Source organism: Tiliqua scincoides, chromosome 10, assembly GCF_035046505.1.
Source record: "Tiliqua scincoides isolate rTilSci1 chromosome 10, rTilSci1.hap2, whole genome shotgun sequence".
Taxonomy (NCBI): Eukaryota; Metazoa; Chordata; class Lepidosauria; order Squamata; family Scincidae; genus Tiliqua; species Tiliqua scincoides.
Genome location: NC_089830.1, coordinates 11,706,061 through 11,778,149, shown reverse-complemented (window position 1 = coordinate 11,778,149; position 72,089 = coordinate 11,706,061).

Here is a 72,089-nt window from a genome sequence, read left to right as displayed (position 1 = left end):
GAGGACCATCTGGTACATTCAGGCCTGGTTAAGGCATGAGGGTGGAGGGCAAAGGCGAGTCAAGCACTTACAATCCTGTCGGGGGGTGGGACGCTCCCCACCAAACACTCCAGCCGTGCCTTGGCCCCCACTGCAGTCTGCAGGCTTGGTTCCGCGCCGATAATGGGCGGCCCTGAGGAAAAGACAAAAATGACGGATGCAATCAGGTCTGGTCAGATTTCCGCCAGGCTCACTGCAATAGGTTGCTGTGCATGACCTGGTTCCAAGACCCCTCACCATTCACAGCTACTGCCTTCTCAGCCACTCCAATGCGTGGCACGATGGCTTTGCAGACGTACATGCCGGCATCTTCCTGCGTCACAGCCTTGAGGTGTAGCGCGTTTCCAATGCTCGACACCTGTGGGTACAAGTGAATTCAGATTTATTTACTGAAATGAAGGGATCAGTGCTCTTTTTCCAGCCCAAAAAAGGATACCCGGCCTCAGTTATCTAACCAGGGAACAGAACATCCTAAACTGAAGGCCTGTTTGGACAGAAGGGCTTCACAATTTTTCTGAGGATTCTAAGTGGGTGGGTCTCCTGGTGCCACAACCAAAACTGTGTCCTGTGTGTTCACCAGGCTCAGTTCAGGTGGGGAGGAAGGCAGAAAGGGGTGCCCCCCGTTGACCTTGGCAGACAGTCAGAATAAAGCAAAGGTTCTATATCTCTCTATATCACCATGGTCTTCCACCTGGCCCACTGTGCTGCAAGACAACAGGAGGGGGTAGAGGTTGGTGTTCCCAGATTTGTGTTTGGTAAATTACACACAACTTGGGAACCTGAACTCCTTCTTGGTCCAGGCTAGGGTGAGAGGTGGACTCCCCGCCCAGGTACAGGTGAAAGAGGCATCAGAACCAACACCTACAGTCAGGGGCTTGGGCTGGGAGATAAGGCGGGCTCCAACTGCAGGAAAAAAGTGGAAAACAGGGGTTAGGGGGGCCCATCGCTCAGTAGTAGAGACCTGCTTTCCATGCAGAAGGTCCCAGGAGTGGATTTTCTTTTTTTTCTTTTAAAGACAGCGCTTGCCTTCTTTGTGAATGGCTTTTTGGTTGACAAGCAGTTCATTAAACATTCTTCTTAAAATCTGCAGTTTTATACACTGTTGTCTTCAATAGTGTGAATGAACATGTGTTTATGCATGTATTAAATAGTTTGTTTTCAAAAAATTTGTATGTAGATACACATCTGCCTGTGCTGCTTCATACAAGTACTTATAAAATTAATTGGGGGTAGCTTTATAGTCAATTAAGGGTTTTGATCCGTGTGCATAATATATAAAAAACAAATTAAGCATGCTTTCTTGCTTCAGAAATGGTTATTTTTACTCATATGCAAATTGATGCAAAGGTAATGGATATATTAGTCACCTCGCTCTAATTGGGTGAAACCCAGCTGTGAATGCATCAAAAATATGACACGAATGCCTAATTTTACCACGATGATGGTCGCAGGTTGGAGGCCTTTGAGGTCTACCTGCTGGAACGGCAAGTGGGGTTACAGGAGAGAAGATCCTGGTGGGGGGAGCCCCACATCTGACCTGCCCACACTCAGTATCTGGCACCAATCTGGCACCAAGGTCACCCTCGTCATCTCCTTGTCCATCCTCCTCTTCCAAAGTGTTCCCACCTATCCCAGGATACACAGACCCAACCTGCCTCCTTCACTTACAATGCACATCCACCAGTGTGCTGCCGACGGCATTCGAGCCCTCGCACGACACGGGCTCCATGAAAAACGATTGATTGACTATCGCCACATCGCTGTCCCCGTTGGCCTCCGGAATGGGCACACCTCCTTTGGCCCACCTGCGAAGGCATGCACTGGCATCAGACGAGCCCGGCTCATTGTAATCCCCAAAGCTGCCAGTAGAGGGACACCCCCGGGGCTGTCCACTGCTCACCCACACCCCACCCAGGAATGCCTCTGTCCTGCCTCCTCCCTGACGCCCCCTGCCTCCCCCACGCCTACCTTTCACTCTTGCATCGGCCCACCCAGGCCATCGCAAGACTCAGCAGGGAAGCCGCCACAGAGGCTGGATTCAGCCTCCATGTGTTGGCGCATCTCCTTGTGGCTTCTGGCACGTTAGCGACCCTCCCGGGCCGGCGCAATAAACTTGTGGCCCAAGGCACGGTTAGGATTGTGCCCTTTGTCTCTTTTAGGGGTTTAGCCAACTCTTGCTTCTGAACATCCACGGACCTTCCCAGCCTTCGTCAAGGGCTCTGCTCTGACCATCAGAAAGGAAATGGGAGATCTTTGTGCTCCTAAGACAAGCCCAGCAGCACAGCCAGAGAAAAAGGTGGCAGCAGTGCTGCTTAGCAGTCTGTGAAACAAGAAGAGCCAATCAAGCTCCAAGTGTGCTTTGAAAAATCTGCCGGCTCACCTGGTGAACTACAGGAGGGAGAGAAGGGACGGAAGACTGCCGCTGGGCACAGGTGTCAGCTTCCGTGTGTCATTTGCAGGGATCCAATTGAGATCCAGCAGGGAGCTCCTGGAAAGATGAGGAATGATTTTATTCATTTGAAGAATGGAAGAAGCATATGCTGTTAGAGTTGGAAGGGAACTTGAAGAGCAGGGGCAAGCCAGGGCACAGGCCCCGCAATGGGGCTACTCAAGTCTGCGCTGGCTGAACCGCCACTTTGCAGCCTGACATGGAGGAAAGAATCTTCACCAGTCCCACCCCTCCCTGGGCCTGTCACTCCTGCACCCCGCCCCGGAATGCCTTCCCCCTCCCCAAAAACCTGCACCACCACCTGGGGTCGTGACTTACCTTTGGGTGCACTCTTCGCTCACAACAGGAGAGGCAGCTGAACGCTTTCCACATGCGCTGACTCCGGCGCACCCTCGGCATCACCTGGCAGGACAAAGTTCCAAACAACACAGTCCTGAGAGATGCCTGCATTGGCTCGGTCATGTCGTGAGAATGGATGATGGCCGGATCCCAAAGGATCTCCTCTATGGAGAACTCCTGCAGGGAAAGCGCCCTACAGGTAGACCACAGCTGCGATACAAGGACATCTGCAAGAGGGATCTGAAGGCCTTAGGAGTGGACCTCAACAGGTGGGAAACCCTGGCCTCTGAGCGGCCCGCTTGGAGGCAGGCTGTGCAGCATGGCCTTTCCCAGTTTGAAGAGACACTTGGCCAACAGACTGAGGCAAAGAGGCAAAGAAGGAAGGCCCACAGCCAGGGAGACAGACCAGGGACAGACTGCACTTGCTCCCGGTGTGGAAGGGATTGTCACTCCCGAATCGTCCTTTTCAGCCACACTAGACGCTGTTCCAGAACCACCATTCAGTGCGCGATACCATAGCCTTTCGAGACTGTAGGTTGCCAACACCCCTGGCATCTCTACTTGGCGCTGAGGCCCAGGGCTCATGGACATTCTTCACTGGGTGATGTAGATGTGCCTTATAGTACATTGGTGACACCCAGTGCCATTGCTCGGAGGGTTTAGGATTGGGCTCTTATTTCAAACCCCTGCTCAGTGCACGGCCACTGATCACCTAACTCAGTAATGGCAACCGACACTGTCTATATTGTTTTGCTTTTTAATTCATTTTTTTCTTTGTTGGTTTGCTTTTTAGAGGCAAGGAAGGCAGGATAGAAATGTTTAAAAGTAAATTTAATAAGAAAACAAATTACCTCCTAACAGTGAGGCAACACAAAGATAAAAACAGCAGATAAAGTGGCAGCACTAAAACCATCTATTCTAACCCAGTTAAGCACCTTGCAAAATAAAAATGGTTATTGCCTGGTACCCAATCAGACAAGGTAGAAACCAGATGAGCTTCCATTGGGAGAGCATTTGACAGGTAGGGCACCACAGCCAAGGAGATCCTCTCAGCAGAAGTAGCCCACCCCACCTCAGCACAGATGGCACCCAAGGTGTTCAGAGAATGACTGCCCAAGGTGACCCTCTTCCATGATCAGACTAGGGAGCAGATGATCTTGCAAAGAATAAGGGAAACAGGAGGGAATTTGGCAGAGGCAGACAGAGAGACAGTGCAAAAGAGAGGCAAAGAAATAAAGAGAAGAAGGAAAAGGATGAGCAGAGGAGACCAAGGCCAACAATTCCTTGCACGAAATCATTTGTGTCAAAATCTTCCTTGTGCTGCTGAATCAAAGGGTCTTCCCTCTTTTCTTCTGTCTTTTGTTAAGAGAGTATTTAGCTTCAGGGCTCATCTGGAAATTGTATTTTTTAATTAATTAATATGTCAATTTTCACACTCTGCCAAGTGTTTAGATGGGCATTTTTTATTTAGACTCTCAGGAGTCTGAATTCCAGTCAAGACTTTAGGAGCTAATGAAGTATTATGCTAATATGTGATATGCTCCCTTCTGTGACAGACAGAAAGCACCTAGTGACACCAGAACACTCATTCCGACACTGCTGAATTCCAGGGCCTAAATCTGGTTTATACTTCCACATCAGCCATGGTCATGATTCTGCAGGTATTTGACTGATTGCGAATTCAAAGCACATATTGTACTCACCAGATCTTCCTTGTAGTATTCTGGTGGGTGCTTTCCAGTTGGCAAACACAGCCTGGCACAGTGGCACATAAAGCCCTGGATGCCTTTTTTGCTGTGCTTGATGAAGACCCGCTGTAAAATGGCCTTGGTGGCAGCACCAACCACTTTGCCTTCCTCATTGACATCCCTGCTTTCAAGACCTGAATGGGTGAGAGAGAAGGCCAATCAATCAGAGATGCCTGCTGGACCTTTTTCTTCTTTTAACTACAAAGTCTGTTTTGTTCTCTTATTTGTTTGTGCCTATCTCCATGCACGGGAAATCCCCTTTTCTTTCCAACTTCCTCAGTCCATCCCAAGCCACCACTGCCCTCTCTGCTTTTTGACCTCTCTATCTAACTGTGCCTTATGAGTGGGCAGAAAAAGACAGCTTCACGTAATTTTAATTTATTTTTTCAATAGATTTATATCCTGCCCTTCTCCAGAACAACAGGAAGTCCAGGGTGGGTCACAATCACAAATTAAAATTCCAGAAAAAACAAAAAACAATGAACTTAAAAATATATCAAAATACAATAAATAAATCATGAAGTTTAAACAACCCCCCCCCCCAATAAGGTCAATAGAAAAGCAAAACAAAATCAACAGATACCAAGGTACACAATAATTGTGCACTGTTTTTGTTCCCCTCCCCCTAAAAAATGTGTATTTGAATGTAAATTGTGATGAAAGAGAAGGGTTAAAAGGACTCAAAGCCTAGCAGTTAGTGACGGCCCTTGATCTCTTGCTGTCCACTCTATTCTTCCTATTGGTCCGTTTGGGATTAACTGGGAAAAAATGATAGCTTTCTCTGCCACCTAGGGAGCTGAGTCAGAAGGAGGCTACCTTGGGGACCCGCCCTCCTTGGTGAACAGAGAGCCCCAAAATCTAGTGGGTTCCTTTTCTTCTGGAAGTTAAAACAGTCATGTAATGAGATTATCAGAGACCAGTGATGAACCTGCTCCCTCCTGGATGAACTTGGACCACAAAATCCTTAAAAAATATAGGGAGTTTATGAAAGGGCAAAGCTGCACTCCTCACTTACACATGAAGTAGGCAGGAAAATCTTCTCCTCTTAGGAAGCTCCCATTAATATGAGCCAGGTGTCCTAGAGAGACAGTGGAATAAATAGGAAGTTACTCTTGGAAAACCAACCTGAATCAGTATTAGCTTATGAGGCAGTGCTCTGAAGTGGTTGTAAAGTGCCATGAGACCTCTGGAGAGACCCATCTTGAAGGACAGCTTCAGTGCTCAGGGGATGCCTTTTGGGACTTCCTTCATGGTGTTGCCATCGACAATGGACGGAATGTTGATTCTTGGACTGTCAAGACAGCACCTAGGACTGCCAGAGATCTCCCTAGGTCAGTGTTTCTCAAACTGTGGGTCAGGACCCACTAGGTGAACCGAGAGCCAATTTCAGGTGGCTCCCCATATCATTTCAATATTTTGTTTTTACTATATTAGACTTGATGCTACCATTTGGGGAAATGTGACAAACTTGTACTTTTTACAGGCTAGAATGTAACACAGTAAATGGGACTTACTCCTGGATAAGCACGGGTAGGATTGCAGCCTATGACTGTGAAAACGTTTCCTGCTTATTGAATGCAAATCTTAGAGAACTTTTATAAAATGATGTATAGATGGTGTCTGACTCCAGGTAAACTGGCAAAAATGTATTAATATACCAAATAGATGTTGGAAGTGTACAAGACAAGAAGGAATGTTCTACCATATGTGGTGGACTTGTACAAAAGCAAAAATATATTGGACTTTGATAGACCAGCAAATGCAGTTGACATTTAAGGTAAATTTACAGATGAAACAAGACACTATTTTGTTGGGAATATTGGATGATTCAATTCAGAAAGACTATGAAACTATGTTTTTATAGATGACAACTGCTGCAAGAATATCGTATGCCAAATACTGGAAAGTTCCAGAGATACCTGTAGTGGAAGAACACTGGCTAAAGGTATTGAATTTGACAGAAATGGATAAACTTACAATACTTCTTAAAGATAAGCCAGTAAAAACTTTTATGGACAATTGGAAACCATTCATGGACTTCCTGCGCATTGAAGGGAGAATGGGTCAAATAATCTATGGATTTGATGAGTAGATAGGGGATTTAACTTTTATGGTTTTCTCATTTTTCTTTTTCTTTTGAAAATGCACATTTTAAATAAGTGTAGATTGTTTAAGATGTGATGACTAACTTTTTTGTATGATTTGTAGTAGTAGAACAAAAAAATGTAGTTTGAGATCTCCACACTTGCCACACAACTTGTAATATCTTTATTCTTTTTAATTTGTTTGTATTTGCATTTATTAAAAGAAAGAAAGAAAGAAAGATTTTCCTGCTTGATGATGTCACTTCAGAACATCATTTCCGGTGGGTCCTGATAGATTCTCATTCTAAAAAGGAGGTCCTGGTGCGAGTAGTTTGAGAGTCACTTCCTTAGGAGGTTGTGAGCTGAGACCAGTGTTCTCCCTGTGGGGCACATGTACTGTACCGGGAGGCAATAAACAAGGGGCATCTTTTAAGCATTAGGACCCACTTTTTTAAACGATACTCTATCAGGACCCACTTAGGTTTACCAGACTTTAAAAAAAGAGGTCTAGAAAGAAAAATCTATTTATTTATAAGGGATAATAACCAGAAAAAGACCCTGAAACATTTATCTCCCTATATTTACACGTGCTTGCAAACTGCAGCAGTTGGGCTCTTTGTAGGGTAATATGTAACTACAGTATCTGATTTTTGAATAGCCTCAGGGCTTGAGGAAATAGCTCAGCAGTTCTCAAACTCGCTGGGAGTCCAAGAACTGCTTGTAAGTGGCAGGGACTGAGAGAGGGGATGTGCCCCAGTGGCGCCGCAGTGGTAGTGGTGCCGCAGGCACCCAGAGGCTTGCGTACCTGAGGGGGTCTGCCAGCCTTGGAGAGGGTCCGAGAGGCCTGCAGCTCGCTCTGCGGGTCTCCCCCAAGCTTCATTTCACTCCGATCTGAAGATTGGAGTGACTTTTGGTTTACTGTGGCACTGCCGGGGCATCCATTACTAGGTCACTCCCCTTAAGGGGAAATGACCCGTATTATGTTCCTACATAAAACCCACCAAACATCAGGTCACAACCAACCAGTGGGACCTGACCCACAGTTTGGGAACCACTTGTATAAACTATTCTTGTAGAGAAGCCAGTGGTCCCCTGTTCCTGGCACTGGGTTCTAGTTTCTGCACCAAGAGACCTGTTGAATCAAAGGGACTTCTCTGTTCAGTCACCCAGATATCACAAGTTCTCGCACAGCCAAATGCTGACCTAATGTTTTTTAAGCCAAAATACACTTTTGCCAAAATACAAACAAGCAAAAATAGTCTCCAACAATTAGGATGGTTTTCAGGGGTGCTCTGCAGTTTGGGAGGATCTGCCAGGTGAAAAAGAGGGGGCGTCTTTGAAACAGTCACACTGCTTATTGGATTAGAGAAACGGGTGGGGGCTGATGTTCAGCACTGAAGTGAGGGATGCTCCTTGACTTACCCACAAAGCAAGCTGCCACCTTGAATATTGCTGCCTCCTTCACACAAGGATGGAACACACAGCTCAGGGCAGCACCCCTAATGAGATCTGGGCTGTAGGTCTTGGTCTTGCAGAAAATAACAATGAGAACTGGCATCAGGCATATTTGTGCAAAGGGAACACTCTGTACTGATCCTACCACCCTTCTATCACAAATAAACTAGTGAAACCCATGAAGTTGGATGTAGACTAAGCAGACCTGGGTTCAAATCCATGCTCATCTATGAATTTCACTAGAGGACTATGGGACAACGAACATCATACTACCTTATAGTGTGATGTGGAAATTCCCCATGGTATATGAGAAAATTTATACAGGTTGAGTCTTGGCATCCATGAGGGATCCGTTCTGAGAACCCCTGCGGATGCCAAAAATCATGCTAAATGAAATCCATTTAAAAAACAATGTCCCTTTTCTCAGTGGTTTAAAAACAGCTTCACTTAACATTGTGAGGGAGAGCAGAAGCAGAAAGCAGACAATCTCTCTCTCTCTCTCTCTTTCTCCAGGTGCTTAGAAAGGCCTCACTCCTAGGCAGTGACACTTCCCTTCACCTGAAGCACAGGGAAAGAATGCAAAGAGGGAGGCAATAATCACTTCCCTTTGTATTCTTTTCAGTGCTCCAGGGGGAAGGCAGGGGTTGCTTGCCTGGGAGTGAAGCCTCTCTAAGCCCTTGGAGAGAGATTACAATGGTAAGTGAGGCTATTGTTAAAGGATGTTTTTCCTTTAATTTAAAGGACCATTCTCATCACACTGAAATAAAATTGAAGGTGAAAAATCCTCAGCTAATGATATTATACCTGTATGAGTTTTGTTGAGATAAAGCTCAGTAAGATAAAGCTTTGTAAGTAGTTCTACTCTATTCTTGACGAACAGGTGGGATTTAAAGTGGTACCCAGGGAAGGCAGCAACAGAGACTTACCAAATGTTTGGCAACATGGTAGAGCACGAAGTGAAGGTCGTGGCTTTGGGATTTCACGTACCTCCTCACTCTTGGGACCAGCACTCTGAGATAGGCCATTGCTTCCTGCAGCACATGGAGTCAAAAAAGTTCATATCCTAAGGCAGGGGCCTCCAAACCCTGGCCCGGGGGCCATATGTGGCCCATGGAGAGCCTCTATCTGGCACACGACCAGCCTCTTGTTCCCTGAAAGCCTCTGGCCCACTTGGCGGAACATGACTAGAACAGTGCTCTGGTTGCGTCTGGAGGGTGGCTTCTGGTCTGAAGGGCCGGAGAGGTTGAATGAATGAGCCCATTCATTATTTATTCACTCATCTAAGTTCCATCTCTGATTTATTTATATAAATGTTATATTTAATTTTTTTTCCCGGCCCTCAATACCGTGCCAGATATTTGATGTGGCCCTCTGGCCAAAAAGTTTGGAGAACTCTGTCCTAAGGCGTCCTTTGCACTGGAGAAGAATTTTTCTCCTATGGAAGGCTTCTTATGGAAACCTCAGGAAACAATCCTAGCCAGGGGAAACACCAGCATACTGCCACACACACCAGCACACAGGCAGCCCCACCAGTGCTGAAGCCTGACAGGTGCTGCACTGACACAAGCACAGCAGTACACCAGAAAGCCATGCCCCACCACCAGCAGGTTGAAGAAAGTCCCTGGCCACAACCTCACCAGCAGAGAGGTTGAAAAGGGGGGGAGGGAAGCAAGGTGGGAAAGATAAAGTTAGATCCCAAAATCCCTTCCTGAGCTGTACATGCCCCCAGTGGCTCCAAAGCTGGCAACGTAGCTTGTGTAGCTCATAGGAGTCCCATGAAGTAGCTGGTATAGCCCTGCACAGGAGTCATGCCATGCGGGTAAGTCTTTCAGAGGTCTGTTACCCTGCACATGCCCGATCTTGTCTGATCTCGGAAGATAAGCAGGCTCAGGCCTGGTTAGTACTTGGATGGGAGACCGCCTGGGAATACCGCCTGCTGTAAGCTTATACCATAGTCTTTCGAGACTGAAGGTGGCCAACCATCTCACCCCCCACACACACACACAGTTAACCTCTCCAACATGATGGCACATTGGAATCAGCAGACAAAGCGCACTCAGCCCTGAGCAATCAGCACAGCGGCCGCATAGCATCAGGCTGTAAGCTACCCTATGTCTACGTTTGCAGCAGGACCCTATCACCCCGAGTTGGGGCGCCTTCTCCCTGATGTGCCAGCAAGACACAAGGCCTGGAGAGGTTAATCAAAGAGCTATTTAGGACTGAAGCATGCTGGGCAAATGTCTAGATCTCCGTCTACCATTGTGTGATCCTTAGAGAAAGGTCAGAGTACAAACGTACGTACATAGGAAAACTAAAATATTCAAGCATTCAGCTAGCTAGCTTGCAAGAAAAGAGTAATACAGTGGAAACTGGTTATTTCTCAGATACTTTGAGTGGACTGGAAACAGGTTTGTTTCATGTCAGCTTTGAGCTGGAAAACATGCGCTAGATCTACAGGTGAAGCCTCATTATTCGCGTGAGTTCCATTCCAAGCACTTAAGTGGATGGCAAAAAAACGTACTACAGCAAATCAATTTTTAAAAAAAAATTAAAAAAAGTTTTTTGGCTCAGGTGATTTAAAAACAGCCTTGCTGATCTTTGTGATGTAAGATCATTAAGAAGACAATCCATCAATCAGTCCTCCAATTCACTCCGCCCCTCCCTTCACCAATGCAAAGTGATCACCTTTCTTTCATGTGCTCAGGGGGAAGGGAGGGGTCACCTGGAGAGAGAAGGATTGATGGATTGTCAGCCAGCGGCCTCCCCTCTCATTAAGGAGGCTATTGTTAAAGAACTGTTCAGATTTTTAAACTGATTTTAAAGGCATGCATTTTCCCCCTTCTCCAGGGATCAGCACATTCCTTCTCATTTGCAGTGGCCATTCATGCTGAGTCAAATCCGTGTATAACAAGACTGGAACTGTATATTTTCTGATGTCAGAAAGCCAAGATATAACAATGGCAATGGCATTGCTAGATGGGTGCGGGCCACACTGCGTGACGTGCACGGGGAGTGATACCACTACTCACCCAAATTTTTAAAATCTTTGTATTTCCAAATAATACAATCATGTTATATATCAATCAAAGCATAATTTCATGTATGAAGTTCATGTAACTTCAATGAAACAAACCTTAAACTAGCTCTTTTCCATCAAAAGTTATAAAAAAAAGCGGGGGTGGGGTGATGGTACAATGCCACTCAATGCATTGCCCCCCCGTCGCATGGGAGGAGATCCATCACAGGGGTGATGCGCTGGCGTCCCGCACCGGGTGACACAAACCCTGGTGACGCCACTGCAGAGAGGGAAGCAAATTAGTCAAGACAGGACCTGCAGGGGGAATGAAGCCGAAGACGGTGGTCAGTCTTGCGAAGCCAACATGTACAAGAAACCCTTGAGCAGGGCCAGCCCATTCATGAGGCCAGCTAACGCAGATTGGTGGGGCTGCCCATCTCTGCCTGCCTGCCTACCTCCACTGCTCCTCCTCCTCCTCCTCCCACTCCCTGCATTGGAAAGGGAAGAAGGGATAGAGAAGAGCAGAGGAAGAGAAAGCTGGAGGGCAGGAGAGAGTTGAACAAGAACATGGGGAAGGGGAGGAACAGAGACTGGCACATCATCAGTTAAAGGGGGACAATATTTGGCATGCTGCCTTAGGAGGTCTTGGGCCTGCCCTGCCTATCCTTAGCATCATCCTTCCCCCACGGGCACAGCAAGCAAGAGTTGAGCTACAACATGGGAGAATTTCCCAGAACAGTCAATGGCAGGTCACCCCCGGCAACAAGAGTCTTGGTCCCTGCTCTTGGAGGTGATTCCTCTCTCCTGCTAATGTAAGTCACGCAGGTGGCCACTCACCTCCACCACCTCACTCTTATCCTGGAGATGAACAAGAATGTTCACCATTTCAGAAATGGCTGCTTCTGTTGTATGTGGGAGCCACTGTTTCCCCTTCCGGCTCCGAAGCAACCACAAGTGCTTTATCACTAGGGCACGGACGCTTGCTTCCTCCTGCAAATAGGAAACAAGTAGGAAGAGTCACCAGAGGTTGATACTTGCCAGGTTTCTAATCTCATAAGAGCATAAGAAGAGCCCTGCTGGATCAGGCCAAAGGCCCATCTAGTCCAATTTCCTGTATTTCACAGGCCCACCAGATACCTCAGGAAGCACACAAGACTGCATGCTGGTGCCACTCCCTTGCACTTGGCATTCTGAGGTAGCCTGCTTCTAAAAGCAGGAGGTTGCACACACCAATCATGGTTTGTAACCTGTGATGGACTCTTCCTCCTTACATTTGTCCAATCCCTTTTTCAAGGTATCTAAGCCAGATGCCATCACCACATCCTGTGGTAAGGAGTTACAAAGAATAATTACAGTTACTGAGTGGGTGGGTAGATAAATAAATAAATACTTTCTTATATCTGTTCTAATTCTCCCAACACTAAATTACTGGTGACAATGTGCAACAGAGATGTTGTTTCTGGTTTTAGCCCTTCATTGTCTGTGGCTCCAAGGATGAGGAGCCCATGTCTCTTCTCCTGAATTTAGCACACACACTCTTGATAGCGTGCCCAGTACCAAGGAACTCCATGGGTCACCTGTACAGTGTCTGACATGACAATCTAAAACACTCACATGGTCAACAAGAGCAGAGTAGGTTGCAGACAACATTCTGATGTAGCTGGTTTCTTCCTCCCCTGTGATAGAGGACAAGGTGCTCTCTAACACATCCAAAATTTTGGGGAGGGCTTCTGGCTCGCTCATGCCCAGCTGATTGAAGAGAGCCAGCTGTATGCACCAGGGGCTCTTCATCTAAAACAAAAGAGGTGGCTCATTTAAATATATACAGTCAGTTCTTGTTATCCTCTAGGGTAGGTTCCTGGAAAATCAAGTGGATACCGTGTTAGCAGATACTGAATCATTGAGCCTGTGGGAAACATGGGGTTCGGTTCCAGGGAAACCTCTTCAACATATACTCTATGCACTTTATGAACCTGATGTCTATAGGGTTAGGTGATAGCGAAGGCTCATCAACATCTGATGCTTCCGCCTCTGTGCTGGCTGTCCCTTGACTAGTTCAAGGTTGCTGACCCAACAACAAGCCTCATAGTTCAGCAGTGGGAAGGGGGTAGCTTCACCTGTCCTCGTCCTCAACCTGACTCTTGGCTCCTTACATAGGCTTGCCCCAGAGCAGCCCTCAGGTAGACTTCCATTGGCCTCTCATCATCGCCATTCTGAAGGTTCAGCAGCAAGTTCCCAAGATGGTGCCCAAGATGGCAGGGCAAGTCAGGAAGTGGACACAAGTGTGCCCAACCATTCTCCATGGGCCAATCCCAAAGTCCCTTTGGTATCCAAAACTGACCTAAAGTAGACAACTTTCTAAAAAACTGACTGGATGCAATTACGCCCATTCCTTCCATATACTGTTGGCCATATACTGTATACTGTCTCTTCCTCTCAGCCCTGCAGAGCACCAACACTGCCTTCTGCTCACGAGGAGGCCACTGTCTCTTCTCCTCCTCCTCATGCAACCTCTCTTGCCCCCACCTGCCTGCCTGCTCTTAGCTGCACTGCTCCCCATCCCAGTGCACCAGCACTATATTCACAGGTAATGAGAATAGAGTCAGATAACTAGAAGTAGGTAACAATTCTGCCCCTCGAACATAAGCAAATGCACATATAAAGAGGAACTGAACTGAACTATCATGGGTGCAGCTTCTTTTATTACAGAGTTCCCACCACTTGATAGGTGCAGAGAGGAGTACACCCATCCCAGCAATCTTCTGTCAAAGTCCCTGTGGATATGCAAGAATGGAATCTGTGCATGTGCCGGCCAACTATCTGAGGAGTTACATTTTTATTATCCCTGTCTTTCAAGGATGACTTACCAAATCAGATTCAAAGATCAGGGAAGAAAGTCCTCTGAGGCTCAGCTTCCGAACCCCGAGTTTCCCATGATCCAGCCACTGAAGGAGAGAGTCTTTTGACATGATGTTTCCAAGCTCCTTCACACGGTTCAGGAGCAACTGAAAGCCCAAGAAGGACAACAGAAGCAAATTAATTGGGGTGAACACTTTGGTTCACCTTGTTGAGCTCTTTGCAGATGAGTGTTCATGGCTTTATCCACCACGTACAGATGCAGAGGGCACAGCTATATCAATGGTTTAAATTTGGTGAAAAGCCATTTCCTCTCCTCAGAGCATCCTGGGAATTTTATTTCTGTGAGCGGAGCCAGAAAACTCTTGCATTGGCAGTGCCATCACAATTCCCAAGATTTGCTGGAAGGAACTGCATCAGTTGAACTGAACAGGAAATGGATAGAAGTTTAGAGCATAGAGTTGCCTGGAGACACCCAGAAACATCTATCACAGTCTCTTCTGCAAGCTGAAGCAAAGACTCAAAGAGTGAATTCCAAGTCATTCACATGCCTTGTCTCCCTGACCTTGAGGTCAGAGATTCAGGGCAAAACCAGCCCAGAGGGTATAAAATTCACACACTCCTCTGTAAACACAAGTAGACTCTAACTGATCATTTGATGCCCTGTAATGGTGCCCATAATTTGCCATCCACATGCCAACCAATCTTTAGGACCATTGGTTTCCATAGCAGTTACATGGCCTAATCCAGTGGTTCCCAAACTTTTTCGACTGGTGGCTCTCTTGATCTACTTTGCCATTGGCCGTGGCTCTCCATTAGGGGCTACAATCCTATGCAGGCAGGTTTTTCACAAGGATTCTGTGGCTCCCCTAGCTGATTTCCATGGCTCTCTGGGAAGCCACAACTCACAGTTTGGGAACCACTGGCGTAATCCTATCCAGGGAAAGGCTGCAGGGTGCATCGCCACTAATGAAGCCTCTCAACTACTGCAGTACCCCTCACCTTCTGGTAGAGCATCACTGCTGTTTCATAGAGCCATGCATGCTCTTCAGCCCCAAAGATGTCCAGAAGGAACTCAATGATGCCAGGGACCAAGGAGTGTGAGCTGGAGAGGAGAGTCCTGGAATAGGTAACAGGACCATGCAAAAAAAAAGAAAAGAAAAAAGAAAAGAGGCACGAAAGATGTCAGTGGAAGACAAATGATGCACATTCACATCCCACAACTTCAGCTATCTGACACTCCTTGAGAAACCCAGCAGTCTTCCTCCTACCTTACTAAGCTGGACAATCCCTCATTAAAACATTGAGGACTGCTCAGCTGATTCCAGCACTCGGTTTCCTCTGACACAGATCTCATGATGTTACAGAGAAGCTGGAGTGTTTTCAGCGGCTCTCTGCAAGCAAGATAAAAGAAGTAAGACCAGGAGGGTCACTGCCACAGATATACCAGGAGTGTGACTAAGGGTCCCACTTCTATAGAATCCAAGAGTTTCATTTAAGTCAGAAATGGAACAAGTTGCTGGCTCAGGAGTAATCTTCTTCTTATTTTGAGTGTGTGAGATTGTAAGGTCAATTTCCCAGATGAGCACATGTCCAAGGGTGCCTGGGTGCCAAATCCAGGATTCCAACAAATCTGTGCGCCCGGTGAGCAGACCTTACCATTCAGCCTGAGCGCTGCATGTGGTCCTCCACGATCAGGAGACAGAGATGCTCTGCGCAGTCACATGTGCCTGAATGTCCTGTCACGTGGCCTTCTGGGACGCCAGGCAGCAGATGTGACTGCCCAGAGCGTCCCCCAATCATGGAGGATTACACATGGCGCCTGGGTGGAATGGAAAGATGTAGTCCAAACAGGAACTGCTTTTCCTGTGTGTGGCGGTAGTGAGTTTGGCCACTGTGGTCCAAGCGGAAAAAAGGGCCACATGCTGGGCAAGTGGCCATGGCTGAGTCTAGCCTCCATGCCTTGCAAGCACCGTGTTCCAGATTCAATACCTGGCATGGTTAATCCCAAAGCTAGCACCAAAACCCAAAAGATCTCTTGCAGAGACAACTTACCTCACATTGCTGCCGTCCTTCAAGGAGACCGAGATTTGCCCCACCAATGTCAGAAGCAACTTGGGAAACTGCTCTCTCACCCTTCTTTTGTTGGCAGCAGCACGGAGAAAGCTCCTCATGGCTTGGGTGGCATGTTGCTAGGAGACAAGGAAAAAGAGATGCCCGGTGCTTTTACCGCTTCTTCTTTGTCCCGGACCAGAATGCCATGCAGCAGAGGGTGAGATCCTGTGTGTATGCACCTGCTCATCTCTCTCATTGGCAGGGGGAGTCCTCCACTGCAATCTGCCTGGTACCTGCCGGGGACTGGGCTCGTCCTCCACCCCCTTCCCCTCACTTCCTCACCAACCCAAACTCCAGCTGAGGCAGGGTTGGCCCAATCCTGACCGAGGGAGAAAAATACACCTTCCTGTTCATGAACTCAGCTGGGCAGAAGGTTTCCTGCACAATCCCCAGTGATAGGAATGGATCCTGCCTCTTTTTCTTTCACAGTCTCCACTCATTTCACTAGGACTTGAAGAAAAAGGCATCCCCATGGGGTCAGATGGGTTTGTCTCTCACTCAGCCACAGTTCAAAAATCTCTCACCTGCAGTGAGCACTTCATATTGTCTCTTGGCAGGTCTCCCATATTGGAGTTTGCAACAAAGTGGTACTCTTGTAGCTGTACCAGCGGGGAGGTCATAAGGCTAGGCAGATAATGGTAGTGGGATAAGGTGTTCTCTCTATCTTTTCTATCTTCTGGTAAAGCATACCTAGAGGACAATCCTCAGGCTTTACTTCCTTCCTGCTCTCTCTCCCCCTTCCCCTCAAAAGGCCATGGAGCTAGACAGACTAGCTATGGGATTCTCTCAAACTCACATGCATGTTTTTTAAATTAACTGATGTCTGACTCTTGAACTCAAGTCTCAAACAAAGCTGCCGATCTCGGCTTTCCTGCAAAATGCATCTTTTGGGGTTTGGTCTCTGCCAACAACCCAGCATTGGTTGGAGAGCTACATTGCAAAGATGTCAGCAACAGCAGAGATTTTCAACCCTTTTCATTTCACGGTACACTGACAAGGTGCTCAAATTGTCAAGGCGTACCATCAGTTTTTGGACAATTAACAAGGCACATTGCACTACAGGTGCGGGGCTTGCACACCCCAACGGCCCTACTGATAAATGACCCTCTCCCAAACTCCTGCAGCACCCCTGTGAACCACTGGCAGCACACCAATGTGCCATGGCACACTGGTTGAAAATCCCTGTGCTAGAGTATACCAGATCAAGGGCAGTCCCTCCAACAGAAATCAGTTCTCTCTTTCCTTCCTGACAAAAGGAGAGCACATCATGCACGAGGGACAGTCATTCACACTTGTGGTTCAAACCCTGAAATCATATTCTGGATTGTTGTGGATATTAACATTCATTGATATTGAAGAAGTTGATATTCTCCAGGGTGAATTTTGGTGTGTAGATTTTGCCCTCAGTACCAACTCCCGTGGCTTCTCTCTCCTTGCATGGAGCTGCAGGATATACTCATACGCTACCGGGAGAAGGGAATCGTGACACAGTTCCGCACCACAGCTCTTACCACACTTGTCTGCTCTTCTGGCTTTCCCCGCATCTCATACAGAAGGGCTTCAAGGAGCAGGGTTGTATCGGCACAGGCAAACACCACCGGCCAGTGCTCCTGACAAGCGCTGTGAATTGAAAAACAGACAGTTAGGTCCCTTGGGCCAGGCGTGGCAACATCTGCCTACCTTACTGATGGCCCCCTCCAACCTGGAGTCAGCCTTGGTGCCGCCCTATGTAGCATGCTCTTTGGCAAACTACAAGCCCCAGGATTCCTTACTTTCTTCTGGCATTCCTACATGTCAGATGTACCCCCAGGGAGCAGTAACTCAGCAAGAAGAACTGTAATAATCATGAACACTGGAATCCCAGAGAGAGTGCAAAACTGCCTGATACCATCTCACTTAGCATTGCCTATTCTTACTGGCGATGGTTCTTCAGCATTTCCGAGAGGGGTCAAATCCACTTTCCAGCCCTACCAGCAGATGCCAGGGATTGAACCCAAGTCATTCTATGTACAAAGCGCGTGCCCTATCACTGAGCTAGGGGCTTTCCCATACATGATGCAGAACATATGGCAGTCAATGAGTTATGCCTGCACAGTGAATCCAACTTTACAGATTAATAGTGATGCCAAATGGGCACACTGTTAGTTCGGATTTTTGGAGCGGCAAACAACAGACAGGAGAATTCAGAGGACTTCTGACAAAAGTAAACCTTTACTCGTTTGCAAACGGGACCCCCACACACACAGGTGGAGGATCCCAAAAAACTACAATGATGCAGGTTTTATAGGGTATTCTAGATAGGGGAGGGGTACAAGAGCACACAAAGAGAGGAGAACATCCATGGGAAAATTAACAGACCAACAGGCAAAAGAATAACATTTGGCATTTGTTATCAGTTCAGGATGTTGATTTGAGAAGGGCAGTTTGACGCGCATAGACACTTTGTTTACAGACCTATCCATTGCAGAGGATCTGGTGCTCTATCAACAACCCTTTTACCCTAACCCTTTCATCCTTATTTGTTTCTTGCCATTGTTTATGGCTTTCTGTTCATCCTTGGGCCCATACTGCAGCCAGCTTGTTTTCTGAGAAGGATATTAGATGCTGGCTGGTATCATTCTTGGACAAGGGTCAGACAGGGGCTTTTAGTCAGAGCATTTGGGCCTTGTGGGTATTTCAATATTGTGAGCTGGGCATTTTGGGGACAATAGGGAATCTTTTTGATGGAGTAGCTGGACTGATAGGGCAATTTTTACATCAACTTACTGATCAGGACCAGGAATTTTTCCTGACATCACTTCCGGTGGGTCCCAGACATTGTCATTCTAAAAAGTGGGTCCCAGTGTAAACATGAGAGAGCCACTGCCTTAATTCAAAACAGGCCAATGAGACATCTGGGGGGGGGGGGGTTGACACCCTAGTTACCAAAATTCTGGAAAGCGTGGCTTTTAGGAATAATGCCATCATGTTAGGAATAATACCATCATGAGACCATTTGATGCAGAATTTCATCTATTGCTTGTGGGGAAATATTCACTGCATTAATTTTCTGGCCATTATTACTACTCACTTCATGTCATGACTATTACTATCTCTCAGTCTCACCTACCTCACAGGGTTGTTGTGAGGACAAAATAAAGGGAGGAACCACACACACCATCCTGAGCTGCTTAGAGGAAGGGTGGTATAAAAATGTGAAAGAATTAATATGATTAATTAATAATTAAATAATTATGTTGCATGAGGAGACAAAAATTTATGGGCCCCAGTTGTCAAGTGACCTAGCTACGCCACTGTATATATTTGAGGATCTGGAGGCCATTACTTGCTATAATAACCTAAGCTGCATGAAGTGTTGATATGCATATACTTTGTATATGTGTGTGTGTATAAATATACATTCCGCACCCCCTTTTTTTAAGTATGTAACTCATAAGCATGTATCCATGTAATGCTATTTTTGGGGGGTTCTGTTTAAGCAATAAAAATAAAATAAAATAAAATGGCTGTACAGGTCTCCAGTGCCCACAGAACTGCCACTAAATCTCAGCCAGGCACAGAAGCATGCGCATACATAATGAGCCTATGTGTGCAATCCTAACCCCTTATGTCAGTGCTTTCCAGCACTAAGGGCCATGCAGCTCCAAGGTAAGGGAACAAACATTCCCTTACTTTGAGGAGGCCTCCATGAGTGACACCCAACTGCAGGTTGCAGCACATGTTCCATTGGCACCGCTATGCCAGTGCTGGAAAGTACTGACATAAGAGGTGAGGATTGCGCCCTATGTCTGTGTTTCTCAACCAATGCTATGTGTACCACCAGCGATACTTGAGGTTGTGTCTGATGGTACTTGTGGGACCCCCAGGCATCTGCTTCTGGCAGCAAGACAAATGAACTGATGTGACCAACTTCAGTAGGAGGCTTGGCTCCGTGAGCGGCAGGCTTTTCACCTACTCTAAAAAGCCCTCCTGTTCACCCTGAGCCTCTTCCTGATTGGTGTTTGTCATGTGGCATCTGGCCTCTCAATCCAGAAGTAACTGGCAATCACTTCTGCTGGTACTTCCAATAGGTGGATCATGCAAAGTGGTACAGTGTGGGATGAACATTGAGAAACGCTGGTCTATGTGCATACAAGGCTACAATTCCTGGCTCCTAATACAAATCAAGTTTGAAATATTAGGAAACTAAACCATGAACTAGATGTGACCGGACACCCGTAGAGATGCTCCAGAGCAGAGGATTCTTCATTCTGGTAGGCAGGCAGAGAGGGTGGTGGGGAACCCTGCTTTAAGTTTGTCCTGGGTGCAGAGACATGATACTTAGGGCCCAATCCTATCCAACTTTCCAGTACTGGTGCAGCCGTGCAAACAGGGCATGCGCTGCATGCAGTGGTGGGGAGGCAGTCACAAAGGCCTCCTCAAGGTATGGGAACATTTTTTCCCTTACCTTGGGGCTGCATTGTGGCTACACCAGTGCTGGAAAGTTGGATAGGAAAGTTGGATAGGAAAGTTGGATAGGATTGGGCCCTTAGGCACTACTGTAAGCCCCATAGATCCCCAATGGGCCATCCAAGGCAGTACAAGCTGAAATCCCCTATAGCTGCTATGGGTGGTTTTTTATAAATACTAACAGAGAGGGAGAAATGCTTTAAATAAATAGATACCTGAAAGGATGCTGGAGGAGAAAGTTCACTACTTGGACCACGTTCTCACTCGCAAGCACGCCAAAACCTAGGAAGGGCATGTTGCTTTCACCCCTCCTTTCTGTTTTACACTTTTCAAAGAAGTGTTCCAGCAATGTCTCAACCTGTCAGGAAAGCAAAGGGCCACTGCTAAGGTACCCAGAAGCAAAATGTCTCAGAGGCTGTTGCCGTCCTAGGCAGGGCAACATCCATGAGGCCAGGTGAGATGAATTCCTCAGGTAGCAGACTGGTGGACGGGGGAGGGTGACCAGATGTCATAACGGCAAAAAGAGGATCAGGCACCCCCAAATGTAGGAATTCCAAGAAAAATGTAGGACATGACACAATAAAAGCTATGAACATTCATGTATTGATTTCATGTGGTTAATTTAAACACTTAGGGCACAATCATAAAGCAATATTACTTCTTAAATTCAAAACTATATTACTTATAATTTATTATATATAACATTAATTACAAGACAGTTCTGTGCTGCCTGCAGGGGCCCACTCACAGGGAAAAGGAGGACATTAAAGTTCTTTTCCAGGATACGAGGTTAAAAAGAGGATATGTCCTGGAAAAAGAAGATACCTGGTCACCCTGTGGGGGGGGGGGAACCCAACTCCATTTGTTGGTTTCTGCCCACCGATTTGCTGCCCAAGGCAATTGCTAAAAAAACCTTTACTAAACCTTTTTTCTCCTCCCAATGCCTGGATTTGAAAACAAAGAAGGAGATGGAGTGAGAAGAGGAACAAGAAGAGCAGTCCTCTCTCCTTCATGCCAAACTCCCTCTCCATCTCTCTCTTCCCTATGAGAGAAGAGTGTGTGACTGCATTTAGGGAAACATTTAGGGAAATGTTATGGATCTGTACTTTCAACAGGATACTATGTAAATGCTTTTCACACTGATAGTCATTAGGGCTTACTCCTGGGTAAGCGCAGACAGAATTGCAGCCTTTGGGATATTTGGGGAATTTTCTTGAAACAGATCATCAATTGCTTGGGAAAGTTAGGAGGGTTCTTCTTTAGTTTAAATAACTTTTTAAACTTATACTTATTGTAACATTTTAATATACTTAGGCTCAAATCCTAACCAACTGTCCAGCACTGGCATAGCTTTGCCAACAGGTCAAGTGCTGCATCCTGCAGTTGGGTGGCAATCACTGAGGCCTCCTCAAAGTAAGGCAATGTTTGTTCCCTTACCTCACAGCTGCATTGCCCTTATGTCACTGCTGGAAAGTGGCTTAGGATTGCACCCTTAATTAATTTGATTTGACTTTGTCATGTGAGGGGTGTTAAATTGTCCTGTCTGATTATCTCACTTCCAGCCATGACATTACTTCCTGGTCAATGACATCAATTCTGATGAGCCCTGACAGATTGCCATTCTAAAAAGCAGATCCCAGTTCTAAAAAAGTCTGAGAACCACTGATTTCAGCCATGGATTTCACACAAACCCTTAGCATCTTATGGTTTGCCTCTCTTGCATACGTATCTTTTGGGAGATGACAGATATATTAGGATTGGTACCTGACATCTGTTCCATGCTGAAACTTGGGGTTATTGCAGAACTTAGAATTCAGGAACACCAAGCTAAACTTGAGGGGGGGAGGGGGGTTTATATTTTCACCTCTAAGGCCACTCACCTGACATATGGTCTTTCAAAGTCCTTTGGTTAGTACTGGCATGATATGCTCAAAAATATATCCTTCAAAACATGCTAAGGATCTGGCGCAAGGATCCCAATGGCATGGGATTGATTTACAACTCCAAGAGATCCAGTTCAAAACCAAGATCCTTCTTTGCTATCCAGACTGTCTCTCTGGATTTATTTGTTCTCCCAACGGCTCAATAATATGTGTCAGGTCTTACTTTGTTTCTTCGTTTTGAGTTTCACTGCTTACTGTTAACATGTTTTTAATGCTTTGTTGGATGTTTTTCCTTCTGACCTGTTATGATACTTTGTATTTTATTATGGAGCTTTGTAAATCCTCTTGGGTAATTGCTTCAGCATGGGAAAGGTGGGGTATAAATTTCTATACTAATAATATCTTTGCAGTTCCTTACCTTCACTACCTTGCCGCCAAACTGCTTGAGGAGTTGACGGAGCAAGCAATATATATCAAACACCTCAAAGGAGTTCTGGGCAGCTCCGGATAGGAAGGCCACGGCTTCCAAGAGTTCTTCAGGAGTCAGGAATGCACCAAAGACCTGAAACAATGCAACATCTCTGAGCGTCAAATCTTGCTTGGTTTATTCAACTATTTATACTCCACTTTTCCATGGAAAATGGTCTTGGGCTTTTAGTGAAAGAAAATGTCCAAAGCAGCTTACAAGTTCAGAACATACAACCGAACGTAAAACATAAACAGTCCAATGTACAACAATGATAAACAAAATCAAATCCAGAAGATTCCCAAACATTTCAGCACCATGACCCACTTCTTAATACAACACTCTATTGGGACCCACCTAGCTTTAACAGACTTTAAATGAAAGGCCATCTAGAAAAAAATATTGATTTATTTACAAGCAATAATGCCCAGAAAAAAAGAGTTAGCAGCTACCTTGCAGACTGCAGAAGCTGAGCTCTTTGCAGGTCAATTAGCAGCTATTTGATTTTGGAATAGGTATTGCAGATGTAAGTCAATCTGATGGGAGATTGACTTACATCTGCAATACATGATCTCACATCAAGGACATATTCAAAACTTCTTTCTTGGAATATTGCGGGATGGCGTAGCAAGGTTAACGATGAGACTTTCCAGAGATATTTATGTGATTTTCACATAATCCTTTTGCAGGAAACCTGGTCTCAAATTCCTTTACACCTTCAAGGTTTTAATTCCTACAACATTCCAGTTTATAGAATAAGCTCCAAGGGACGTTTGCAAGCGGGGATGACAATTTTTGTCTCTTCCCAGCTCAATTCAGAACTGGTGGTCACCAAGACAACTAGCAAATTATGTCATGCAGTCAAGCTTATTCTTAACCATCTCCAATTAATAATTGTAAAGGTTTATCTTCCTCCTGGCTTGAACAGCCAATTATTATCCCAGAATTGGAGCACCTTCTCTCAAATTGTCAAGGAGTTAGACATGGAATTTCCTTCATGCCATTGGCTTATTGGTGGGGATTTCAATGCCAGGCTTGGAAATTCAGAGCCGTTGCTCAGTACTGCCGCAAACTTAGATCCTGATTCATCTCTCCTTGATTTATTTTCTTTAGAGAGATTTTCCAAAGATAATAAAACGAATGCAGCTGGCCTCTATTTGGCCAGATTCTGTCTCAATTTTAATACAATATGGTTAAATGGCCTTGTAGATTTCCCCAATTCAAGTGAATTCACTTCTGCTTCAGCCATTGGTTCCAGTGTTATAGATTATTTCTTGGTTCCACTTCACCTCAAGGTCAATGTTATTGATTTTTTGCTTGATGATCTAGCAATGAGTGACCATTTTCCTTTCATACTCAAGCTAGATTGAGGTTCTTTCCAGTACTCTACCCCTGATGTAGAGCTTGAAAATGAATATGAAATTAGGCCTAAAATCATGTGGAATACTACAATTAATCAGAAAATGAGCAAACTGCTCTACACGGAGCCATACAAGAGCTATAGAATCCCACTTTTAAACGAGTCAGATCCGATAGAACTAATTCAGATAGATGAGTTATTAATCTCTAGGGTTTCATCCACTTTAGTCTCCTACACTAGTATACCCTCTGCTAAAGGTGCTACAGGGGAGGGATCCCAAACAATATCCCCTTGGTTTGATAGGGATTGTATGGATCTCCAAAATCAGATTAGATCCGTTAACCAGCAGTACCGCTATTCAGGGGATATTCAAATTCCCGATACATCTTTTATTCTAAAGAAGCAGCTGCAACAACTGATCCAAGAAAAGCCACATAATGATGCTTCCCGCTTGTGGTATAAACTACTAGCTGCCATAGAACATAAAAATTCTAAGCCATTTTGGGGTTTAATCACCAATTCTGCTCAGAAAACTGCACCTCGCTCTCAGATGGTCATCTCCCCACACGAGTGGTGCCGCTTGTTCTCCACTTCTATTGCCAAGAGGGTGAAAGTGGCTGAGCATCTTTGACTTTAAATCCTTCAGCAACCACCCCATGGCCTCCTGTATCCCCTGAAGAAATGAGAGAGCTAGTCTCTCAAAGTAAACAAGGGAAAGCTCCTGGGCCAGATTTGGTATTGTCAGAGATCCTGAAAGTGGACCCCGAATGGTGGGCCCCTATTCTATCCTCATTATTCACAGTGGTGGACCAAACAGGTATAATACCAGCTGAATGGACAAATGCTACTATAGTGCCTATTTACAAAAAAGGCGACCATCCTGATCCCTCCCATTTTAGACCTATAAGCCTTTTAGCAGTGGGGACAAAACTTGATGCAAAACATCTTTTAAACAAGCTGCTATCCTGGATGGAAGATCTGGGCCTTCCAGGGTGGGATCAGATAGGATTTGGAAAGGGATCTTCACCAATTGATCACTGTGCTGTTTTAGCTCATTTGATTGACAAGTACACAAGGCTTAAAAAATCAAAACTTATATGTTGACTCTGTTAATAGATCGCTGCTATGGGACAAACTAGTTCAACTCAATATAGACCCTGGACTTCTATCTCTTATTCAGAAACTTTATACAGGCACCACCTGCCAAATTAAATTGACATCTGGGGAAATTGACTCCCCAAATTCAGGTCAAAAGGGGAGTGAAACAGGGGTGCATTTTAGCACCCACTCTTTTTCATCTTTTTCTACACAATTTTACCCCCTTTTTGCTTCAGATAGATGGACATTTTTCCAAACTAGGTTCAATGCATATTCCAGCATTGCTTTAGGCAGATGATGCAGTGCTAGTTTCCTGTACACCTAGTGGACTTAAGCGACTTTTAAATAGAACTTCTGACTATCTGAAGTGCAACAAACTCGAATTGAACTCTCAGAAAACCAAAGTTATGGTTTTTTCAAAATCATGGAGCCCAGGCACTTGGTCTATTGGAGGGGAGAAACTGGAACAGGTCAAAAGCTTTCAATATCTTGGAATTCACTTCCACTACAATCTTTGCTGGGGTACTCATCGAAAATTGCTTACCAACTTGGCCCGTGTCACTTTGCAGAGCACCAATCGATTCTTTTTTAGTCAGGGCAATCGTTATAAACCAGCTGCTCTCAAGGTATTTAATGCCAAAGTAGCGGCACAGCTCCTGTACAGGTGCCCTATCTGGATTAGTGCTATAAATCACACCCTTGAGAGTATCCAAGCTAAATTTTTGAGGGCTATCCTGGGTTTACCTAAATCTGTACCATACTCTGCATTATGTTTGGAGACCAGACAATCGCTCTTAGTATCAAGAGCATGGCTTTTAACCATACGCTATTGGTTCCAATTCCATTATAACATGAAACCAGGCAGTCTCCTATCCAGAATGCTATCTGAGTAGAGCCCAATTAAATCAAAAATCGATTTGATGCCACATCCTGCAGTGGGGAAGCAGTCAAGGAAGCCACCTCAAGGTAAGGGAACATTTGTTCCCATACCTCAGGGCTGCATTATGCCTCCATCAGCACTGGAAAGTTGGAGAGGATTGGGCCCTTATTCTTATTTCCAACCTGCCTCTCAACTACTGGGTCTTACGCTTTCATGTGACTGTAAATATTTAACAATGATTAAGATGAAAATAAAACACCACCACCTTTAGTTTAAACCTCTGGTTCCCAACCTGTGGTCCACAGGTGGTCCGTGAGACCCTGAGAAGTGGTCCACACAGTCTCAGGAAAAAAACAACAACATGCCTTTAATCACTTCCATGTTGCCAAGTGAGCATTTCCACATGGACCACCATAGAGGGTGGAGATCAGACCGCCCACAGCCAGCACTGAAGTGTTGGCTGTGGTTGTGGGTGGTCCATTCTCTCTGATAGGCTGTGCATTTTTTGTGTGTAGGGGTGAGGTGGGAACGAGGGGGGGTTCCACATTGTCCACGACAATTCTAATTTTTGCCTCAGTGGTCTGCAGGCTCCTAAAGATTGCGCACTACTGGTTTAAGCCAACAATGAAGGTGCTTATGTGCACCAAAAAAAGCACCGAAATGGTTAGTTAAGGTTATTTGCCTTCACTTCATTATTGCCATGTTAGCAATAATACACATTATTGTATTGAACATCTTGTATTGAACACAACTGAACATCTTGTGTTTGCGCCTGGCTTAACCAGTGGCTCTCAAACTGTGGGTCACAACTACAAGTGGGTCACAAACTGATTTTTGGCAGGTTGCATAACATGGCATGAGCTTGCTGAGCTGTTGCGGGTTTTTTTTTTTATTACTTGTAAAGCACACCTTCTGGAGTGTGTTTTTCTCATTGAACATGTTTACATGAACAAGAACACAACGCGACAAGGACCAGAGTGGGCTGTAGACCGGAAAGCAGAATGCTTGGCCCCCTCTGGGCTGAGATGCATTGTGTTCTTGCTGACAAAAACATGTTCCACAGGTGAGCTTTTTGTGTTTAAAAAAATGCAAAAGCTCAGCAACCCAGATGTTTGGGCAGCGATGTGATGGCATCATTACGCCAACACCAAAACATCTGGGTTGCTGAGCTCCATGCTGAAGGTGGGTCATGGGGCTAAAATGGTTGAGAACTACTGGCTTAACCTCCAAGCACCTACATTTTCCCCCATTCCTTTCAGCCCCATTCCTCTTCCTTTCCAGGTTGGAAGAACCCTGAAGTTTAGGACGCAGTGAGGCCTCAGACCATGGAAGGCTTCACACCCTTTCCTCCTTGCTTTTCTCATATGTTTTCCTTTGGACCAAGAGACGGGTCTAAATTATTACTAGTAAAATGTTGCATAGCCAGGGAGGGGTGGAAAGGTTAATAGACAGAAACTATAGAGCCAGACACAAGAAACAAAGGGGCAGAAAGCCAAAAAAAATGAATGGTGAGTCAAAGGGAGGAATGAATTAGGAATGAATTAGATGTCCCCCATATACACACACACTCAGGCCCCAATCCTTTCACCCACCAGCAGCAGCAATGCAGGTGCTCCTCACACTGCATCCTATGGTAGGTGGGGACTACCTGAAGACAAATGGGATGTGGTGATGGCATCTGGCCTAGGTGCCTTTAAAAGGAGATTGGACAAATTTCTGGAGGAAAAGTCCATCACGGGTTACAAGCCATGAAGTGTATGTGCAACCTCCTGATTTTAGAAGTGGGTTACCTTAGAACACCATATGCAAGGGATGGCACCGGGATGCAGGTCTCTTGTTGTCTTGTGTGCTCCCTGAGACATTTGGTGGGCCACTGTGACATACAGGAAGCCAGTGGGATAGCAGTGCAGGGGGTAGCAGTCACACCGGGCAACAAGCTTTAGGGGGGCAACAAGCTGAGCTTGACACTAGTGGCCAAAATTGAGCAAATCTTGGTATATACAAATAATACCATCACGTTATATATCATTAGAAAGGTTATTTAATGCAGAATTCAATGAAACAAACCACATTAGAATAACTGTATTTTATCAAAAGTTATAGCCAATTAACCAGAAAACGAAAATACAACTGCCTTAAAGAACAAAAACCGACTTTAACTCAAAGCTGACTTATGAGACTGATTTTTCTGAGAGCCAAAGAGATGTTCTTATGATACAGCAGAGAACCAGTAAGATGAGAATATGAGTCAGCTCTCATTTCCATGTATCATAATACAGCTACTCCTGCTAACTGGTAAAGAGGCACTTTTTCACATGGTGCTCCTCTTCTATTTAGCAGGGGGAGAACAACCGTCCCTCATCACCCCAGCACAGTGTCTTGAACCAATAAGGGGCAAACTTTTTATGTATTTACTTAATTAAGTTTGATTTTGTCATGGGGGTGGCCACAAAATCTTTGATTCCAGGTAGCAGACAGATGCCTTAGCTATGCCACTGGCTGGGGGGAGATGGCAGATCAAGTGGGTGATGAGCTCCTTGGGGGAGGAGGCAAGTTTCCCCCCAATTTGCACTTTTAAAAAAGCCTGGGCTTGATATCACTTCCTGCTGTGAAATCACTTCCCGGGCATCATTTTGAGCTCCGCACTGGGCTACACGTTCATTAGCTACACCACTGCAGGAAGCTGCGCTAGATGGGCCTATGGCCTGATTCAGTGGGGCTGTTCTTATCTTCTTATGGGAGGCAAGTAAAAAGCATTTTTTTAACTAACCCCACATAAGCCCTGGGGCTAGCGATGGGTCTCTTTGGACATACACCACCTGTGTTGGTGGTGTATGTCCAAGGTGGGAAAAGGGGCAGGGAGGTTTCTGAAAGGGGGGATTAGATTCAGCATGCACCATTGCTGCTGGATCCACCCCCTCCTGCCTCTGTCCCTCCCACGGAATGCCCCAGTCCTCCCCTTCCGTGCACACACCTGCCCTCCCCGCTGACCTGTTATTGGGGGATATAGGAAACCCACTGCTGCCTGGTCAGCACCACTAACTGTTTCCACACCACAGCAGTGTGCTCAAGTGTTATATTTCGCAGTGTGATAAGTCAGGTTGTGCTGCTGGAACACAAGTTCCAGCAGAGCAGCCCAAGGATAGGATTGTGCTGTCACTCACTCTCATATGGGGTCAGGAGTACTCTGTCCCTTGTGATGCTAACTTACTCTGACCAGGATGAAGCTGTTGTTCCTGAAGATGGTTGGTAGTGCTACATCAGTTGCATTCAGGATGCGGAGTGCATTCTTGATAGAGTCTTGGTTCAAGGAGGAATTTATCAGCATGTCTGCATGGGAAAGAAACAGCTTCGACTCATTCCACCATACAACGGATGCCCCTTCATTGCAACTCCTCCCTGGCCTCCATCGGAATGAGATCAGAGAATCCCGTATTGAACAGTTGCTTGACCCTCCATTAGATCAGCTGAAGGTTGCTTGCTATTGACTGCCAAAATATGTGGTCCTCTAGTCTGGAAAGATCTTGGTGAAGCTCAGAGGAACATGGTGAAACAGCGACAGAGTTAGGACAGCCACTGCAGCCACTGCAAGAGGGTGGCAGGGAGGGGGAGGCAGTCCTGTGGCGATGACTAGCGGGTGCCTGTCAAGGCAACAGTGCCCATGAGAGGGGGTAATTTGTACCCAGGCACAGAGTGAAAAAGGGGGCCCAGCAGCCAAAGGAGGGGCCGCAGAAATTTCTCACCTGGACTTGGGATGCTGAGGTTGCTGCGGCATTGGCTGCTGCAAGCCATATGCACCGGGCCAGGGAATGCATACATGACACTCCTTAACACTTAACTCCTGGTGTCAAATCCAGGAGGCAACCGGCCTGCTGCAGTAGCTCTTTGGTTTGTGGATCCACTTTCCAGGAAGGAGTGTATAAGAGCTCAGGGACACAGCGGTGCGATTACAGCTACTGCAGAAGTACATTTTCTGCAGGCAGGACATTTCCCATGCTCCTGGGAGCCTAAAGACAATGTTGCTAACTTTCTGCAATGATTTTCTACATTTTCTCCACATGGGGAAGCCTGGTAGACCCAGGCTCCAAAGACTATTCTGGCTGCTACCACTCTCCTCCCACCCTGTTTCACCCCCTCCCTGCCCCCATTCTGCCTGCTCCCGTCGCCACCCTCCCCTCACTCTGTTTCGCCCCATCCTCTTTGGGAAGGGGCCCAAAAGAAACTTAGTCATCCCTGGGAAAATTCCTCCATGCGCCATTTGAACACCCTCATGCTGTCTAGACTCCAAGTGCCCTCAGCTCAAGGCAGCCAACAGAGTAGGAGCAACCCACACTGAGCACTGGATGCTCCAACGCTGCAGCAAGGGCTACTGCATGGAGGGCAAGAGGGAGGCCACTGGGTTTCTTCCAGCTCCCCTTGCAACTGATTCTACACCTAGAAAAGAGAGAGAGATGCTGCCTGAAAAAGAAAGCTGCCAGCCTTCATCAGCCTTGCCAAGGGGCCAGACAACGAAAAGGCTTTCAACTGGCAGTCTTCAAATGTGATGCATTCCGGGGCAGATTCAAGGGGGGAACAAGGATCCATGGCAAGCCTCAAATTGTCCACGGGAAGCAGCCCAAGCACAGCCAAGAACACAGGTCTACCCAGCAGGTAGATCTGGGCTCCAAGTCTGGGTGGGAGCCCAGGTCTACCTGCTCAACAAACCTCATCCATGTAAGCCAGTAGATTTGGGTTCCAAGTCCAGGCAGAAGCTCAAGTCTATCCACTCAGCTAACCTCATCCAGGGAGGCCGGTAGACCTGGGCTCCAAGTCTGGGTGGGGAGCCCAGGTCTACCTACTCAGCAAACCTCAGCCACAGAGGGCAAAGCACAACAGCAGCCCAAGTCTATCCCCCTGGCTGACCTGGGCTCTGGAGTTAAGGTGGTGCTTATGACCCGCCCAACAAACACAAACACTCTGTCTGTCCCTGGATGTATTCTGTTTGACTTGGCAAAAGGTTCAGCGACCTTTGCAGGCAACAGCTCAAGCTCCTTTCAGACTTACCCGCCTGATGGCGCAGGATGGGCAGCAGCTCCCAGAGAACCTCTACCGCATTCTCATAGCACCTGGCATCTGTATCCAACGAGCAGAGACAGAGGATCGTGACCAGGCGGGGAAGCAAAGGCAACTCTACGGAAGGCTGGAGAGAAATGAGGATTAGCCAATGCTGGGTTAAGCAGCTCACCCTGATGGCAGGAAGGAGACGTCCTATTGCAGGGATATTTTGCATCTTTACATCTCACAACCCAGGCACACTGACTATTTATCAAACACCTATGATGGCTTCTGGCTCAAATTCCCAAAGATTCAACAAAACAATCAGAACAGTGCAATATTACAAGCAGCAAAGGACAAAAATACATCATGAGAACAACAAGAGTCTATGAGAAAGGCATAGGAACCCGGGGAACCTAGTATGCACGGATCCCATATCCACAGATTCAGTTATCCGTGGATTGGGTCCGCAGGACCCCCTGGGCGCTTGCCCCCCTCCGGAGGCGAGGGGAGCTCCGCTTCGCCCAGAGGGCTTCCCCAAACCTCCTCATGCCTTATAAGGCTTTAAAAAGCCACTTCTGGTTTCTCCGTGAAACCGGAAGTTATGTTATTTGAGCTGCCAAGCTCAGCCTGAGCCCGGCAGAGGCCATGGACGGGGAGGTCTGCTTCCCTCACCTCCAGAGGGTGGGGGGCAGCTGTTTGCCAGCATCCACAATTTCAGGTAACTGTAGGAGGTTCTGGAATGGAACCCCCGCAGATACAGGGGCATGCTTGTATATAAATAATGTAATAAATACAATAATAGTAATAATATAAAAACAAAGAACACTGTGTGTGGTTAAAGCATCAGGTGATCCGTACCCTACATGGTGTTTGTCAGGTGTTTAAATGGGGGCTAGTATCTACCCCTCAGTGTGATTGCGGGTTCTCCCACCAAACCATGTACCACATTGTGTCTGGCTGCAAACTGAGGGCGTATAATGGCCCATGGTCTGACTTTTCCTTTGAAGGTCACTCTGTCTTTGAATGGCTGCATGAACTGGACACTGACATTTGATCTAGTCCAACTGATATAGAAGTCCATGTATTATATGCCTTACGCTAAATCAATCAATCAGGTGATGAAATAGAACCCCAGTCTTGGTCTGTCACTTTTTTCTTTGGTTGAATTGGAGCTACTTTCCCTCGTTTTGCCTGTAGGTTGGGAAAACCCCATTCAAATCTCTCCTGCGCCATGAAATCATGATGAAACCTATGGCAAGGTTCTTACTGGAAGACTGGAGCAGGTCCAGAGGAGGGAGTCTAGGATGGGTGAGGAGTCCAGAGACTGCATCCTATGTGGACAGGTTGAAAGGGATTCGCATGAAGGAGTTGAGAGAAGAGATGTTTACCGGGTGATTTGGGAACTATCTGTCAATATCTAAGGGGCTGTTGCATGGAAGATGGAGCAGCCTTGTTCCCAGTTTCTCTGGAGGATGGTACTGGGACAAGTGGGCTTGGACTACAAAGGGGATTTCGATTAAACATTAGGAAGAACTTCCTAATGGTCCAAAGAATTGTGCAGTAGAACACTATGTCTCAGAAGGTAGTAGACTCTTCATCATTGGAGATCTTTACACAGAAGCTGGTTGGCCCTTTGTCAGGGATGTTGTAGTTCTACGACTGGCCTACCCTGCAGGGTTGTTGAAAGGAATGAGTAATATAATCTGTGAAGCAGATTGAATACTCTGAAGTGCTTCAGAAATGAATATTGATTGCATGTAGCCGGCTTGCACAGCAATCCTGGAAGGGGCAGCCTTTGGTGTTCAAAACAAGATTTGTCCAAACTACTCCCCTCAGTGACTCACGTATCTCTGGATCTCTCCCAGCAGATCTGCACACTTCTCCAGAGCCTGTGCCCGGATCAGATGGTTTGGGCTGATCATCTGATTCTGGAGAGTGGCCAGATCCCACATCAGCCTCACTTCCTCCCCGTCAGAATATCCCAGTTTTCTGGGAGAAGGAGACAGATAGAGAAGAAAAAACACACACAATTAGTAACAAACTGATGTGGGCTAACCATATCTGCGTCACCTCCATGGATTCCCTCAAGGAATCCTGCTCAGTGTAGCATGTTGAGCATGTGTAGCAGGTCTGCACTTCAAGTGACACAGATTCAAAATTTGCACCCCAGGATTGTCTTCCCTTGTCACCAGAGATGGTAGAGATTTCAGCAAAAATGGACTGCCGGATAGTGAGAGTTGTTGGACCTGCAAAAAGGCTCTGAAGTGAGGAATGCTGTTCCTCTCCTTGGCCTGGATTCCATGGGGTTAGATCAGTAGTTCTCAAACTCTTTCATACCAGGACCCACTTTTAGAATGACAATCTGTCAGTACCCACTGGGTGAAGATATTAACCTTGAAGTGACGACATGGTTGGAAGTGACATCATCAAGCAGGAAAATTTTTAACACCCCCAGACAAAAAAATCAAATCAAATTAGAGCGCAATCCAAATGGTGCGCTTGGCCGGCACAAGTCCCTTGCGCCAGCCTAGGAGGGTTGTAAATGTGCCATAAAGCATGTGTGGAGACAGCTGGGCTGGCGCAAGAATGTGCGCCGGCCCGCAGGGGCTGCATCCAGCTTCTGTTGCCCCGACGATGGATAAGTTCATGCCAGCCAAACTCAACTGGCGTGTGGGTCTGGGGGGTGTGGGGAGGAGGAGTTTTGGGGCAGAGGGAAGGCAGGCTGCAGGCAGGCCCGTGGGCAGGTGGCGAGAGAGTGGGGGGTGGGGCCAGGATCCGTCACTTGTGCCGGATCCTGACCCCGTTCCTGGGCAGCATAGCGCAGCTCCGGGCTGCTCAGATCTACAACACCTCTTTAGGTGGCGAAGATCAGAGTCACAAGCTTTGGGGCTGCCGAAGCAAAGAGCCAGAGGCCAAGTACACACAACAGTGCTTTCCAGATCTCCTGCTGGAACAGGCAGGTTGGTGGCAGGGGCAGTTCAGGGGAGAATCATGGGCAGTTTGGGGCAGGCAGTAGGCTGGGCAGGGGGCTGGGCAGGGGCACCACCTCACCGCCTAATCCTAATCCCCTTTCCCTGCCCTGAACCAATCCAGAAGTCTCCTTGGACTTATGCAAGCAGAATAGCTACTATAGGTTTGATGAAACCCATTGGGGGGCAGGTGGCCTATGGGGAAGTAAGTAGGAAAACATTTGACTTATCTCCTGGGCTGTCTGGTACACACACACACACACACCCCATAGCATGCAACATGTGCTCTGTCTGCAGCACTGTGCACTATGGGCTGGCAGGGGGGATAGGGTTGGGCCCCATGTTTCTGGCTTTGAGCCACTAAAGGTGACAGGAAACGCACAATGCTTTACCTTAAGGGATCATCCACCTGGCTAAGGGAGGTGCTGGTGTCACTGGTGAACTCAGTAAACTGTGAATGAGAAAGAAAAATAAATAAATAAATAAATAAATAAAAGATTAACAAGTTGTGAGATCCTGCACCCTTTTTTTTTTTTTTTTTTTTACACAAAAAGCACTGACTATGCCTCTCTCTATTCTCATTGTGGAGCTACACAAATATTGTGGTACTGTTGTGCCCTGCCATAGGTTGGGCCGAGTTGCAGCCCATCAACCCCACATCTGGAAGGTACCTTGGGAGAATCAAAAATCCACTTACCTCATCGGGTTGTTGAGACGCCATGTTTGACTCACACAAAGGAGGCTCACCGCAACAAACCCTATGAAAAAACTGATGAAACAAACTAGGGTTACAAAGAAAGAAAGAAAGAAAGAAAGAAAGAAAGAAAGAAAGAAAGAAAGAAAGAAAGAAAGAAAGAAAGAAAGAAAGAAAGAAAGAAAGAAAATGCCCTTTAATGCTACAGCCTAATTTATGAGCTTCCAGAGCAATAAACAAACACAACAAAGATGGATGTATCCAGTGTATGACGAATAAAGATTGCAGCAAAACTAAAGCTATTCAGAAATGTTAGTGGCCAAGAGCTTCTACAAATCAAACTCTATGAACATAGATAACCAGTGCCAAAAAGTCTCTTGCCTAGGAGCCCAAAGCCCAAAGTCTTCTCTTGCCTAGGAGGCCAAAGACAAAAGCCCAAAGCCCATAGTACTTGATAAGTCAACCACCAGCCCTTTGTGACATCAAGAGACTGCAGTGCCTGGCAGCCATGACCTAGCAACATTCAGCTTGGTGAGTGTCATAATGTTTCTCCAGGAGGTGTGAGAAGTTTGTCTTTGGTTCCCCTTCAAAACATCCCTCCCACACTGGCTACCAAAACCTGCCATTTATGTAGTCATAGTCTGCTTTTCCTTGGTCCTTCCTTTCTTCACTTTCATGATTCTACCATGGTGTTTCCCAAAGTGTGTTCCTAGGCACACTGGTTCTCCCTGTGATCCCTTCAGGAGCTCTGCAATCACACCATTAAGTGGCTGCCATCTGCCCCCAGTTGGTTTACTCATCTGCCTTCCTGCCTTCCATTGTAGCTCTCCTTCCTCATTGTCCTCCTGTTCTAGCTCTTCACCAATAGTCAGTGTTGGGCTCTGTGCTTTGCCACTCTGTGCATATGCCAGAGGTATGGGGCTCTCCAAGACTCCACGCATGTGCTGGAAGACCATCTTGAGACACCTTCTGGGAACGAAACAGACTTGAGAACTTCAAGATGTCGGGGGGGGGGGGTGAGCTTGAACAGAATGCTAGACACAGGGAAGTGGCAGCAAGATGCAATCTTGTGGTCTTGTGTGATCCCCAAGGTATCTGGTGGGCCGCTGTGAGATACAAGAAGCTAGATCGGATTGCCCTGGGCCTGATCCAGCAGGGCTGTTCTTATGTTCTAATGAGAAGTGCTGCCCCAGTGGCATACCTATGGCATCTGTCACCCAGGGCAACCTAAAATTTTAGTGCCCCCTCCACTGTGGGTTGGGACCCATTAGGTGTGTTATTGGCCAATATCAGGTGGGTCCCCATTCATTTAAATGTGTTAAATTTAAATTTTTAATAAAACACCCACCTCTTTGCAGAGCAGTTAGCAGCTACCTTGCAAACTGCGGGAGCTCCATTCTTTGCAGGGCAGTTCGCAGCTACCTTGCAAACTGCAGGAGCTCTGCTCTTTGCAGGGCCGTTAGCAACTTCCTTGCAAAGCTGCAGGAGCTCCACTCTTTGCAGGGCAGTTGGCAGCTTCTTTGCAAAGCTGCAGGAGCTCCATTCTTTGCAGGGCAGTTCGCAGCTACCTTGCAAACTGCAGGAGCTCTGCTCTTTGCAGGGCAGTTAGCAACTTCTTTGCAAAGCTGCAGGAGCTCCACTCTTTGCAGGGCAGTTGGCAGCTTCTTTGCAAAGCTGCAGGAGCTCCACTCTTTGCAGGGCAGTTGGCAGCTTCTTTGCAAAGCTGCAGGAGCTCCGCTCTTTGCAAGGCAGTTGGCAGCTTCTTTGCAAAGCTGCAGGAGCTCCGCTCTTTGCAGGGCAGTTGGCAGCTTCTTTGCAAAGCTGCAGGAGCTCCGCTCTTTGCAGGGCAGTTGGCAGATACCTTGCAAAGCTGCAGGAGCTCCACTCTTTGCAGGGCAGTTACCAGCTTCTTTGCAAACTGCAGGAGCTCCACTCTTTGCAGGGCACTTAGCAGCGATCTGATTTTTGAACAGCTTCAGCGCTTGAGGCTATTAGCTATCAGATCTTTCCACTCACCCTTAGGGGACCCACCCAAATCGGATCCGGATCCACAGTTTGGGAACCACTGAGCTAGAGGGTCCTGATCCACAGTTTAAGAAACCTTGCCTTAGCCCCACAGTAGCCACAGATCAGCCACCTGCACAACCACTGCCCTGCCTGCCTCCACCTTGGAAAGCTTTCCAGCGCTTAATCCTGGCCTGCTCTATTTAGCCCAGCCACCCCCTGCTATGACTGCTCTGCACTGAAGTGCTTGGATGGCTCCACCTCCTTTTTTCCCTCCCCACCTTCCCCTTTGCTTTCCTTTCCCTCTCCCTCCTGCCTGCCCCCACCTTCCTTGTCAAATGTGCAGGAAGCGCACAAATGTTTTCCCCTCCCCCACACACAAGCAAACCAAACAGCCCCCCTCGGATGAAAGTCAAGGAGACGCTCCCCCCACCCCCTAGACTTGGGAGAGCAGAAAGCATAGGGCCAGCGGAGGAGCTGATCCGAATAGCCAAGAAGCTGGAGAAGATGGTAGCCATGTTGCACGGTGTCTTCAGGGTTCAAAAGCAAACTCAGCAGACTTAAATCGTGGTGGTTTCCAAGCACTTATTCATTGCCAGCAATGGGCTTCTCTTGGTGTTCAAAATGGGAAACACAGAGATCTGTGTTCTCTCAGTGTCTCCAGAGAAAAAGCAACTTTCCAATGCATGTTTCATTTTAAGTACCCCTAGGTTCTTTGTTCTAAAAATCTTACTGCTATTCATTAAGAGCTGATGATATCAGAAATGGAACTTTCCTTTGATTGGCCACAGGCCTCTAGCATTGATTGGCTGTGCCATCTAAGGAGAGTGCATTTGAATATCTCAGGTTACCGCTTGTGCCATATTTGGAAAGCTCCTCCCCTTCCTGTAATGCTAGCACTGTTCTAAAAAGCCTGTAGGGGGCACTGTGCTTCTATCCTATTCAGAGCTTAACTTTTATATTTTCTTTATTTCTTTAATTAAGCCTCTGATAAGCTAGTGTTTAGACTTTTTATAATTCTCAATTTATTCCTCTTTTGATTCTGATTTCAAACATTTCATATTTTGCTTAAAAACTGAGTTTTTAAGGGTTTTCTTCTCTCTGTAAAATCTCAGCTTTGCTCTGATGATTTCAGAAGACAAGCTGTGTTTTTCTCTGGAATCTCTTCAACTGGGCCCCTTCTAACATTCCTTAGATATCGGGTCCTGCCAGTTTGATTAACTATTCTTATACTTAAAACTTTCTCTGGCGCCTGGGTTTCACTCCTTAAACTGAGTTGCTTATTAGTTAGCTGACATGATATAATATTTTTGCTAGATAAGAATTTCAACTGTGAGGAGTTACCCATTTAACACATTCCAGATTTGTTCTACTCGTCTGATTTGAGTCACATTTGAAACTTAAATCCTTTCAATTTAGTTTCTCTTATTAATCTAACTCATATTAACAAAACTAGAATTCACCCTTTCATTGTATTTTCTAACTGATTAGAGCAGTGAAGAATTCAATTTACTTGCTAACTTCTATGATCTAATTATAAGTCTGTACCTACAGAGTCTCTTTATCTGTGGCATGCCATAAATTCTGGAAACTTAGGCTGAGACAGATCTGCTTATTAGCTGGCTAAGTAAACTTAGCTTTTCTCTTTCTTGTGGATTTTATATTCTGGCTTCGAATAACATTAGCAATTAAACTTTTACGCTTGACTTATATTGATTAAGAATATCTGCAAACATCCTATGTATTTCTACTTATCACAAGCAAACTTGAAAGTCAAAAATCCCTTTTGACTTTCTGTGTATTTGAATGCAAACCACTGGCTCTCTATTCAGTTGCAGGTATGAAGTGTCCCTTTAGATTAGAATGATCTTGCTTCTGTTTTAGTCTACTCGAATCCATCTTCATGTAGCTTCTGTTTACCTCCTTGCTAATGATTTTATGACCTTTGGTAATTCTCATTAGATTTTATTAGTTTTATTAGTGCTGGTAGCAGGATCTTGTAACCCTATCCCCTTTTATTGCGGCTTCAGAAACTTTAGAATGCTCCCTTTTGTTCTGAAGCTCTGCTAAGCGTAAGAAAAATAACTGACCTAACTATGATCATTCATTAATATCTAATTCTCAAAGTAAGCTTCCCTTAAAATTCAACATATTTGTTCTTCCTCTCTCTCTGTGTTTTCCTTTTGTTTAAATCCTATTTTCTCTGTCCAAAAGCAGCCCATAGGTTGGAGGGGGGTTTACATTCTTAACTCTTTGGAGCTGTTGCTTGACTCTAGATATCAACTTAATTAGCTTGACAGTTTCTTTGAAACCTCTTATCTAATCCTTATGTCAAATGGTTTTATTACTGGGGCCTCCCGTGCCATCCTAGCTTATGACCTCTGCCTTCACCCAGCTTTGGACTCAGAGGGGTGACACAGAGTTCATCTGATTCTTACCTTATTCCCTATTTCCAAACTTATTTACTCTTCGCATTATTAAACATTTGTTTTATACTGATTCACTTTTTGCATTTACATTATTAAACTTATTGCTTATAAATAAATTAGGTGCTCTCCTTTAATTTTGTTCTTATAAAAGAGCAATTGGGGATGTATCTTTGATTCCTTTCCAAGGAATGTCTCTACTAACAGACTATGCATTTCCTTTTGATGACACCCAGCTTGCAGACAACAGCTGTCTTTCTCTCTGAGGCTTCTGGGCAAAATGGATTCCAACTCAAATATAGTACATTTTCCCTATATCTACTAAGCAAATGCTTGCTAAACATAACATATATGCTGAAGTCTTGTTTGTGAAATGCTTTTTGAACTGTCCTAAGCACAAACATATTGCTTTGGTCATGATAAAGACATATTTTTTCCCCTAACATAACATAACATTTGATTGGCATAGGTTTGGATTGCTTTTCAAACATACATTTGAACAAAACATCATGACATTTCATTGTCTTCACTGAGCAGGTATACATTCTGGTCTCTTAGAATAATCTTGGCTGCCTCTATGGCCTTGTCTCAGCCAGGAAGCACAGGGTAAGCGCCACTGGGTGGATCTGGCCCTGATTCTTTTGATTGGGGGGGATCAAGACAGAGATGCCCCAAGTTTGGGTTGGAGGAACCCACCGCTATTATTACCCTGTCCCACCCCTGGACTTCTTCCTGGTCTTCCGTCAGCCCAATCCTCTGCATGTCTACTCAGAAGTAAGTCCCATTAAAGTCAGTGGGGCTTGCTCCCAGGTAAGTGTGGCAGCCTCAGAAGGCTTTTGCAAACCGTGGGGCTGCTAGATGGAGGTAATGACATAACGGGGGGATGCAAAGTGCTAAGTTTTGCAGGGAGCCTCGCCACACAGTAAGCAAGCAGGCTCTCCCCCTCCCTCTGTGTTGCCCCCCTCCCGCCCAGAATGGCTTCGAAGGAGAGGGTCCGCTTGCACCCAGCGGTGAGACTCCCTGCCAAACTGAGTGCTTTGCACCCCCTTAGCTACGCCACTGGATGGAGGAGCACAGCCCAGGAAATAAAGCCAGTTCCAAAAAGGGGAAGCTGAATATTCATGAGGCTGGGAATCTGGAACAGGGCAAGTTTATGCTCTCCCAGTCAAAATGGATGCATTGAGGATGTGCACTTGTTTCCTCTGAAATCCAGTTGGGTTCCGCTTGGTGACGATGAAGTTTTGTTTCTTTCTTTTCTTTCCCCAAATCATACCTGATTCTGTTTTTCCTAGGGTTGGCAGATGCTAACGGGGACAGAGTGCCTATACCAGCTATTTTCAACCTTTTTCATTTCACGGCACACTGACAAGGAACTAAAATGGTCAAGGCGCACCATCAGGTTTTTGACAATCAACAAGGCACACCATGCTGCCGGTGGGGGGCTCACATCCCCCATTGGCTCTACTAATAAATGACCTTCCCCCAAATTCCTGGGGAACATCTGTGAACCTCTCGCGGCACACCAGTGTGCCATGGCACAGTGGTTGAAAATGGCTGGCCTATACCTTAATCATTGAGGGCCAAATGTAGCCCCTGGAAGCAATTGATCCGCCCCACGTTATAATTGGGTTCTCCCAGCGAGATTATTGGGCTCTCTTGAAAATATGGACCAGATTTGCACATTTTCTCTTTTGTCATTTGCAGCTCATGAGTTTCTGAGAACCAGTTGCTCATTTCTGGCCATCATCTGCTTAACGTTGTCACTTTCTGCTTAATGATGTCACTTCCATCCCTCAGTAGGCACCACGAATTTAAGGACACCCCCCTCCCTTCCGCCCTCTGTATGAAACCAGTTTGATACCCCGATATAGAAGAGGGTTTTTGAACCTTTCCCTGTTGAGCTTCACCTGCCAAAATTCCCTCTTCTATACAATGGTTAAAGGTATAGGAACTCTGTCCCTCTTTGTATCCGGCAACCTTAGTTTTTCAAGGCATAGCCCTCCCTTCCCCCTGTCCTGAGAGTGGTCAGTCCCTATGAGGATTGGGGGGGGGGAGTGGTATGTAGACAACAGGTGTCTGGCAAGAGTCTAACCATGTAAATTTAAACTTCAACTGGTGTGGATCATGGGGAGGCCAAATAAAAATAGGGTAGGGTAGAGAGTGTGGGGTTTGGCCAGGGTTCCCCAAACTGTCAACTACCAGGACAGTATAACTCAGCCTTGCTGCTATGCCGGGCCAATGCTGGTTCATGGTAGGAAAGGAGATATAAACGCTAGGCATGACTGTAACCATTTTCACAGTAGAAGAAAAATATTTGCAAGTATGTGTATTCATTTAGAATTATTATTTATAATTAGCTGGGAAGGGAGCATAAGTTCCTATAATTCTGTTGGACTCGGTGGCCTGGCCAAAATGTGTTGGTTGGAACGTGGCTTACAGGCTGTGGTTTAAGGACACCCCCCTCCCTTCTAGGAGTCACCTCTGCAATTTGGATCACGAACCATACAGATGAGATGCTTGCGTTGGAAAAGAGGCCCTACAAATCAATTTAATGCAGTGGTTCTCCGTGGGGGGTCGTGACCCAAGTTTTGGTGGTTCATAAAGCTGATGATGCAGATTAGGCGATGTGCATCAAGGGTTAAACAAGCTGTGTCTTGTGGGGGGAGGAGAGGGAGAGCACTGCTGTCCAAACACCATTATAGCCATATCTCTTGGCACTCATCAATCAGGTAGCAGCCTCTAGGGCAGTGATTTTCAACCTTTTTCATGGAGTCTGAGACCCCTGACTGAGAGTCATTAATGTAAACAACTTAAGGGCATAAGTCTGGGTGTGCTTGCTTACTTTTTTCATGGCGTGAAAGACCTTGTGGGGCCATCATTCAGACCGGGTGAGCAGCAGGGAAATTCCAGCCAGGAGGCAGGGAAGGGTTAATGTTTTGGCTTTGCATTGAACAAGAGGTGGGGGATGGGAGGCAGCAGCAGGCTCTTTTGTCCATCTTTGAAGGAACCAATGATAACACAGGCCAACACACACTTTGCTTCCCAACGTTACACCAATTCCTGGGTATATTTGGGGTGCTGATTCCACAAACGGCATCTGTTTTGCCCTATCACGTCTAGTTTGGGAGATATGCTTCATTAGTGAATAGTTCAAGCAACTTCCTCATGAGGAAGCCATGGTGTAGTCTCCAAAACTAGACATGATAGGGCAAAACGGATGCCATTTTTGGAATAGGCACCCCAAATTCATATCAAATCACCATAAAGTTTGGGAAAAACTTTTCTGACCCTCAATTTTGTAGGCCTGTGTAATTGGACAAAGGATGAGTAGAAGGAGGAGCCCAAGGGATGGGGGTGGGATTCTTGCCTGGGGAGTGACTTGGGAAGCCGGGGCGGGGGGGGGGGAGGTGTGTGGGAGGTGGTTTTAGCAATGGAAGAGAAACTCATGGCTTCAGCAGGCTCACTAAATTCCTGGCCACAATGGGACTACTGAGTAGGGCCGGAAAGGATTGGATCCTACTGGTAATCCTACTGGGGTCAGCTGGTGCAGCTGACCCCCCTCCCACTTGCCCCTTCTGTCTCCACTCTCACGCAGTCCGTCCCAACCCCCTCCAGCCTTGCTGACACGTGTATGGGAAAGACATGACTCAAGTCAAACTCAGTTCCAAAAATGCTTTGGACTAGTCCCCACGGTCTCCCCTGGGGGCTGGGGATAAGAATAGGCCCTCGGTTTGGCTGCACTTGTCATAAGAGGCCACTAAACAGCCACTGGGTAGATGGGACTCGTTAGCCTGGGAAGGCAGCTCATCTGAGAGAAGGAAAGCTCTGATCCCAAACCTCCACTGCCTTGTGGCTACATCCAGTTATGGAAAAGGCTTCAGGAGTCAACCTCGAGGCAAAATCCGGAGCTGGAGTCCCTGAGGCAGTTCATGGCTGAACACAGTCACGTTCTGGCAACTCCTGCAACGCCGCTGGAACCAACCGAATTGGCTTCTGCCTTTCCATTGGACCATTTCAGCGACATGGAGAGGGGGGATTTGCTGCATGGGTAACAGTCTATCCTCCATACCACCTTTACCCAGACCTTGCGCACTGGAGAGGGCACTCTGTTCCAGAACCACTATTCAGAGCGCGATACCATAGTCTTCTGAGACTGAAGGATGCCAACACTGCAGTCCCCACGGCCACGCATTATAAGAACATAAGAACAGCCCCACTGGCTCAGGCCATAGGCCCATCTAGTCCAGCTTCCTGTATCAAACAGCTGTCCACCAAATGCCCCAAGGAGCACACCAGATAACAAGAGACCTGCAAGGCCTCCTGGGAATTGTAGTTAAGAACATAAGAACAGCCCCACTGGCTCAGGCCATAGGCCCATCTAGTCCAGCTTCCTGTATCAAACAGCAGCCCACCAAATGCCCCAGGGAGCACACCAGATAACAAGAGACCTGCAAGGCCTCCTGGGAATTGTAGTTAAGAACATAAGAACAGCCCCACTGGATCAGGCCACAGGCCCATCTAGTCCAGCTTCCTGTATCAAACAGCTGCCCACCAAATGCCCCAGGGAGCACACCAGATAACAAGAGACCTCATCATGGGCAGGAGGTCTGGTCTAGAGGGTAGAGCCTCCATTTGCCTGAAGATTAACATCCACAAGGTCGCCAGTTCGAAGCCACCGGCACCGTGCGACCTTGAAGCAGCTGGCAAGCTGCAGCTGAGCTGTTCCATCTGCTCAGAGCGTGGGAGGATGGAGGCCAGAATGTTAAACCAGATCGGAGTGTAACATCTCGAATGTGGTGGTTCTTGAAAGAGAGAACCTTCTTTCAATTTGTAAAAATCCCTGCGTGGATTTAATAAGCCTGCCTGTGTAAACCGCCTTGAATAAAGTCTTGAATAAAGACCCAGAAAGGCGGTATATAAATACTGTATATTATATTATTATTATTATCCTGGTGCCCTCCCTTGCATCTGGCATTCTGACATAACCCATTTCTAAAATCAGGAGGTTGCGCATACACATCATGGCTTGTACCCCGTAATGGATTTTTGGACTCCAGAAACTTGTCCAATCCGCTTTTAAAGGCGTCTAGGCTAGACGCCAGCACCACATCCTGTGGCAAGGAGTTCCACAGACCGACCACACACTGAGTAAAGAAATATTTTCTTTTGTCTGTCCTAACCCGCCCAACACTCAATTTTAGTGGATGTCCCCTGGTTCTGGTATTATGTGAAAGTGTTAAGAGCATCTCCCTATCCACTCTGTCCATCCCCTGCATAATTTTGTATGTCTCATTCATTTCCCCCCTGAGGCGTCTCTTTTCTAGGCTGAAGAGGCCTAAACGCCGTAGACTTTCCTCATAAGGAAGGTGCCCCAGCCCCGTAATCATCTTAGTCGCTCTCTTTTGCACCTTTTCCATTTCCACTATGTCTTTTTTGAGATGCGGCGACCAGAACTGGACACAATACTCCAGGACACAATTATGCACGAGTCGAATCAAAGAGGACGGGGACTTGGGACCCAAGTCGAGTCTAGCCGCTGGGGATTTTCACATCCCTGCTGTATAGTTCATATATACAATCAGTTCAAGAGGAGGAAGGGACATGTAATGATTGAGCTTCCTTTCTTGTTTTATTCTGGAATTATCCATAGTCTTGCCTCAGACCTCTTTGAGGCTTGCCTATTTGCAATTGGTTAGGTTTTGGGGTTCTTCTTGTAAATTGGAGGCTTCCAAAGATGACCCCTCTCTGCCTGGATTTGTCTTCATGGTGATTGTGGAGTCCACCAATTTGGATTTGGACAGAAAGGCAGAATTGGGGAAAGGAGGAAGCACCTGCTTCACGACTGCCCTGCCAGTCATCCCAGGGGTGTTTATACTGGTGTATGAGAAGGGCTCTCAATGGTGAATGTCTGGGCCAAGAATTTCCTCCCTATAACTTTGTGAATGGCCTGAGGCAGGGGGAGGTCCTCTCATCCAAGTTTTGGGTTGCAATCCTATCCTGCGCTGGTACAGGCAAGCCAGGAGGCTTGCGCTGCATGCAGCGAAGGATTATGGCCAGAAGCAGCTTAGCCAGAGGCAAGAGAAAACTTTTCCTCTTACCCCTGGATAACAGCTGCTGGCCAATATGGTTCTCCTTGAATTTGTACCACCTCTGGAGTGCAAGATGGAGAGACCCATCTTGAAGGACAGCTTCGGTGCTCAGGGGATGCCTTTTGCGACTCATTTCATGGTGTTGCCATCGACAGTGGACGGAATGTTGATTCTTGGACTGTCAAGACAGCACCTAGGACTGCCAGATATCTCCCTAGGTCAGTGTTTCTCAAACAGCGGGTCAGGACCCACTAGGTGAACCGCGAGCCAATTTCAGGTGGCTCCCCATATCATTTCAATATTTTATTTTTACTATATTAGACTTGATGCTATTATTTGGGGAAATGTGACAAACTTGTACTTTTTACAGGCTAGAATGTAACACAGTAAATGGGACTTACTCCTGGATAAGCACAGGTAGGATTGCAGCCTATGATTGTGAAAAAGTTTCCTGCTTATTGAATGCAAATCTTAGAGAACTTTTATAAAATGTTGTATAAATGGTGTCTGACTCCAGGTAAACTGGCAAAAATGTATTAATATACCAAATAGATGTTGGAAGTGTAAATGACAAGAAGGAATGTTCTACCATATGTGGTGGACTTGTACAAAAGCAAAACAATATTGGACTTTGATACACCAGCAAATGCAGTTGACATTTAAGGTAAATTTACAAATGAAACAAGACACTTTTTTGTTGGGAATATTGGATGATTCAATTCAGAAAGACTATGAAACTATGTTTTTATAGATGACAACTGCTGCAAGAATATCGTACGCCAAATAATGGAAAGTTCCAGAGATACCTGTAGTGGAAAAACGCTGGCTAAAAGTATTGGATTTGACAGAAATGGATAAACTTACAATACTTCTTAAAGATAAGTCAGTAAAAACTTTTATGGACAATTGGAAGCCATTCATGGACTTCCTGCGCATTGAAGGGAGAATGGGTCAAATAATCTATGGATTTGATGAGTAGATAGGGGATTTAACTTGTATGTTTTTCTCATTTTTCTTTTTGTGTTGAAAATGTACTTTTTAAATAAGTGTAGATTGTTTAAGATTTGATGACTAACTTTTTTGTATGATTTGTAGTAGTAGAACAAAGAAATGTAGTTTGAGATCTCCACACTTGCCACACAAATTGTAATATCTTTATTCTTTTTAATTTTTTGTATTTGCATTTATTAAAACAAAGAATGAAAGAAAGATTTTCCTGCTTGATGATGTCACTTCATAACATCATTTCCGGTGGGTCCTGACAGATTCTCATTCTAAAAAGGAGGTCCTGGTGCTAGTAGTTTGAGAGCCACTGCCTTAGGAGGTTGTGAGCTGAGAACAGAGTTCTCCCTGTGTGGCACATGTACAGTACCAAGAGGCAATAAACAAGGGGCATCTTTTAAGTATCAGGACCCACTTTTTTAAACACTCTATCAGGATCCACTTAGGTTTACCTGACTTTAAAAAAAGAGGTCTAGAAAGAAAAATCTATTTATTTATAAGGGATAATAACCAGAAAAAGACCCTGAAACATTTATCTCCCTATATTTACACGTGCTTGCAAACTGCAGCAGTTGGGCTCTTTGTAGGGTAATATGTAACTACAGTATCTGATTTTTGAATAGCCTCAGGGCTTGAGGAAATAGCTCAGCGGTTCTCAAACTCGCTGGGAGTCCAAAAACTGCTTGTAAGTGGCAGGGACTGAGAGAGGGGATGTGCCCCAGTGGCGCCGCAGTGGTAGTGGTGCCGCAGGCACCCAGAGGCTTGCGTACCTGAGGGGGTCTGCCAGCCTTGGAGAGGGTCCGAGAGGCCTGCAGCTCGCTCTGCAGGTCTCCCCCAAGCTTCATTTCACTCCGATCTGAAGATTGGAGTGACTTTTGGTTTACTGTGGCACTGCCGGGGCATCCATTACTAGGTCACTCCCCTTAAGGGGAAATGACCCGTTTTATGTTCCTACATAAAACCCACCAAAATTCAGGTCACAACCAACCACTGGGTCCTGACCCACAGTTTGGGAACCACTTGTATAAATTATTCTTGTAGAGAAGCCAGTGGTCCCCTGTTCCTGGCACTGGGTTCTAGTTTCTGCACCAAGAGACCTGTTGAATCAAAGGGACTTCTCTGTTCAGTCACCCAGATATCACAAGTTCTCGCACAGCCAAATGCTGACCTAATGTTTTTTAAGCCAAAATACACTTTTGCCAAAATACAAACAAGCAAAAATAGTCTCCAACAATTAGGATGGTTTTCAGGGGTGCTCTGCAGTTTGGGAGGATCTGCCAGGTGAAAAAGAGGGGGTGTCTTTGAAACAGTCACACTGTTTATTGGATTAGAGAAACGGGTGGGGGCTGATGTTCAGCACTGAAGTGAGGGATGCTCCTTGACTTACCCACAAAGCAAGCTGCCACCTTGAATATTGCTGCCTCCTTCACACAAGGATGGAACACACAGCTCAGGGCAGCACCCCTAATGAGATCTGGGCTGTAGGTCTTGGTCTTGCAGAAAATAACAATGAGAACTGGCATCAGGCATGTTTGTGCAAAGGGAACACTCTGTACTGATCCTACCACCCTTCTATCACAAATCAAGTAGTGAAACCCATGAAGTTGGATGTAGACTAAGTAGACCTGGGTTCAAATCCATGCTCATCTATGAATTTCACTAGAGGACTATGGGACAACGAACATCATACTACCTTATAGTGTGATGTGGAAATTCCCCATGGTATATGAGAAAATTTATACAGGTTGAGTCTTGGCATCCATGAGGGTTCCGTTCTGAGAACCCCTGCGGATGCCAAAAATCATGCTAAATGAAATCCATTTAAAAAACAATGTCCCTTTTCTCAGTGGTTTAAAAACAGCTTCACTTAACATTGTGAGGGAGAGCAGAAGCAGAAAGCAGACAATCTCTCTCTCTCTCTGTTCAGGTGCTTAGAAAGGCCTCACTCCTAGGCAGTGACACTTCCCTTCACCTGAAGCACAGGGAAAGAATGCAAAGAGGGAGGCAATAATCACTTCCCTTTGTATTCTTTTCAGTGCTCCAGGGGGAAGGGAGGGGTTGCTTGCCTTGGAGTGAAGCCTCTCTAAGCCCTTGGAGAGAGATTATAAAGGTAAGTGAGGCTATTGTTAAAGGATGTTTTTCCTTTAATTTAAAGGACCTTTCTCATCACATTGAGATAAAATTGAAGGTGAAATATCCTCAGATAATGACATTATTCCTGTACTGTTGAGATAAAGCTCAGTAAAATAAAGCTTTGTAAGTAGTTCTACTCTATTCTTGACGAACAGGTGGGATTTAAAGTGGTACCCTGGGAAGGCAGCAACAGAGACTTACCAAATGTTTGGCAACATGGTAGAGCACGAAGTGAAGGTCGTGGCTTTGAGGCTTCACGTACCTCCTCACTCTTGGGACCAGCACTCTGAGATAGGCCATTACATCATGCAGCACATGGAGTCAAAAAAGATCATATCCTAAGGCAGGAGTCTCCAAACCCTGGCCCGGGGGCCGTATGTGGCCCATGGCGAGCCTCTATCCGGCACACGACCAGCCTCTTGTTCCCTGAAAGCCTCTGGCCCACTTGGCGGAACATGACTGGAACAGTGCTCTGGTTGCGTCTGGAGGGTCTGAAGGGCCGGAGAGGTTGAATGAATGAGCCCATTCATTATTTATTCACTCATTTAAATTCCATCTCTGATTTATTTATATAAATGATGTATTTAAAAAAAAATTTTCCGGCCCTCAATACCGTGCCAGATATTTGATGTGGCCTTCTGGCCAAAAAGTTTGGAGACCCCTGTCCTAAGGCGTCCTTTGCACTGGAGACATCTTTCTCCTATGGAAGGCTTCTTATGGAAACCTCAGGAAAGAATCCTAGCCAGGGGAAACACCAGCATACTGCCAAACACACCAGCACACAGGCAGCCCCACCAGTGCAGAAGCCTGACAGGTGCTGCACTGACACAAGCACAGCAGTACACCAGAAAGCCATGCCCCACCACCAGCAGGTTGAAGAAAGTCCCTGGCCACAACCTCACCAGCAGAGAGGTTGAAAAAGGGGGGAGGGAAGCAAGGTGGGATAGATAAAGTTAGATCCCAAAATCCCTTTCTGAGCTGTACATGCCCCCAGTGGCTCCAAAGCTGGCAACGTAGCTTGTGTAGCTCATAGGAGTCCCATGGAATAGCTGGTATAGCCCTGCACAGGAGTCATGCCATGCGGGCAAGTCTTTCAGAGGTCTGTTACCCTGCACATGCCCGATCCTGTCTGATCTCGGAAGCTAAGCAGGCTCAGGCCTGGTTAGTACTTGGATGGGAGACCGCCTGGGAATTCCGGCTGCTGTAAGCTTATACCATAGTCTTTTGAGACTGAAGGTGGCCAACCATCTCACCCCCTCCCCACACAGTTAACCTCTCCAACATGATGGCACATTGGAATCAGCAGACAAAGCGCACTCAGCCCTGGGCAATCAGCACAGCGGCCGCATAGCATCAGGCTGTAAGGTACCCTATGTCTATGTTTGCAGCAGGACCCTATCACCCCGAGTTGGGGCGCCTTCTCCCTGATGTGCCAGCAAGACACAAGGCCTGGAGAGGTTAATCAAAGAGCTATTTAGGACTGAAGCATGCTGGGCAAATGTCTAGATCTCCATCTACCATTGTGTGATCATTAGAGGAAGGTCAGAGTACAAATGTACGCACATAGGAAAACTAAAATATTCAAGCATTCAGCTAGCTAGCTTGCAAGAAAAGAGTAATACAGTGGAAACTGGTTATTTCTCAGATACTTTGAGTGGACTGGAAACAGGTTTGTTTCATGTCAGCTTTGAGCTGGAAAACATGCGCTAGATCTACAGGTGGAGCCTCATTATTCGTGTGGGTTCCATTCCAAGCACTTAAGTGGATGGCAAAAAAACGCACTATAGCAAATCAATTTTTAAAAAAATTAAAAAAAGTTTTTGTTCAGGTGATTTAAAAACAGCCTTGCTGACCTTTGTGATGTAAGATCATTAAGAAGACAATCCATCAATCAGTCCTCCAATTCACTCAGCCCCTCCCTTCACCGATGCAAAGTGATCACCTTACTTTCATGTGCTCAGGGGGAAGGAAGGGGTCACCTGGAGAGAGAAGGATTGATGGCTTGTCTATATCATTTCCCTAAATATTTTCCTAAATTATTTATTTCCCTAAATGCAGTCACACACTCTTCTCTCATAGGGAAGGGAGAGATGGAGAGGGAGTTTGGCGTGAAGGAGAGAGGACTGCTCTTCTTGTTCCTCTTCTCACTCCATCTCCTTCTTTGTTTTCAAATCCAGGCAGTGGGAGGAGAAAAAGGTTTAGTAAAGGTTTTTTAGCAATTGCCTTGGGCAGCAAATCGGTGGGCAGAAACCAACAAATGGAGTTGGGTTCCCCCCCCCCACAGGGTGACCAGGTATCTTCTTTTTCCAGGACATATCCTCGTTTTCAGCCTCGTGTCCTGGAAAAGAACTTTAATGTCCTCCTTTTCCCCGTGAGTGGGCCCCTGCAGGCAGCGCAGAACTGTCTTGTAATTAATGTTAAATGTAATAAATTATAAGTAATAGAGTTTTGAATTTAAGAAGTAATATTGTTTTAAGATTGTGCCCTAAGTGTTTAAATTAACCACATGAAATCAATACATGAATGTTCATAGCTTTTATTGTGTCATGTCCTACATTTTTCTTGGAATTCCTACATTTGGGGGTGCCTGATCCTCTTTTTGCCGTTATGACATCTGGTCACCCTCCCCTGTCCACCAGTCTGCTACCTGAGGAATTCATCTCACCTGGCCTCATGGATGTTGCCCTGCCTAGGACGGCATCAGCCTCTGAGACATTTTGCTTCTGGGTACCTTAGCAGTGGCCCTTTGCTTTCCTGACAGGTTGAGACATTGCTGGAACACTTCTTTGAAAAGTGTAAAACGGAAAGGAGGGGTGAAAGCAATATTGCGTTATTAGCTTTTGCTGTGCTCACTGGTGAGAACGTTGTCAAAGTGGTAAACTTTCTCCTCCAGAATCCTTTGTGGTATCTTTTTATTTAAAGCATTTCTCCCTCTCTGTTAGTATTTATAAAAAACAACCCAAAGCAGCTATAGGGGATTTCAGCTTGTACTGCCTTGGATGGCCCATTGGGGATCTATGGGGCTTACAGTAGTGCCTAAGGGCCCAATCCTATCCAACTTTCCAGCACTGGTGTAGCCACAATGCAGCCCCAAGGTAAGGGAACAAATGTTCCCATACCTTGAGGAGGCCTTTGTGACTGCGTCCCCACCACAGCATGCAGCACATGCCCTGTTTGCACGGCTGCACCAGTACTGGAAAGTTGGATAGGATTGGACCCTAAGTATCATGTCTCTGCACCCAGGACAAACTTAAAGCAGGGTTCCCCACCACCCTCTCTGCCTGCCTACCAGAATGAAGAATACTCTCTGTTCTGGAGCATCTCTACGGGTGTCCGGTCACATCTAGTTCATGGTTTAGCTTCCTAATATTTCAAACTTGATTTGTATTAGGAGCCAGAAATTGTAGCCTTGTATGCACATAGACCAGCATTTCTCAATGTTCATCCCACACTGTACCACTTTGCATGATCCACCTATTGGAAGTACCAGCAGAAGTGATTGCCAGTTGCTTCTGGGTTGAGAGGCCAGATGCCACATGACAAACACCAATCAGGAAGAGGCTCAGGGTGAACAGGAGGGCTTTTTAGAGTAGGTGAAAAGCCTGCTGCTCACGGAGCCAAGCCTCTTACTGAAGTTGGTCACATCAGTTCATTTGTCTTGCTGCCAGAAGCAGATGCCTGGGGGTCCCACAAGTACCATCAGACACAACCTCAAGTATCGCTGGTGGTACACATAGCATTGGTTGAGAAACACGGACATAGGGCGCAATCCTCACCTCTTATGTCAGTACTTTCCAGCACTGGCATAGCGGTGCCAATGGAACATGTGCTGCAACCTGCAGTTGGGTGTCACTCATGGAGGCCTCCTCAAAGTAAGGGAATGTTTGTTCCCTTACCTCGGAGCTGCATGGCCCTTAGTGCTGGAAGGCACTGACATAAGGGGTTAGGATTGCACCCATAGGCTCATTATGTGCATGCTTCTGTGCCTGGCTGAGATGTAGTGGCAGTTCTGTGGGCACTGGAGACCTGTACAGACATTTTATTTTAATTTTATTGCTTAAACAGAAACCCCCCAAAAATAGCATTACATGGATACATGCTTATGAGTTACATACTTAAAAAAAGGGGGGGGGAAATGTATATTTAAACACACACACATATACAAAGTATCTGCATATCAACACTTCATGCAGCTTAGGTTATTATAGCAAGTAATGGCCTCCAGATCCTCAAATATATACAGTGGCGTAGCTAGGTCACTTGACAACTGGGGCCCATAAATTTTTGTCTCCTCATGCAGCATAATTATTTAATTATTAATTAATTATATTAATTCTTTCACATTTTTATACCACCCTTCCTCTAAGCAGCTCAGGATGGTGTGTGTGGTTCCTCCCTTTATTTTGTCCTCACAACAACCCTGTGAGGTAGGTGAGACTGAGAGATAGTAATAGTCATGACATGAAGTGAGTAGTAATAATGGCCAGAAAATTAATGCAGTGAATATTTCCCCACAAGCAATGGATGAAATTCTGCATCAAATGGTCTCATGATGGCATTATTCCTAAAAGCCACGCTTTCCAGAATTTTGGTCACTAGGGTGTCAACCCCCCCCCCAGATGTCTCATTGGCCTGTTTTGAATTAAGGCAGTGGTTCTCTCATGTTTAACACTGTGACCCACTTTTTAGAATGACAATGTCTGGGACCCACCAGAAGTGATGTCAGGAAAAGTTCCTGGCCCTGATCAGTAAGTTGATGTAAAAATTGCCCTATCAGTCCAGCTACTCCATCAAAAAGATTCCCTGTTAATCTTTAAAGTTGGATTCACTGTGCAGGCATAACTCATTGACTGCCGTATGTTCTGCGTCATGTATGGGAAAGCCCCTAGCTCAGTGATAAGGCACGCGCTTTGTACATAGAATGACTTGGGTTCAATCCCTGGCATCTGCTGGTAGGGCTGGAAAGTGGATTTGACCCCTCTCGGAAATGCTGAAGAACCATCGCCAGTCAGAATAGGCAATGCTAAGTGAGATGGTATCAGGCAGTTTTGCACTCTCTCTGGGATTCCAGTGTTCATGATTATTACAGTTCTTCTTGCTGAGTTACTGCTCCCTGTGGGTACATCTGACATGTAGGAATGCCAGAAGAAAGTAAGGAATCCTGGGGCTTGTAGTTTGCCAAAGAGCATGCTACATAGGGCGGCACCAAGGCTGACTCCAGGTTGGAGGGGGCCATCAGTAAGGTAGGCAGATGTTGCCACGCCTGGCCCAAGGGACCTAACTGTCTGTTTTTCAATTCACAGCGCTTGTCAGGAGCACTGGCCGGTGGTGTTTGCCTGTGCAGATACAACCCTGCTCCTTGAAGCCCTGCTGTATGAGATGCGGGGAAAGCCAGAAGAGCAGACAAGTGTGGTAAGAGCTGTGCTGTGGAACTGTGTCACGATTCCCTTCTCCCGGTAGCGTATGAGTATATCCTGCAGCTGCATGCAAGGAGAGAGAAGCCACGGGAGTTGGTACTGAGGGCAAAATCTACACACCAAAATTCACCCTGGAGAATATCAACTTCTTCAATATCAATGAATGTTAATATCCACAACAATCCAGAATATGATTTCAGGGTTTGAACCACAAGTGTGAATGACTGTCCCTCATGCATGATGTGCTCTCCTTTTGTCCAGAAGGAAGGAGAGAATTGATTTCTGTTGGAGGGACTGCTCTTGATGTGGTATACTCTAGCAAAGGGATTTTCAACCAGTGTGCCATGGCACATTGGTGTGCTGCCAGTGGTTCACAGGGGTGCTGCAGGAGTTTGGGAGTGGGTCATTTATCAGTAGGGCCGTTGGGGTGTGCAAGCCCCGCACTTGTAGTGCAATGTGCCTTGTTAATTGTCGAAAACTGATGGTGCGCCTTGACAATTTGAGCACCTTGTCAGTGTACCATGAAATGAAAAGGGTTGAAAATCTCTGCTGTTGCTGACATCTTTGCAATGTAGCTCTCCATCCAATGCTGGGTTGTTGGCAGAGACCAAATCCCAAAAGATGCATTTTGCAGGAAAGCCGAGATCGGCAGCTTTGTATGAGACTTGAGTTCAAGACTCAGACATCAGTTAATTTAAGAAACATGCATGTGAGTTTGAGAGAATCCCATAGCTAGTCTGTCTAGCTCCATGGCCTTTTGAGGGGAAGGGGGAGAGAGAGCAGGAAGGAAGTAAAGCCTGAGGATTGTCCTCTAGGTATGCTTTACCGGAGGATAGAAAAGATAGAGAGAACACCTTATCCCACTACCATTATCCGCCTAGCCTTATGACCTCCCCGCTGGTACAGTTACAAGAGTACCACTTTGTTGCAAACTCCAATATGGGAGACCTGCCAAGAGACAATATGAAGTGCTCACTGGAAGTGAGAGATTTTTGAACTGTGGCTGAGTGAGAGACAAACCCATCTGACCCCATGGGGATGCCCTTTTCTTCAAGTCCTAGTGAAATGAGTGGAGACTGTGAAAGAAAAAGAGGCAGGATCCATTCCTATCACTGGGGATTGTGCAGGAAATCTTCTGCCCAGCTGAGTTCATGAACAGGAAGGGGGTCATTTGTATTTTTCACCCTCGGTCAGGATTGGGCCAACCCTGCCTCAGCTGGAGTTCGGGTTGGTGAGGAAGTGAGGGGAAGGGGGTGGAGGACGAGCCCAGTCCCTGGCAGGTACCAGGCAGATTGCAGTGGAGGACTCCCCCTGCCGATGAGAGAGATGAGCAGGTGCATCCACACAGGATCTCACCCTCTGCTGCATGGCATTCTGGTCCGGGACAAAGAAGAAGCGGTAAAAGCACCGGGCATCTCTTTTTCCTTGTCTCCTAGCAACATGCCACCCAAGCCATGAGGAGCTTTCTCTGTGCTGCTGCCAACAAAAGAAGGGTGAGAGAGCAGTTTCCCAAGTTGCTTATGACTTTGCTGGGGCAAATCTCGGTCTCCTTGAAGGACAGCAACAATGTAAGGTAAGTTGTCTCTGCAAGAGATCTTTTGGGTTTTGGTGCTAGCTTTTGGATTGACCATGCCAAGTATTGAATCTGGAACACGGTGCTTGCAAGGCATGGAGGATACAACTCAGCCATGGCCATTTGCCCAGCATGTGGCCCTTTTTTCCTCTTGGACCGCAGTGGCCAAACTCACTACCGCCACACACAGGAAAAGCAGTTCCTGTTTGGACTACATCATTCCGTTCCACCCAGGCGCCATGTGTAATCCTCCATGATTGGGGGACGCTCTGGGCAGTCACATCTGCTGCCTGGCGTCCCAAAAGGACACGTGACAGGACATTCAGGCACATGCGACTGCCCAGAGCATCTCTGTCTCCTGATCGTGGAGGACCACATGCAGCGCCCAGGCTGAATGGTAAGATCTGCTCACCGGGCGCACAGATTTGTTGGAATCCCAGATTTGGCACCCAGGCCGGGGTTCCCTTGGACATGCGCTCATCTGGGTTATTGACCTTACAATCTCACACTCTCAAAATAAGAAGAAGATTACTCCTGAGCCAGCAACTTGTTCCATTTCTGACTTAAATGAAACTCTTGGATTCTATAGAAGTGGGACCCTTAGTCACACTCCTGGTGTATCTGTGGCAGTGACCCTCCTGGTCTTACTTCTTTTATCTTGCTTGCAGAGAGCCCCTGAAAACACTCCAGCTTCTCTGTAACATCATGAGAACCGTGACAGAGGAAACCGAGTGCTGGGATCAGCTGAGCAGTCCTCAATGTTTTAGTGAGGGATTGTCCAGCTTGGTAAGGTAGGAGGAAGACTGCTGGGTTTCTCAAGGAGTGTCAGATAGCTGAAGTTGTGGATGTGAATGTGCATCCATTTGTCTTCCACTGACATCTTTAGTGCCTCTTTTCCTTTTTCTTTCTTTTTTTTGCATGGTCCTGTTACCTATTCCAGGATTCTCCTCTCCAGCTCACACTCCTTGGTTGGCATAGTTGAGTTCCTTCTGGATATCTTTGAGGCTGAAGAGCATGCATGGCTCTATGAAACAGCAGTGATGTTCTACCAGAAGGTGAGGGGTACTGCAGTAGTTGAGAGGCTTCATTAGTGGCGATGCACTCCGCAGCCTTTCCCTGGATAGGATTACGCCAGTGGTTCCCAAACTGTGAGTTGTGGCTTCCCAGAGAGCCATGGAAATCAGCTAGGGGAGCCACAGAATCCTTGTGAAAAACCTGCCTGCATAGGATTGTAGCCCTAATGGAGAGCTACGGCCAATGGCCCAGTAGATCAAGAGAGCCACCAGTCGAAAAAGTTTGGGAACCACTGGATTAGGCCATGTAACTGCTATGGAAACCAATGGTCCTAAAGATTGGTTGGCATGTGAATGGCAAATTATGGGCACCATTACAGGGTATCAAATGATCAGTTAGAGTCTACTTGTTTTTACAGAGGAGTGTGTGAATTTTATACCCTCTGGGCTGGCTTTGCCCTGAATCTATGACCTCAAGGTCAGGGAGACAAGGCATGTGAATGACTTGGAATTCAATCTTTGAGTCTTTGCTTCAGCTTGCAGAAGAGACTGTGATAGATGTTTCTGGGTGTGTCCAGGCAACTCTATGCTCTAAACTTCTATCCATTGCCTGTTCAGTTCAACTGATGCAGTTCCTTCCAGCAAATCTTGGGAATTGTGATGGCACTGCCAATGCAAGAGTTTTCTGGCTCCGCTCACAGAAATAAAGTTCCCAGGATGCTCTGAGGAGAGGAAATGGCTTTTCACCAAATTTAAACCAGTGATATAGCTGTGCCCTCTGCATCTGTATGTGGTAGATAAAGCCATGAACACTCATCTGCAAAGAGCTCAACAAAGTGAACCAAAGTGTTCATCCCAATTAATTTGCTTCTGTTGTCCTTCTTGGGCTTTCAGTTGCTCCTGAAACGTGTGAAGGAGCTTGGAAACATCATGTCAAAAGACTCTCTCCTTCAGTGGCTGGATCATGGGAAACTTGGGGTTCGGAAGCTCAGCCTCAGAGGACTTTCTTCCCTGATCTTTGAATCTGATTTGGTAAGTCATCCTCGAAAGACAGGGATAATAAAAATGTAACTCCTCAGATAGTTGACCGGCACATGCACAGATTCCATTAATGCATACCCACAGGGACTTTGACAGAAGATTGCTGGGATGGGTGTACTCCTCTCTGCACCTATCAGGTGGTGGGAACTCTGTAATAAGAGAAGCTGCACCCATGACAGCTCAGTTCCTCTTTATATGTGCATTTGCTTATGTTCGAGGGGCAGAATTGCTACCTACTTCTAGTTATCTGACTCTGTTCTCATTACCTGTGAATATTGTGCTGGTGCACTGGGGTCTCTCCAGACTGGCAGAATGGGCAGCAAAATGGCAGATGCGCTTCAATGTCAGTAAGTGTAAAGTCATGCACATTGGGGCAAAAAATCAAAACTTTAGATATAGGCTGATGGGTTCTGAGCTGTCTGTGACAGATCAGGAGAGAGATCTTGGGGTGGTGGCGGACAGCTCGATGAAAGTGTCGACCCAATGTGCGGCGGCAGTGAAGAAGGCCAATTCTATGCTTGGGATCATTAGGAAGGGTATTGAGAACAAAACGGCTAGTATTATAATGCCGTTGTACAAATCTATGGTAAGGCCACACCTGGAGTATTGTGTCCAGTTCTGGTCGCCGCATCTCAAAAAAGACATAGTGGAAATGGAAAAGGTGCAAAAGAGAGCGACTAAGATGATTACGGGGCTGGGGCACCTTCCTTATGAGGAAAGGCTACGGTGTTTGGGCCTCTTCAGCCTAGAAAAGAGACGCTTGAGGGGGGCATGATTGAGACATACAAAATTATGCAGGGGATGGACAGAGTGGATAGGGAGATGCTCTTTACGCTCTCACATAATACCAGAACCAGGGGACATCCACTAAAATTGAGTGTTGGGCGGGTTAGGACAGACAAAAGAAAATATTTCTTTACTCAGTGTGTGGTTGGTCTGTGGAACTCCTTGCCACAGGATGTGGTGCTGGCGTCTAGCCTAGACGCCTTTAAAAGGGGATTGGACAAGTTTCTGGAAGAAAAATCCATTATGGGATACAAGCCATGATGAGTATGCGCAACCTCCTGATTTTAGAAATGGGTTATGTCAGAAGGCCAGATGCAAGGGAGGGCACCAGGATGAGGACTCTTGTTATTTGGTGTGCTCCCTGGGGCATTTGGTGGGCCGCTGTGAGATACAGGAAGCTGGACTAGATGGGCCTATGGCCTGATCCAGTGGGCTGTTCTTATGTTCTTATGTTCTTTGTAACTCCTTACCACAGGATGTTGTGAAGTATCTGAGAAATAACCAGTTTCAAGGGAGATCAAAGGCCATCACTAACTGCTAGGCTTTGAGTCCTTTTAACTCTTCTCTTTCATCAAAATTTACATTTAAATACACATTTTTTTAGGAGGAGGGGAACAAAAACAGTGCACAATTACTGTTTACCTTGGTACCTGTTGATTTTGTTTTGCCTTTCTGTTGACCTTCTTGGGGGGGTTGTTTAAACTTCATGTTTTATTTATTGTATTTTGATATATTTTTAAGTTCATTGTAATTTGTTTTTTCTGGAATTTTAATTTGTGATTGTGACCCACCCTGGACTTCCTGTTGTTCTGGAGAAGGGCAGGATAGAAATCTATTGAAAAAATAAATAAAAATTGCGTGAAGCTGTCTTTTTCTGCCCACTCATAAGGCACAGTTAGATAGAGAGGTCAAAAAGCAGAGAGGGCAGTGGTAGCTTGGGATGGACTGAGGAAGTTGGAAAGAAAAGCGGATTTCCCGTACATGGAGATAGGCACAAACAAATAAGAGAACAAAACAGACTTTGTAGTTAAAAGAAGAAAAAGGTCCAGCAGGCATCTCTGATTGACTGGCTTTCTCTCTCACCCATTCAGGGCTTCAGAATGAAACCCGTGATGTAACTGAGGAAGGCAGATTGGTTGGTGCTGCCACCAAGACCCTCTTACACCGGGTCTTCAGGGAGCACAGCAAAAAAGGTATCCAGGGCTTTATGTCCCACTGTGTCAGGAAATGTTTGGCGACAGGAAAGTACCCACCGGAATACTGCAGGGAAGAACTGGTGAGTACAGCATGTGCTTTGAACTCACAATCAGTCAAATACCTACAGCATCATGACCATGGCTGATGTGGAAGTAACACTTCTTTGAAAAGAGTAAAACGCAAAGGATGGGTGAAAGCAACATGCAGTTCTTAGGTTTTGGCGTTCTCGCGAGTGAGAACGTTGTCAAAGTGGTGAACTTTCTCCTCCAGAATCCTTTCAGGTATCTATTTATTTAAAGCATTTCTCCCTCACTGTTAATATTTATAAAAAAAGTACCCAAAGCAGCTATAGGGGATTTCAGCTTGTACTGCCTTGGATGGCCCATTGGGGATCTATGCGGCTTACAGTAGTGCCTAAGGGCCCAATCCTATCCAACTTTCCAGCACTGGTGTAGCCACAATGCAGCCCCAAGGTAGGGGAACAAATGTTCCCCTACCTTGGGGGGGGGGGGTGTTTAAACTTCATGTTTTATTTATTGTATTTTGATATATTTTTAAGTTCATTGTAATTTGTTTTTTTCTGGAATTTTAATTTGTGATTGTGACCCACCCTGGACTTCCTGTTGTTCTGGAGAAGGGCAGGATAGAAATCTATTGAAAAAATAAATAAAAATTGCGTGAAGCTGTCTTTTTCTGCCCACTCATAAGGCACAGTTAGATAGAGAGGACAAAAAGCAGAGAGGGCAGTGGTGGCTTGGGATGGACTGAGGAAGTTGGAAAGAAAAGGGGATTTCCCGTGCATGGAGATAGGCACAAACAAATAAGAGAACAAAACAGACTTTGTAGTTAAAAGAAGAAAAAGGTCCAGCAGGCATCTCTGATTGATTGGCTTTCTCTCTCACCCATTCAGGGCTTCAAAATGAAACCAGTGAGGAAGGCAGAACTGAGGAAGGCAAATTGGTTGGTGGTGCCACCAAGACCCTCTTACACCGGGTCTTCAGCGAGCACAGCAAAAAAGGCTTCCAGGGACTTATGTCCCACTGTGCCAGGCTGTGTTCGCCAACAGGAAAGCACCCACCGGAATACTGCAGGGAAGAACTGGTGAGTACAGTATGTGCTTTGAACTCGCAATCAGTCAAATACCTGCAGAATCATGACCATGGCTGATGTGGAAGTAGAAACCAGATTTAGGCCCTGGGATTCAGCAGTGTCGGAATGAGTGTTCTGGTGTCACTAGGTCTTTCTGTCTGTCACAGAAGGTGGCACGCCCTGGTCCCTGCAAGCAGCTGGCTCCGCACACCTGCCTGCACCCAGTGGCGTAGCTGGAGGGGGGACAGAGCACTCAGCTGGCAGGGAGCCTCAGCATGGAGGGCAAGTGGCCCCTCCCTTTGGAGCCATTCCCGTACGGCTCCGTTTTGCTCCCCCTGCCGGGAATGGCTCCGAAGGGATCGACTACTTGCCCCCCTCCAGACTGGCTGCACCATCCCCCTCCAGCTACGCCACTGCCTCCACCAGTCACCTACGGGCACTTGTTCAAGTGGTGGGTGGCAGGTGGGTGGAATGAGGCAGCAACAAGGCAGGAAGGAGGGTGGATTGGGACCAGGAAGGGGGGCAGGTTTGACAGTGGAGGTGTCTGCCAAATCCTACCCCCCTTCCCAGCCTCGATCCCCCAACCCAGGTTCATGCAGACTTATGCCAGCTATGGAGCTGGCGCAGGTCTGAGTAGACTCCTTGCCAGGGCACGGGCTTGTTGCCTGGGGCAAGGGAATCTGTGTTCTCTTACTCCCCAGGAGGCACCACATTGGTGCAGCTGCATTGCTGCACAGGGAGTTTGAAAGGATTGGGCTGCTAGGCTACTATTGGGAAGCCATCTACGCTGTGATGCAGTTCCTCCCAGGGAAGGTCACCTGGAATCCACATTGTTGACGTTGCAGCACTAGGTAACTACTCGTTTAAATTTCCCCAGGTGTTTAACTTTTGTTTAGATTGTGATTATGCTTGCAGTAACACCTGTGTGTGTATCTTTTTGTTGCTCTATCACAACCCTTTTCAGATCTTCCGTGTCACTGGATCCAAACAGAAACGCAGCTGTCCTTCAAGAACCTCCTCAATCCCATCTTTGCTTTGCATTCTTCAAGCAGTGAGTTAGAACATTTCAAAAAGCATACTTTGAGTGGAACGGAATGGATACATGTCATTGTTGTTTCACATATCCCATACAGATTGGTCTTGCCACTCTTTGGATTCTCCTGCGCTCTTGGGTCTCTGCTCTTCATGCCAAGAATTTGGGGTGTCCATCTGAACTCTGCTCACTGCAAATCTTTTGCAGCGTGTTTTGTTCATTAACTCAGAAAAGCTCTCTGTAAGATTTTTTGATAGGAGGAAAAAGAATAGAAGCCATTGGGAGACACTGGTTCTCAAAACTTGAGTTCAACTTGGCAGATGTCTTGCTGTTTTTTATCTTCTTGTCGCATAGCTGTTGTTGTGATAGTAATGCAGTTGCTGTCTAAAGCAGTTTGGGATTGCCCTGCAAAGAGCAAAGCTCCAGCAGTTTGCAAGGTAGCTGCCAACTGCCCTGCAAAGAACGGAGCTCTTGCAGTTTGCAAGGTAGCTGCCAACTGCCCTGCAAAGAGTGGAGCTCCTGCAGCTTTGCAAGGAAGCTGCTAACTGCCCTGCAAAGAGCGAAGGTCCCACAGTTTGCAAGGTAGCTGCTAACTGCTCTGCAAAGAGCGAAGGTCCCGCAGTTTGCAAGGTAGCTGCTAACTGCCCTGCAAAGAGCGAAGGTCCCGCAGTTTGCAAGGTAGCTGCTAACTGCCCTGCAAAGAGCGAAGGTCCCGCAGTTTGCAAGGTAACTGCTAACTGTCCTGCAAGGAGCTGGGTGTTTTATTAAAAATTTAAATTTAACACTTTTAAATGAATGGAGACCCACCTGATATTGGCCAATAACACACCTAATGGGTCCCAACTCACAGTGGGGGGGGCACTAAACGTTTAGGATGCCCTGGGTGACAGATGGCATAGGTACGCCACTGGGGCAGCACTTCTCATTAGAACATAGGAACAGCCCTGCTGGATCAGGCCCAGGGCCAATCCGATCTAGCTTCTTGTATCTCACAGCGGCCCACCAGATACCTCGGGGAGCACACAAGACCACAAGATTGCATCTTGCTGCCACTTCCCTGTGTCTAGCATTCTGTTTATGCTCACCCCCCCTCTGACATCTTGAAGTTCTGAAACTTTGGTGACGCCGGAGTCCGTTGCGTTCCCAAAAGGTGTCTCAAGATGGTCTTCCAGCACATGCGTGGAGTCTTTGAGAGCCCCAGAGCTCTGGGATATGCACAGAGTGGCAAAGTACAGAGCCCAACACTGACTATTGGTGAAGAGCTAGAACAGGAGGAGAATGAGGAAGGAGAGCTACAATGGAAGGCAGGAAGGCAGATGAGTAAACCAGCTGGGGGCAAATGGCAGCCACTTAATGGTGTGATTTCGGAGCTCATGAAGGGATCACAGGGAGAACCAGTGTGCCTAGGAACACACTTTAGGAAACACCATAGTGGAATCATGGAGGTGAAGAAAGGAAGGACCAAGGAAAAGCAAACTATGACTACATAAATGGCAGGTTTTGGTAGCCAGTGTGGGAGGGATGTTTTGAAGGGGAACCAAAGACAAACTTCTCACACCTCCTGGAGAAACATTATGACACTCACCAAGCTGAATGATCCTAGGTCATGGCTGCCAGGCACTGCAGTCTCTTGATGTCGCAAAGGGCTGGTGGTTGACTTATCAAGTCCAATGAGCTTGGGGCTTTGGGCTCCTAGGCAGGAGGAGACTTTTTGGCACTGGTTATCTATGTACATAGAGTTTCTTTTGTGGAAGCTCTTGGCCATTAACATTTCTGAATAGCTTTAGTTTTGCTGCATACACTGTTTTTCTCTTTTTTTTTTTTTTTTTTTTTGCTGCATTCATCATACACTGGATACATCCATCTTTGTTGTGTTTGTTTATTGCTCTGGAAGCTCATATGTTAGGCTGTAGCATTCCAGGCCATTTTCTTTCTTTCTTTTTTTGTAGCCCTAGTTTGTTGCATCAGTTTTTTTCATAAGGTTTGTTGGGGTGAGCCTCCTTTGTGTGCTTGAAACATGGCGTCTCCAGAACCCGATGAGGTAAGTGGATTTTTGATTCTCCCAAGGTGCCTTCTAGATGTGGTTCTAGATGTGGAGGTCTGGTTCAGTTGGTAGAGTTGCCGCCTTGTATGCCTGAAGATCTGAGGCTGCCAGTTCGAAACAACCGGAAGTACCAGAGAACCACACGCTGATATACAGATGAGCTGACCCTCAGTGGCAGAGAGGAGTTGCCATCAAGTGGAGCATGGGAGGCGAAGGGCCAGAAAGAGACCAGACCGGGAAGGAATCCAGTTGGAACGAGGAGTTCTATGAAAGACTAGAAATATTCAATTGTAAAAATCCCTATGGGGGTTTAGAACAGCCTGCCTACGTAAACCGCCTTGGATTAAAGTCTGAGGAGAAATCTGACGACCAAAAGAAAGGTGGTATATAAATACTTGTATAAATCAATAAATAAATAAATGTGGGGTTGCTGGGCTGCAACTCGGTCCAACCTAAGGAGGGGCACAACAGTACCACAACAATATTTGTGTAGCTCCACAATGAGAAGAGAGAGAGGTATAGTGATTAGCGTGTAGGATGAGACTCAGGGAGGCTTGGGTTTAAATCTGCATTTGGTCCTGAAGCTTGCTTGGTGACTTTGAGCCAGTCACAATATCTCAGCCTTACCTACTGTGTAAGGCAGGGGTGCCCAAACCCCGGCCCTGGGGCCACTTGCGGCCCTCAAGGCCTCTCAATGCAGCCCTCAGGGAGCCCCAAGTCTCCAATGAGCCTCTGGCCGTCCGGAGATTTGTTGGAACCCACACTGGCCAGATGCAACTGCTCTCAGCGTGAGGGCGACTGTTTGACCTCCTTTGTGAGCTGTGGATTGAGGGCTCCCTCCACTGCTTGCTGTTCCATGTCAGTAATGCAGTAGCGGCAGCAAAGGAAAGGCCAGCCTTGCTTTGTGCAAGGCCTTTTATAGGCCTTGAGCTATTGCAAAACCTTCATTCAATCATATAAGTTCATCTTTAATATATTCATTTATGTAAATCTATGCAAATTTATTCAAATTTTAAATGTAAATTAATTCCTCCTCCCTCCCCCCCCCCGGCCCCTGACACAACATCAGAGAGATGATGTGGCCCTCCTGCCAAAAACTTTGGACACCCCTGGTGTAAGGTCATTAGGATAAAATGGCAGAGGATCGAATGTATGCCAGCCTGACTCTTTGGAGGAAGAGCAAAATAATAATAATAAATACTGTTTGTTCCACATTGCAGGTTTGTGCTGGAGGAAGGGTTTCTGTATGGTAGATTTTCTGTACTGAAAGCCATTAAAAGACGATGTATTTCACATTCCATGGGCAAAATCTAATGTGTCTAGTTAAGACCATTCAGATCCAGAAACTGTCTGCTCCAAACCCCAGGTAGGGAGAGCACTTTAGGGTAGTGATGATTTGAGGGTGTTGCAGAGATTCCCAAGTGTCCCACAACCGCACCTGGTCTTTTGTGAGTGAGCCCAGTCTTATTCCTACATCTTTACCATCTGGGCAGGGTTGCAGGAGTCCTGGTTTCGGGAGAGAAAAATGCAGCCAAGAGGTGCTCCATTGAGCTAGAAAGGTAGCTTCTCTGAGGGTGGGGGCACCTACCACAGCAAGATACTGGCAAGTAAGGGATTGGAAGCACTGATGTTGGGAGGGACCATTTATTCCTTATTTGGTCAGGAACGTAGCAGAAACCGCAGCCGCCAGGGTCCTCGAAGGACAACTAGAAAGGACCCAACTGCAGATGTGCTTCTCACATCTCACCTCCCTGGTTCTTCTTGCTTTCTCATTCACAGGTTAGTGAGTTCAGCAGTGACACCAGCACCTCCCTTAGCCTGGGAGAAGAGGTGGATGATTCTTTAAGGTAAAGCGTTGTGAGTTTCCTGTCATCTTTAGTGGCTCAAAGCCAGAAACATGCGGCCCAACCCTATCCCCCCTGCCAGCCCATAGTGCACAGTGCTGCAGACAGAGCACATGCTGCATGCTATGGGTGTGTGTGTGTGTGTGTGTGTGTGTGTGTGTGTGTGTGTGTGTGTGTGTATCAGACAGCCCAGGAGATAAGTAAAATGTTTTCCTACTTACTTCCCCATAGGCCACCTGGCCCCCAATGGGTTTCATCAAACCTATAGTAGCTATTCTGCTTGCATAAGTCCAAGGAGACTTCTGGATTGGTTCAGGGCAGGGAAAGGGGATTAGGATTAGGCGGTGAGGTAGTGCCCCTGAACAGCCCCCTGCCCAGCCTACTGCCTGCCCCAAACTGCCCATGATTCTCCCCTGAACTGCCCCTGCCACCAACCTGCCTGTTCCAGCAGGAGATCTGGAAAGCACTGTTGTGTGTACTTGGCCTCTGGCTCTTTGCTTCGGCAGCCCCAAAGCTTGTGACTCTGACCTATCCTGAATCAAATGATAAGCCCAAACAATCTGATCCGGTCACAGGCTCTGGAAAAGTGTTCAGATCTGCTGACAAATTTTGCAAATTTTGAGTCTGTGTCACTTGAAGTGCAGACCTGCTGTCAGTCTCAGCTCCTCAACATGCTACACTATTCCTTGAGGGAATCCATGGAGGTTACGTGGATATTGTTAGCCCACATCAGTTTGTTGTGTGTGTTTTTTCTTCTCCATCTGTCTCCTTCTCCCAGAAACCTGGAATATTCTGACGGGGTTCCCGATTGTGCTGAAGTCCCAGACAAATTTGAGAAACAGAGGCTGACGTGTGATCTGGCCACTATCCTGAATCAAATGATCAGCCCAAACAATCTGATCCGGTCACAGGCTCTGGAAAAGTGTTCAGATCTGCTGACAAATTTTGCAAATTTTGAGTCTGTGTCACTTGAAGTGCAGACCTGCTGTCAGTCTCAGCTCCTCAACATGCTACACTATTCCTTGAGGGAATCCGTGGAGGTTACGCGGATATTGTTAGTCCACATGTGTGTGTTTTTTCTTCTCCATCTGTCTCCTTCTCCCAGAAACCTGGAATATTCTGACGGGGGTCCCGATTGTGCTGAAGTCCCAGACAAATTTGAGAAAGAGAGGCTGACGTGTGATCTGGCCACTATCCTGAATCAGATGATCAGCCTAAACCATCCGATCCGGGCACAGGCTCTGGAAAAGTGTTCAGATCTGCTGACAGAGATCCAGAAATACGTGAGTCACTTAGGGCAATGATGGTGAACCTTTTAGAGACCGAGTGCCCAAACTGCAACCCAAAACCCACTTATTTATCGCAAAGTGCCAACACAGCAATTTAACCTGAATACTGAGGTTTTCGTTTAGAAAAAACAACTCATACATTAACATCTTTTACCTACTATTACTTGTAACCCGTAATGAACTTCTCCTCTAGAAATTTGTCCAATCCCTTCTTAAAGGCATCTAGGCAAGTTGTCATCACTGCTTCCTGTGGCAAAGAGTTCCACAGACTAATTACATGCTGGGTAAGGAAATATTGGCAGGGAAGAGGTGGCTGCAAGACCTTACCGATGCTCATTTTCTCAAACAAGAAAAAAAAAAATTAAAGCCCCACCCACAGAAGTGGGCTCTAAGGCTGCAATCCCAGCCACCCTTTCCTAGGAGTAAGCCTCATTGACTCTAATGAGGCTTACTTCTGAGTAGGCATGCACAGGAGCAGGCTCCAAGGCTGCAATCCCAGCCACTCTTTCCTGGGAGTAAGTCTCATCAACTCTAATGGGGCTGGTTGGATGGCTGCATCATGCTGTATTTCATGCTCACAGCTATGTGAAATTGTGCATGCACTTCTTTTCCAATAGGTTTGGAGAAGCAATTCTGTGGTTTACCTTTAAGATCATATGAAAATTAGTTTTGTGTGACATTCTTACAGATAAGCCTCCAGCATGTGCCATAAGGCGATAAGGCAGGGCCAGCAGCAGGTGCAGGGCTGGTGCCACAAAGCCCAAGCGCTCTGCTCCCCTCCAGCGATGCCAGGCTGTGAGCTCTGCTCCCCTCCAGCCCAGCTCCTCTCCAAGCCCACCACGGGAATGTCCGCGCTGCACTCTCAGGCTGCAATCCTTCCCTCACATTCTTGGGAGTAGCCCCACTGACTGCAATGGACTTCCTTCTGAGTAGACCTGCAGAGGAGTGGGCTCTCAGGCTGCAATCCCAGCCACGCTTTCCTGGGAGCAAGCCCCACTGACTCTAATGGGACTTCCTTCTGAGTAGACAGGCAGGATTTGTCTCTGGCTGCGCTGCTCCCCCCCAGCTGCGCCTGTGCTGCGGAGGAAAAGCCTCTCCTGGCGCTGAGTGGGCAGTTGGAAAGGCGGGCTGCAAAGGCTCAAATGGCTGAGGAGGAGAGCAGCTCCGGATTGGCTGGTCTGCAGCCAGTGAAGGGCCCTGAGCCATTCTAACCGAAAAAGCCAGGAGTCTGCTGGATGCTGATTGGCTGAGCCTGCTGGACAGTTGGGGAAGGGAAGGGAAAGACAGGGAGGGAAGCAAACTCGGGGCAACGGAGTGAAGGGAGAGGAGGCAGCGGCTTCAGCGCCCCCTCCAGGCTGCCTGGCTCAGCGCACGCGCGTGCCCACAGAGAAGGCTCCAGTGTCTGACATGACCATCTAAAACACTCACATGGTCAACAAGAGCAGAGTAGGTTGCAGACAACACTTGGATGTAGGCGGTTTCTTCCTCCCCTGTGATAGAGGACAGGGAGCCATTTAGTTACTTGATTTTTCTCTGTAAACCGCTTTGTGAACTTTTAGTTGAAAAGCGGTATATAAATACTGTTGATTGATTGATTGATTGATTGATTGATTGATTGATTGATTGATTGATTGATTGATTGATTGATTGATTGATACAGTTAGTTCTTGATATCCTCTAGGGTAGGTTCCTGGAAAATCTAGTGGATACCGTGTTAGCAGATACTGAATCATTGAGCCTATGGGACACATGGGGTTCGGTTCCAGGGGAACACCTTCAACATATACTCTATGCACTTTATGAACCTGATGTCTATGAGGTTAGGTCAGGGGTCGGCAACCCATGGCTCTGGAGCCGCATGTGGCTCTTTCAGCCGTCTGCTGCGGCTCCTCTGGGTGAAAGTGGCAAAGGGGGTGACAGGAGGCACCTGTGTTGGGAGGGCAGGCTGCTTCCCTCCGCCCCCTGCCTTCCTCTCCCTTCACCCCCACCTGCCCCGCATTGGTTTCCCTTTTCAATTTTGCCGGCTCTGCAGGCTTAAGCTCCCTGTTTTTCCCTTCCCCAACTCTCCAGCAGGACGCCCTCCTCCTCAGTCATTGCGAGCCCTTGCAGACCGCCTTTCCCTGAGCAGGTCCCCACTCAGTGCAAGGAGAGGCTTTTCCTCCACAGCAGAGGAGACATCCTATGTGTCTACTCAGTAGTAAGTCCCATTACAGCGGATGAAGCTTACTCCCAGGAAAGGGTGCCTGGGATGGCAGCCTTGGAGCCTGCTCAAGGCCAAGCACAAGGACGGGTGAGTGGGAGCCTGCGCCCACCAGGTCTGTTCGCGAGCAAGCCCCGCTGTAGCCCCTGGGCTACTCCCAGGAAGGTGTGGAGGGCTGTAGCCTCAGCTCCCTCCTGTGCAGGTCTACTCCCAAGTAAGCCCCACTGTAGTCAGTGGGGCTTCCTCCCAGGAAGATGTGCAGAGGACTGCAACCTGAGAGCTCCAACCAACTGCTCAGAAGTCCCATTGTAGTCAATGGGGCTTACTCCCAGGATAGTGTGGAGAGAGTTGCAGCCTGAGTGAGGGAGGACAGGCAGGCAGGGCAGAAGCTGGCCTGTGGCTGCCCCCCCACCTCCCCCCCAGCTCTGGCTTCTTCTCTTCCCCACCTCTGGAGTCTGTGTCCTTTTTCCTTCCAGCAGCGTGCCTCTGGAAGGTGGGGGGAGTTCTTTATTATCCATGTAAGATAAGCAGATGTCATAACCGCCATATGTATTGGAATCAAGGTAGATCTGGTGAGGAGGTAGATGTGGTGTCAGCAGTGGCCCCTTTAAGGGTAAGCCCTGGGCATCCAGCAGAGTGTGCTGCACAGCTGCAGCCACTTGAAGGCAATAGGGCCCTCAGGGATATAAGGAGCACCAGGAAGGGGGTGTGGGTTGGAGAAGGAGTGCAGGTTGGAGTGGAAACTGACTGACTTGGCTTATTGATGCTGACTTGGATACTCTGACTGATTTGAATGACTCACTTTGGAATCTGACCTTGGACTGTGACTTGGCTTATTGACTTTGGACTCTGCCCTGGATGCTCTGACTGACTTTGTGACTAATGGACTGCTGGAGACACTGGAGTTTGAAGTGTGGCTGCTGTGCCCAAGACCTGCAGAGGACACAGGGTCTGCTGTAGTGGTGGGAGGCTGTTGGCAGGAGAGAGGACCTCTGCAGGTTGAACAGGCGAGCTACCCTGGAGGTGGGGTCCAGCAGGGCTGCAGGGCAGAACCAGGGTCATTTGTTGGGGGAAAGAAGGGGAGCTAATTTGCTTAAAGTGGGCCTAATTCTCCAGGCAGAGAATGGCCTTGGAATCAGGCAAAACACCATAGGGGACCAGGTGTCTGAAAACACAGGACAAGAATGTGTGACAAAACTAACTAAAAGCTACAAGAGGGGGCTACATTATAAAAATGGGACCTATAAGAGCATAAAGGTTAAAAAAGAACTACATATTTTCATTTTAGATGTCAAAAGGGTTTGTGGCTCCTGAAGTTTTTTTTCTCCGGAAAATGGGTCCAAATGGCTCTTTGAGTGTTTAAGGTTGCCGACCCCTGGTGTAGCATGATGCGCTTGGGTAGGCCGAATGAAGTCACCGTCTGCCAGCTGCTGTGGAAGAAGCCCTCGGGGGAGGGGGAGGGTTTTTCTAGATAATAAATGCTGCATTTCACTCTCCGTGTGAAGTTTGTGCCAAAGGGTGTCGCACAATCTAGGCCTCATTAATGGAGCAGAGAGGAATGGAGAGAGAGGAAATTGAAGAGTGCCAGTTGGTTCCTCCCCCAGAAGAAATTCCGTGTCTTTTGAAAGCTGCCCCAGGGTTTCAGGGTGGCATTTTTCCCCCACCATACATGGACATACCACAGATTGAACCTGGGACCTCTGTAGAAAAGCAGGGAACCTCCGGAACAGAGCCAGCATGTAACTTGCAGACTTAGAGTCCCCTCCTATCCAACATTCCAGCACTGATGCAGTCATGCCAATGGGGCATGCACTGCATCCTGCGGTGGGGGGCCAGTCATGGAGGCCTCCTCGAGGTAAAGGAACATGTCCTTCCTTTCTTTGGGGCTGTATTGTGGCCTCATCGGTGCTGGAAAGCTGGTTAGCATTGGGCCCTTTCTGTACAATCTGATATATGTCTACTAGTAAGTCCCATTGTAAGTTCAATGAGGCTTACTCCTAGGAAAGTGTTATAGAATTGCAGCCTTAGGGCCCCAAATTTTGGCCAGGAATGTGTCATCCCCCTGTGCGCGTCACTCGGTGCAGCCCGCATGCTAGGGTGACACGCACGGGAGGAGGGGGGTGAAATTTCCTGGGATCTTACGTTTTCCTATTTACTCAGACTTGCTGTCTGCTGGGGACACTACTGATGCCACATGGGTTGGTAGACCTGGGTGTCAAAGACTTTTCCAGCTGTCTCTACCTTCCTTGTACCCTGTTTCTCCCCTCCCTATCCCTATTCTGCTTCCCTATCACCACCCTCCACAGCGCTGTTTCACTCGCCCCCCTTTGCAAAGGGGCCCAAAAGAAACTTTGTACCCCCTGATAAAATTCCTCTCAGAAGCCCTGGGTACATCACCATACCCCCTGCCCAAGGCATTGCCTGGGCCACTGAATGGGAGGAGGTCCATCATGGGGTGACGTGCTGGCCTCCCATATGGGGTGACGCAAACCCTAGTGACGCCACTGATGCTCTCCAACTTTCCGGTGCTGATGCAGCCACAATGAAGCACTGCACAAATGTTCCCTTCCTTTGAGGAGACCTCAATGACTGCCCCCCCCACCCCAAGATGCAGCACACATCTCCTTGGCATGGCTGCAGTGGTGCTGCAATATTAGATTGGATTTGGCCCTGTGCGTATTAGACAGCTTTCTGTGTTCAATCCGCAAGTGACAATGCTTACCAGTGCAGTGAACATTTTTATCTGCTGTTTTCTGTGCCTTAACCCAGGGGTGCCCAAACCCTGGCCCTGGGGCCTCTTGCGGCCCTGGAGGCCACCCAGTGCGGCCCTCAGGGAGCCCCCAGTCTCCAATGAGCCTCTGGCCCTCCGGAGATTTGTTGGAGCCCACACTGGCCTGACGCAACTGCTCTCAGCATGAGAGCAACTGTTTGACCTCTTGCGTGAGCTGTGGAATGAGGGCTTCCTCCACTGC